General features: G+C 46.8%; 1 pseudogene; it reads left to right on the top strand.

Annotated features, from left to right (window-relative positions):
• The first annotated feature begins 24,746 nt into the window (after window positions 1-24,746).
• LOC103639983 (glucan endo-1,3-beta-glucosidase 7-like) lies at window positions 24,747-56,542 on the top strand (annotated as a pseudogene).
• Window positions 56,543-72,089: the final 15,547 nt, after the last annotated feature.

Below are 72,089 nucleotides of genomic sequence, written 5' to 3'. Positions count from 1 at the left end.
AAGCGTTCGCGAGAGAGAGAGGGTGAGCCTGCTCGTCGGCCCGTTCTCCCGCGCGACCCTCCCGCATGGAGGCCTTGGACCTTCCTTTTATAGATGTAAGGAGAGGGTCCAGGTGTACAATGGGGGTGTAGCTATGCGCTAACATGCCCGGTAGAGAGGTGCCTGAGCCCTTTGTACGCGGTAACGTGGCCGTCGGAGGAGCGCTGGAGTCCTGTAGAAGCACAGCTGTCGGGGCTGCTGGGACCTTCTTGACGTCTCCTTGCTTCCGTAGGGGGCTGAGAACCGCCGTCGTCATGGACGCACGCGAGGGGCCATCATTACTTGTTACTGGGGCGAGCCTGGATGGGACGCAGGTCTTGTTCCCCCGTAGCCTGAGCCAGCTAGGGGTAGGGTAATGATGCATCCTCCGTGGTGCGGTCGGTCCAAGCCCAAGATCGGGCGAGGCGGAGACTCCTCCTAAGGCCGAGGCCAGGGTCGAGCGAGGACGCGATTCTTCCCGAGGTCGAGGTAGAGGCCGAGGCCGAGCCCTGGGTCGGGCGAGGTTGAGACCATCTTCCGAGGCCGAGGTTGAGGCCGAGCCCTCGGGTCGGGTGAGGCGGAGTCCTCCTTCCGAGGCCGAGGTTGAGGCGGAGCCCTAGGGTCGGGCGAGGCGGAGACCACCTTCCAAGGCCGAGGCGGGGGCAGAGCCTTGGGGTCGGGCGAGGTGGAGACCTCCTCCTGAGGTTGAGGCCCAAGGTCGGGCGAGGCAGAGTTTCCTGTTGCACCTGAGGCTGAGCTTAGCTGTTGTCAGCCTCACCCTGGCGGGTGGCACAGCAGTCGGAGAGGGGCGAGCGGCGCTGTTTTCCAGTCAGGTCGGTCAGTGGAAGGACGAAGTGACTGCGGTCACTTCGACCTTGCCGACTGAGGCACGTGTGTCAGGATAAGGTGTCAAGCGATCCTCGCATTGAATGCGCCTGCGATACGGTCGGTTGGTGAGGCGATCTGGCCAAGGTTGCTTCGCTGCGAAGCCTGCCCAAGCTGGGCTTCGGGCGAGTCGAGGGTGCGCCCGTTGCTTGAGGAGGCCCTCGGGCGAGGCGAGAAGTCGTTTGGGACTACTGTTCCCGCCCGAGGCTGGGCTCGGGCGAGGCGAGATCGCGTCCCTTGAGTAGACGAAGCCTGGACCTGAATCGTGCCCATCAGTCTCTGCAGCTTGCGCCGATGGTGGTTACCAGCCGTGTTTAGGAGTGTTGGGGGTACCCCTAATTATGGTACCCGACAACTCAAGTGTTAAAAATCCCAATTTAGGGTTTACCAATCCTACCCCCTTAAAAGAAACCTCGACATCGAGATTAAGATGAACTAGGAAAGAGATTGGAAAATTCTACATGTAATTCTTCTTCTTTTTCCCAGGTAGTTTCGTCTTCACCATGATGATTCCATTGTACCTTGCACATTTTGATCACTTTGTTCCTCATAACTCGAGTCAAGGTATAAATGATCTTGACAGGGTGCTCGATGTACGCTAGAGCACCTTGCACACTAAGTTCTTCCATGGGCAGCTGTTCCTCTGGGACTTGAAGACACTTCTTAAGCTGAGATACGTGAAACACATCATATACATCTGACAGATGGTTTGGTAACTCAATATGGTAGGCCATCTGCCCAACTCGCTTTAGAATTTTGAAGGGTCCAATAAAGCGAGGGGATAGCTTGCCTTTGACTTTAAATCTCCTCATACCCTGGATTGGTGACACTTTTAAGTATACATGATCACCCTCTTCAAACTCAAGCTGTCTTCTTCGGGTATCCACATAGCTTTTCTGCCTTGACTGTGCCGTTCTCAAGTTCTCTCGGATCATTCGTACTTGTTCTTCTACTTCTTGAATAATTTCTGGTCCGAAGAACTGTCTATCACCAGTCTGATCCCATACAAGGGGGTCTACACTTTCTACCATATAAAGCTTCAAACGGAGACATCTTCAGACTGTCTTGATAACGGTTACTGTAAGAGAACTCTGCATAGGGTGAACTCTTGTCCCAACTACCACCATGCTTAAGAGCACACGCTCTCAACATATTCTCTAACACTTGGTTGGTTCTCTCGGTCTGACCATCAGTTTGGGGATGATAGGCTCAGCTGAAATTCAGTTTTATGTCGAGGCCCTCATATAACTTCTCCAAAACCATCAAGTGAACTATGACCCTCTGTCAGACACGATTTTCTTAGGTACACCGTGCAGGCAGACTATTCGGGAGATATACAGCTCAGCTAGCTTGGCCCCCCATATAAGTGGTCCTTATTGGGATAAAGTGAGCCACTTTGATTAGTCTATCCACAATTACCCAAATAGAGTCATACCTTGCAGAGGTGCGGGGTAGATCAACGATGAAGTCCATACCGATTTCATCCCACTTCCACTTGGGTATCTTCAGCGGGTGGAGTAATCCGGCTAGCCTCTGGTGTTCAACCTTTACCCTTTGGCAAACATCACATACTGCTACATGTGAGGCTACATATATTTTCAGACCATACCACCAATACTTTTGTTTCAGATCCTGATACATCTTGGTGCTACCAGAATGAATAGAATAGTCGGAGCTATGGGCTTCCTTCAGTATGGTTTCAAGGAGACTGTCAATCTCAGGAACACATATTCTGTTCTTGAACCATACTGTGCCTTGTTCATCCTCCGTGAAATCTAGACCTCTACCTTCTGCCATCAAGTCTTTGATCTCTTGAAATTTAGCATCACCGACATGACCTTTTCGTATCTCTTGCTCCAAATTAGGTTCTAGTTTTATAGTAATTGCCTCTGCATGAGCAACTATTCCCAAGTTGAGCCTTTCAAAGTCTTCTGCTAACTCATCAGGTAACTGAGTAACTATAGCTGCATGAACATGTTCCTTTTGACTCAAGGCATCCGCAACCAGATTCGCCTTGCTCGGATGATAGTGGATCTCCAAGTCATAATCCTTGATGAGCTCTAACAAACAACATTGCCTAAGGTTTAGATCTTTCTAAGTAAAGATATACTTCAAGCTCTTATGATCAATATAGACTTGACACTTGGTCCCTATTATATAATGTCTCCCCGAGAGCATGCACTACGGTAGCCAGTTCTAAGTCATGAGTGGGGTAGTTCAACTCATGTTTCCGCAACTGGCGAGACACGGAGGCAATGACATGTCCTTCTTGCATAAGAACACATCCCAAGCCCAGGAGAAACGCATCACAATATATGTCAAATTCCTTCTGCAGATCTGGCTTTGCCAGCACTGGAGGTGACATCAACTTAAACTTCAGCTGATTGAAACTCTCTTGGAAAGCATGCATCCACTTAAACTCTTTTCCCTTCTGCAATAGTGAGGTCATAGGTTTGGCTATTTTGGAGAATCCCTTAATAAAACACTGATAATAACCCGCGAGTCCTAGGAAACTCCGGATTTCAGTGACTGAACTCTGTATCTTCCATCCTACTATCTCTCTCACTTTAGTCGGGTCCACTTATATTCCACCATTGGAGATGATATGCCCAAGAAATGGTACTTCATTAAGCCAGAACCACACTTACTAAACTTGGCACAGAGTTGGTTATCCCTCAACTTCTGCAACACTAACCACAGATGCTCCTCATGTTCACCATCATTCTTGGAATAAATCAGAATGCCGTCGATGAATACCACAACAAACTTATCAAGATACTCCATAAACACCTTGTTCATCAGATGCATGATGTAGACTAGTGCATTAGTCAAGCCAAACGACATGACAGTGAACTCATATAGCCCAAATTGGGTAGAGAAAGCCGTCTTGGGAATATTTAAAGGCATGATCTTCATTTGATGATAACCCGATCTGAGATCAATTTTGGACAATACCCTGGCACCTCTCATTTGATCAAACAAATCTTCAATATGGGGTAAGGGGTACTTATTTTTAATGGTTACATCATTAAGTGATATGTAATCGACACACATCTTATGGGAACCATCCTTCTTCTGAATAAACAGAACTGGTGCTCCACAAGGTGAGGAACTAGGACGAATATACCCCAACTACTGCAACTCTGTTAGCTATTTCTTAAGTTCTTTTAATTCTTCAACTAACATTCCGCATGGCCTTTTAGGAATAGGTTTGGTCCCAGGTAAGAGATCAATAACGAACTTTACATCCCTATCTGGTGGCATTCCGGGTAACTCCTCTAGAAAAACATCTGGGAACTCTCTAACAACTTTGATATGATCACCCACAAATTTATCGTTAACCATGTATATAGCAGGTTTGGTAGATGTGGGTGGTACAACTGTGACTTCAAATCTATCTCCCTTAGGACTAGAAAGCTCTACAGTTCCTCTAGCATAATGTATTACTGCCTTCCACCGTTTTAACCAGTTCATGCCAAGGATTAAGTCTATGGTACTCTTTTCTAGCACTATAGGCAGAGCCCAGAATTTTCTTCCATAGCGAGCAAATATGAATGAATGTGAAGCTCCAAAATCAAAAATTATAGAAGCTGGCACGGAATTAATGAAGAACGTACCAATGACGATGTCAGAACCATCAGTAGTAGCCTCAACACTGATTTGATTAACCCTCGCAATACTATATCCACGGTTGTTGGCTGGATTCAGAGTCTGCTTGCCCTAATTATTGCCTCGAATGGAGTGTTGGGGTTCCTCTTAGCACAAACATTGGCATAGTGCCCAATCTCACAACACTTGAAGCAGGTAGTGCTAGTAGCGGTTTTCTAGCCAGTAGGTCTCATCGGGGTGCCAGTGGGGTAGCCTAACAAGGACACAGAGTCTGAGGCGTAGCCTGAGGTGTCTCCTGAACAGGACGCTGGTGAGACTGTTGCCCTCCTCTTGGACGAGCTGTGTATCTTGGGGTGGAGCATAGCGAGGACGGATGCTGCTGCTCCCCTGGCCCCTAGGTGATGCCCTTCCTCTTCATCTTGCCAAGCTGAACACGTTTGTGTTCAAGTGTTATGGCCTTGTCTAGAAGCTTCTAGAAAGATGGAAAGGTGTCAGACATCAGCTGGTACTGGAGTGGCCCAATAAGTCCCTCTAGGAACTGTTCTTATTTCCTCTCATCTTCAACAACCTCCTCTAGAGGATACCTTGAAAGTTGAATGAATTTATCTCTGTATTCACTCACTATCATATTCCCCTGCTTCAGGGAGAGGAATTCCTTCTTCTTGATCTTCATCAGTCCAGCAGAAATGTGATAATTCCTTAAATTAGTGGAGAACTATGCCCATGTGATGGTGTCAGCAGCGGCATGAGCAGCACAATATGAATCCCACAAGTCGGCAGCGGAGTCAGTGAGGCGACCCGATGTGTAGAGGACCTTCTTACTATTGGTGCACTGAGCAATGTTAAGCATTTTATCCACTACCTTCAGCCAATCATCTACCTGTAGTGGATCTAGAGAGCTGGAGAAGGTGGGTGGCTTGTGACTCATGAACTCCCGGTGCTTATCCCTAGGTGGAGCTGGTGGTGGTGGAGGTGGTGGCTGTTGTCGATCTTTGCGGATCTAAGCTTGCATCTCCGCCATAGTGTTAACCATTTGCTGCAGCAGTTGCATCTGAGCGGCAACCACATCATCTGTCCCAGCAGGTGGAGGACTCGGAGGAGGATTCATCTCCAGTTGTGGTTGGATAACTACCCTCCTTCAATGAATACGAGCAGGTAGATTGATACCGCCTTCCTTCCTGGTATTGACCATATAGGTTAGAAACACATGGTAAGACAGATTTGCAGATAAGACAAATAATACGAGGCACCCAACTTTTGGGTCATAATATCTTAGTAGATTAGAATATCACCTACTTAGTACTATTATATTACCCTATGGTGGGACATGCTACGATGCCCTACTATACTATTTCACTCAACCAAAGAAGCAAATCAAGCATTTATCATCGAAACAAACATTCAAACACTAAATTATCGATAATAGAAAATATTTTTTTGTCATAGGTCTCCTATCTCTTTAGGGATTCGCAAATATAGGATTCCAAGGTGTGAAATCCTTCCTGCCTTTCTAGAGTAGAAAAGATAAGAGTAGTCAGAGTAGAACAACCAAAGGTGAGACAGGATCAAGAAAAGTATAGAAAGAATCAGAGTAAAGGTAAGTAGGTAAGGATCTTGTCTAGTTCTATTAAGGTTTCGTCCTATAGTCAACATTCCTCTAATAACACTTCCATCACACCCAGATTTGAGGGGTAAACTCGGGTGCGTCTTGTATGTGCGCCAAAGAAGAACAACACATATAATGACCAAGTGTATAGAGATAAACGTCACAAACATTATTACTTAGTGGAAGTATCTTAAAAATAACTGATAACAAATAAAACGAACTAATATTATTTCCTTGACGCCATTAAATCAACTGGGACATGCCACCTAGACCTCGTCAAACTTCTCATAGTAGTCCTCCTCCTGGGCCACATGCTCTTCACCTATGGGGGGTTTATATATCGCTAGGCTGAGCTCGCAAAAGTTCATCGCTCAACAATTGTGGGGAATAATCTGCATGAGCTCACCAATAGTGGGGGCTCATGTGAAGTGTAAGGTTGATCAACAAATAATGGTTAAAGTTGAGCATTGCTTTTAATAAGTTGGTCAAATTTTATTAGCAATTACTCAGTGCAAGTATATACCATACCAAAGTAATAAGAGATCAAACTTAATAATAAAACCACAATGCGATGCGTATGACAAATTAAGTTTACTTCCATAAGTTAATCACGTGAGTGTCTAAGCCGCTCATGACCGTGAGCAAGACTGATATATCAGTTTTACACTCTGCAGAGGTTGTGCATCTTTACCCATAAGCCATGCTACCCATTTGCCAAGGGATCTAGAAGTCTCATTCATCTCTACCGAGGAGACGAGGTAGGGTACTATGAGGCCTTTCCAAAGTTCCACTAGTTCGAGAAAACCCGCTACGGATTCAGGAAGAAGGAAGCATAGGAATCCCTCATCCGGAAAGCTAAATAGACAGTCCAACCCGAGAAACCCCCTATACTCTACAGCGACGCCTCCCCGCTTGCCCCTTTCAGGTAAGGTAGTCTCTCCCTAGCTTTCCTAATTACTTGACCAAGGGTGTCCCATTCCACCCTTGTGGTAGCACTATTTTTCCGGGGTGGTTTTGCATGTTCTAATTAACACAGTAATCTTATCACGAACAAATAATAATCAACAGTAATAATAAAGAATGATCATGTATCAAATTTATCTTAACACCCAAAACCACATAGAGCAATAGCAGAACTACCCAGAAGTTCAATGGCAATCATGGTATAAGATAGACCAAACTAGGTGAGCTATTAGGTCCCATCAAATTAAACCTAAACATGCTAGTGTGATTATAGAGAACATTATTGGGTAACGAAAAGTGGTCAAGGGCACAACTTGCCTTCAATTAGCTCCTGCTCATTATCTTCTACCTGCTGATTTCCGGGCTCCTCAATTACTTGCTTGTCTACTCGCAACAATACAAACAGACATGGCATAGGAGACATTGATATCACATCAAACAGAAGAACATAATGCATGATAATGATCTACGCATCATAACGAGATCCTAGGTTCAAGAACCACTACATTCAGAGTTACGATTTAAGAGTTATGATTTTTGGAATATCTAGGTGTTAAACATAAAACAAAACGAGTGTATAATTTTAACTACATGTTACATAATAAAATAAAGTCACTAAATGATAAAATTGTTAATATGAGTCTAATGCAATTGAAATGGATCAATTTGGGTTTAAAACAAAGAAGTTATGAATTTATGAAGTTTTAGGGTTTAGTTAATACATAAAAATCAATTTTCTGATTTAATTTATTAAATCCGAGATCCAAATTGGACTGCGGGTACTATTTTGAAGTTTTCCAGGGAGCTCTGTGTAAATTATAGGGCCTAAATGAAATTAATTTGCACAGGGTGTGGACGACGGGTTGATTTACCCAGAGTCTAGGGTCTCCCTTGCAAGATCACGCACGGACGATGGAATAGAGACGCGTGGAGCCCAACGACTTGCTGGAATCGTGCCACACAAGGGTACTCACGGTGCACAGGATCCGAATCGCACCGGACCCCCCCCCCCAACGGCGCACATGCAATTAAACGAAAACCCACCCGGACCGCCAGATCAGTGATCAACGGCCTGGAATTAAATGTCGCGATGGGGTATCTCTAGCTTCTAATCAGAGCCATCCGCATGGAGGTCTACGGCTCAGATTAAAAACGCTTGCCCTCGCCCCAGGCCCACATGATCGCGATCCAACCACCTAGGATTAAATCTTGCCCAACCTATACGCACGCCTCATCCTAGCCGCTGGTTTCTAGATCTACGGACGACAGGTTGTCTTCCCCTACTCAATGCTCGGGCACGGTCGATGGTGCGCCTGACGAGCAAATGCGTCATTCCTCCCACAGCTCGCCGCGAAAGCTCATCGGATGGCACCTAGGTCCCGAGCCCGCACCCTACATCGCCTCCACTAATCGCCAACGATAACCTGCTAAGCCCTACGATACCGCAGAGGGGAGGACAGAACTCACCAGAGTTTAGTGTGTCGAGATGGGTTGCCCGCCACCGACGAATAGCGACCCGGCTATCAGTATGGACACGGGTGACGACACCTAGGTGCTTTGGGATCCTGCGCTCGATTGGCTCGGCCACTAGACCAGGCAAGCCCTCGATGATCCCCGAGTAGTCGTCCCTCTAGAACTTAGTGATGTCGAAGCTAACGGCGGCACTGGGCTCTCACGCGGTGGGTCACGAGGGTAGAACTCTGACCCGCAGTTATATAGTGTCGGGTTGGTCGGTAGTGGAGCATGCGGCGCCCCGTTTAATCGCGCGATCCGTTGAGGTTGAGCCACACGGTAATGAGGTTGCGGATGAGCTGATAGCATGGGCCCAGCAAGCAGAGGATGGAGGGGAGATCCAGAGCGTGCGCGAGATGGGCTCGCCTGCCAGCACTGGCCCGCCTGTCTAGATGGCGCGGATGTGGTTAGGTGGGCCGAGGCTGAGGTAGTTGGGCTGGCCGAGAGTAAAACTAGCCCAAGAGCTGGTTTCTTTATTTCTTTCTTTCTCTTTTTTTATTCCATTTTAGTTTTCAAATGTCCACTCAACCAAGTTCAAATCTCAAAATTCAAATTTAGATGCCACAACACAAAACCAAATTCAGCATGATGCATTACTTTAGATATTTAATTTAGTATTTGTTTTAATCAAAGAGAAAAAATGTGCCATTCATAAAACACATATTCACAAAATACACTATTATTATTTCTTGAATGACTAAGTGTTAAGAAGCCCAATTTAGGGTTTACACTAGCTAAACTGATTTCAACGTTTTTAGAAGAATATTGTAAACTTCAATTTAACATTGCTAGGCATAAGTTTTATGATTACGAGAAACCTAACATAAAACTAAATCATATTTCTATGAGCAAGATAACTAGTTAATTGTCTTTCTATTGTTTTTAACTAAGAAAAGTATAGTCTATCTCCTCTTAATTACTTATTCGAAAAGGTTATTTCTAACTACCACAACGAACATCAACTAAATAATGACAACGAGAAGACCGCTGCAAACATTGTTGTCAAATAATTAGCATACGATTGAAAGGTTAACAAGACAACATTTATTTCTTTTAGACTTGAAATTCACATCTATAATCGAATCGTTGCTGCTAGGGGTATATAAAAGATTATCTATAGATATTAGGGGTAGCATGTGAGAATCTAGAACCACTTTTAAACACTTTTAAACTACAGAAATTGTGAGCATAAATTACAAAAGACCAGGGGCCCAAAACAAAGGTGATCATCTTCTACCTTAGATCCTCTCTGGTTCCTGCACAGAGAACAACAAGTAGAAGATCGACGGTTTCACAGCTCGGTTGACAAACGAAACAGAGCGATGACGTCGAGGCAGTCGCGTCTTCACGACAGGTTGTTCGCCAGCGATGAAGGACAGAAGCGACGATGAGCAGAAGGATGGATGTGAACGGCCGAGGTCGAGGACGTCAGGCGGGGCTCGGCACAGCAGTAGAGGAAGTCGTCAGCGCCGTGTCGGCTCCTGGGCGCTCATCGCCGGCTTCGAACGGTGGTGGGCTCGGCTCTGGTCGATGGCGGATGGTTCCAGACGGGCTAGGCACCGGCTGCAAACAGTGGACGACAAGCAATGGCGGCTCACGAGCAGGGTGCCGGCGGCGGTCTTCACGCGTGTATAGAGTGGGAAAGAGCGTGGGGCGAGCTTGGGATGGCCTGGAAACCGAATCCTTAGGCTCAGTGGGGTTTTATAGAGAGGGAGAGAAGAGGGGCGCTGGGAGAGGGAGAGAAGCGGTCGGTGGCCGGCCATCAAGCGCCATTGATGGCAGCGGCGACAGTTACGCGAGAGGGAGAGAGTGGGGGAGAGGAGAAGGGAAAACGGGCATCTGTTTCAGCGTTTCCGTAGTGCAGGGAGGCAGAGCGGCTTGGGGAGGCGAGGGTTGGGGTCGAGCGCGCGTGTCTGAGCGAGAGAGGGAGGCCCTCAGGCGGGCCCGCCTAGAAGCGTGAAAAGTGAAGGGAAAAGGAGGGGCACGCGACGGTTCGTGGGCCTCGATTGGGCCTCTTCGACCCGGCCGAGCGGCTAGGTTTAGATTTTTTTTTTCTTTTCTTTTTTTGAATAGGTTATCAATTAAAAATATAAATAAATATATTTTTAAATATTTCAAAAATTATAATAAATTCACCAATAATGTGTACCAATAGAATATTAAATATTTATCTTTATATCTACATTTATTATGTAAATTAATTGTATTCCACAATAATGAAACACTACCAATACAATCTTCAACAAATCAATTCAAACAAAACAAAAAAATCATCCCCTAAAAAGATATTAATGAAATCAAGGACTTGATTCAAATCTTAATTTACTCTCTATTAACATTAACAACTAATAATACATTATTTTAATTGATGGATTTGAGGTGTTACAAAACATATCCCCTAAAAAAGAATCTCGTCCTCGAGATTAGAGAACTTCTGAGAATAGTTGGGGAAATTCTGCTCTGAGTTCATCTTCTCTTTCCCAAGTTGCCTCATCTTCTGAGTGATGACTCCACTGAACTTTGCACATATTGATAAGTTTACTCCGAGTAACTCTGCATGATGTGTCTAAAATCTTAACCGGATATTCTGAATATGTTAAGTCCTCATTAACATTAAGTTCTTCCATGGCTAATTGTTCCTCTATTACTTTTAAACACTTCTTGAGTTGAGATACATGGATCACATCATGCACGTTAGATAAACGATCAGGTAGCTCCAACTGATATGCTACTTCTCCTTTCGTTTCCAAGATCTTGAATGGACCAATATAACGGGGAGACAAATTGCCTTTAACCTTAAATCTTCTCATTCCTCTTATTGGTGAAACTTTAAGATATACGTAATCTCCAACTTCAAAGATTAGTTCTCTTCTTCTATTGTTAGCATAGCTTTTCTGCCTTGACTGTGTTGTTTTCAAATTCTCTCTAACAATCTGCACTTGCTTTTCTGCTTCTTGAAGAATTTCTGGACCAAACACTTGACTTTCTCCAGTTTGATTCCAATAAAGCAGTGTTCTACATTTCCTTCCATAAAGAACTTAAAATGGTGCCATCTTTAGACTTGCCTGGTAACTATTGCTATAAGAAAACTCTACATAGGGCAAACTCTTATCCCAACTTTTACCATACTTTAAAGCACAAGTTCTTAACATATCTTCTAACACTTGATTTGTTCTTTTTGTTTGGCAATTTGTTTGTGAATGATAGGCTGAGCTGAAATTTAGTTTAGTATCCATAGATTCATGTAACCTTTTCCAAAATCGTGAGGTAAACTGAGTTCCTCTTTCTGATACAATTTTCTTTGGTACACCATGTAGACAAACAATCCTTGACATATATAGTTCTGCTAACTGAGCTGCTGAGTATGTGGTTTTCACAGGTATAAAGTGTGCAACTTTTGTTAACCTATCTACAATAGCCCATATAGAATCATATCCATCACGTGTACGAGCTAACCCGACTATAAAGTCCATTCCAATTTCTTCCTATTTCCATTCAGGCACTTTAAGGGGTTGTAGCAAACCCGCTGGTCTTTGATGTTCTGCCTTAACTCATTGACATACATCACAAAGTGCAACGTGTGTAGCAACATCTCTTTCAAACCATACCACCCATACTTTTCTTTCAAATCATGGTACATTTTAGTGCTTCCAGGGTGTAAGGAATAAGCTGAATCATGAGCTTCTCTCAAAATAAGCTGGCGAAGGTGTTCAATTTTTGGTACACAGATTCTCTTTTTAAACCAAATTGTGCCTTGTTCATCCTCTATGAAATCTGGGGCTTTACCCAAACTAATTTGAGTTTTAATTTCTTTAATCTTTTCATCTGATTATTGCCCTTTATGAATTTCATGCTCCAATGTAGATTCCACTTCCATAATCGTTGCTTCTGTATTATTCACCATACCAAGATTAAGTTGCTCCATTTCCCAACATAACTCTTGCGACATCAAATAGGCAGTAATACTGTTTACTTGACTTTTACGGCTCAAATCGTCTGCCACGACATTCGCTTTTTCCTGGATGACATTGAATATCCAAATTATAATCTTTTATTAACTCAAGCCATCTTTGTTGCCTTAAATTGACTTCCTTTTGAGTGAATATGTATTTTAAACTTTTGTGATCAGTGAATATTTTGCACTTATTTCCAATCATATAGTGCCTCCAAATCTTCAAAGCGTGCACTACGGCAGCTAATTCCAAATCATGTGTTGGGTAGTTCTTTTCATGCTTTCGTACCTACCTTGAGGCATAAGCTATTACTTTTCCTTCCTGCATAAACACACATCTGAAGAGCCCTAATCCTCTAGGACTCAAATGTGATACAATTACTAGTCCCAGGAGGCTAGTAAACACATTTATACATTAGATAGTTCCAGATCTGCTTAAACGAGACAAACCTATAAAGGTGGCGATCAACTTTAAGAGTTGGTCCACAACTTGGGACATACATCAGAGTGGGGCTGAAGCATCCCGATATACGTAGCGAAGCAAATCAGCGGTCCAATGGCCATAGGCAAGGTTGGGAACAGGCGTAACTCTTACCCGATCAGCGATCTCCTTCTCTGAAAAACAACAAATAAGCAAGGGTGAGTACTTACGTACTCAGCAGCCCACCTTCACCCATGGAATGGGGAAATTAGATATAATGCATCGAATATGTGGAGCTCAGGATATTTTGCAGACAGAGCAATATTTGATGCAGGGTTATTTTGTAAAACATTTTGTATTTTTTTCAAAGTGCATCCTCTCCCAAAGGAGCAGGAAGTTTTTCAATATAGAACCAAATCCCCTGGACTAAACCATCCAGGTATCTCAGCAGTTTCCCACTGGTTTTCATTTTCAAAAACAGCTACTGGACTTCCCGTCCACCATAACTCATGGCTCAACCGCCGGACCTTTTAAAACCACTTTTCAAAAGCATTTTTGGAAAACAAAACACTAATTGTCAAATCCATGCCATGACTCATCCATATCCGTGGACGCAGACTATTCAAATAGGGTTTTAAACTCTGCGCAGAGGTGTACACTTTACCCACAAGTCATGTTTCTACAATCTCACCGTCATGAGATCCGAATGCCGAATCTCTCTTTCCTTACACGTCCTTACCTTAACGATTATACCGGAAGGAGTCAGACCACCACCATGCCAAAACCGGACAAAACATTCCCCTTCCTTATCCTACCGGTGCTCCCCAGCCATCATAACCCTGGGGTTCGGATCATATAAGTTTAGATTGAGTGGCTGCCCATACAGTCTCGAGTGTTTGTACTTGATAAGAGTATAGGTAAGGAGTAATGACAAACCGGTCCTTATGCGAGAGGGACAATCCTTCATGCTCACACCTAAACCAACTGAGCCATCACCTTAGGCCCTCCCCTAAACCAGGGAGTCCCTGATCATCTCACTCAAGGGTGATAAGGGTGACAACCCTTCATCATACCCATTTTGAAACATTTTCTTTTGAAAACTCACACCTTTTCTCAAATCATTTGTAACAAAGATTCAAGGAGTATAAAGATTAATTGCGGCAAAGTTCTGAGGCTGGGTGGCCATAATAACTTGTCTCAAAATCATATCATGCATAAAATAACATGCTGAGGGTTGTGGATGAAAAACATAAGTAATTTATGCATCAAAGGGATCCAGTGAGCTTGTCGTTGCTTTAACCGGCGAAGGGGTGAGAGCTCGCGGAACTGGCTTCTGGCTCCACCGCCTGGTGTACACTTGCAGATATGGCCTTCACGAGACATCACGAACGCTTCGATAACTATGCAACATGAACAAGCAAACATACAAACCAGCAAGTATATCAACAAATATTTAGTATAGTGGTCAAAATGGCGATATATGGATGGGTAGAGTCTTGAGCAGAATCTGTGTCATGTGGTGTTGTGATATTACTGGTGGTGGAGTGGAGGTGCTTACCAAGAGGGTGGACAGGAGGTGAAGCGACACTATGCGCATAGCCGGCAGAACGGGGTAACTGAGTGGGTGGGGTGTTTGCCTTGGCTGAGGGTGTTGAGTGTGTTGAGAGGGAGAGGGTAGCTGGGTCTATTTATAGCTGGGTGTATGTGGTGTAGTATAGTAGAGTTCACTATTGATGAGAATAGTGGCAAATGAATCATCTGACTTAGTCTGAACAAGGAAATTATATGCAGAATATGGGACAAGAGTATTTTGGGAGTTTTCTGGAATCTCCTAAATTTCTATAGTATTTATTAAAAATAGTTCCAAGATTTTTAGCCTAAAACAGGAATTATGTAGTATTTAAGAAGACCTAAACCTAGTCTTTTTGAATCTTATAAATTATTTGATAGCTCCAAAAATCATAAAACTTTGTGGGTGAACTTATTTTAGTACCTAGAACCCATGGGTGAAGTTAGACATGTTTTGGACAATGTTTGATCCCCAAACCCAAAACCTTAGTCTTCTAAGTAGTGTGTGCCCTATGAAATGAAGTACTGACTCCAAAAAAACCCTAGTTCCCTGGAGTACCGTAATGGAAAGTTGTATTCAAGATACAACTTGATGTATTTCTTCTATAATTGCACTTTCATAGGCATTTCATGAGCATTCATGGTTATATATGATTATGTATAGAGAACGAGGAAGAAATAACTGTTGATGAGGAACAGACTACTCCATCAACAGAAAATCCACCTGCCGGGAACTGTTTCTATTTTGATATTTGTGGAACAGAGCCCGACTCTCCTACAACACAAGGCAAGCCCCGGTGCATTTGCCACCTCCTTGCTTTTTAACTCTTTATCACTTGAATGATGCATTAGGTGATAGAAGTTGGGTGTTAAACCAATTGCTGCATCTCCTTCCTTGGAACTATCTACCATTCCTTGATCACCTGTTTTATTAAAAAGGTTTTCTTGATCACCCGTATGACAGATGGAGAGAGTGAATCAAATACTCGAAGACATGTTACGGGCATGTGTTTTAGAATTTATGCAGAAATGGGATGACTGTTTACCACTGGCAGAATTTTCGTATAACAATAGTTATCAAGAAAGTATTAAGATGGCACCCTTTGAGGCTTTGTATGGACGACGGTGACGTACTCCCTTGAATTGGTCAGAACCAGGAGAAAGGTGGTTTTTCTGGCCTGATATGGTAAAAGAGATGGAAGAAAAGGTTCAACGGATCATACATAACTTAAAAGAAGCACAAGATCGACAAAAAGAGTTATGCAGACAAACGCCGCCAACCCTTGTACTTTCAAGTCGAAGATTATGTGTACCTGAAAGTATCACCAATGAAGGGTGTGACTCGTTTCGGTGTAAAAGGAAAGCTTGCACCCCGATACATTGGTCTGTTTGCTATTCTTGAAAGATGTGGACCAGTGGCATACCGACTCCAATTACCAGAAATATTGTCTGCAGTGCACAATGTGTTCCATGTATCCCAATTGAAGAAGTGCCTTCGGGTTCCTGATCGAACCATTGATGTAATGGATGTTACCTTGGAACCAGACTTAACATACTTAGAACATCCTATTCGAATCCTAGATCAAAAGGACAGAGTCACTCGAAGAAGAACTCTTAAATTCTGTAAGATATAATGGAACCAACATACGGAAGATGAAGCTACATGGGAAACCCAAGACTACTTAGAAAAGAATTTCCCTGGCTTTTTAGCTTCGTGTAATTTGTAAGATATGTACAATTGTTTGTAAAGATGCAATAGACCCATACCACCCCTTGCCTTGTACAAAAAATAAGGAAATAAAAATATGATGTGTTTCCTTTTCCACTACTTGCCATTGGACTCTAAATCTCAGGACGAGATTCTTTTATGGGGGGAAGGATGTAACACCCCTGGTGTTACTGTCACTAAAACTTGAGCATAACATCATGAACATTGGCATATCATATGTTTGTTACACCTAGAATGCATTCACTAGGTAAAAATTTCAAATAAGTTATACTGATATGACTTGATGTGTGGTTAACCCTAGGGTAAAGTGCTTAACCTCATATCAGGGCTTATGGATATAAGTGAAGCCCAAATATGTGAAAACCTCAAAAGACATGCGACATGATCATAAGATATCACATTTGAAGGACTTTAGTGATACCAAAACCCTAAAGTGCTAAAAACCCTAAAAAGACCCCTGGAAAACCCTAAATTAGAACCCTATGGGGCTAAGTGTAAAATTGGTGCACTTTTGGACCAAAGTGCAAATACCAAAGTATTATAACACCACAAATTATGTGTTTCTCACATTTGAGGATTTGCAAGTCAAATTGTGAAATTTGGACATATTTGCAAAAGGGGCACCCATAAACCATATGTGACTAAGTCTGAATTCATTTTAAATGGGTCAACTTTGGAGCCTTATATCTCTTAATCCATAAGGAATTTGCCTAGGATCAACACATCAAGATTATAGAGCTACTAAAGTAGTATAACTTTGTTTAAGTCATAAGACACAAGTGTTGTACAAAAGTTGGAGTTAAATGGACTCAAAGTATTGCTGCCAGTCACCCCTATAGACTGAATTTTTACTGACAGTGAGATCTGCTCAACTTTGGACTCGATTCAAGCTCAAAGGAGTGGGTAAATGAGTCAGGTCTCTATAGTCGATTTGTAGCTAGTTTGTAGAGCTACAACTTTGATACAGAGAGATGGTCAAGTCACTACATGAAATTTGAAGCAAATCACCCTGCAAATTGCTCTGTCAGAACAACTGAAGCAGTCCCTGATGGTACAGTAGCGAAAAGATCTTCTGGTTCAGTAAACCTCGCCGTCGGCGACCCTGCGCTTGGATTCGCGCCAGGCACCGCGATTCATGCTCAATGGAGTACAGATAGCTTCTTGGGGTAGGAAATATCGCATTGAGGATGAACTTAGGCCACTATTCAGCCCCGGCCGTCGTGTCCACCTGACTCACGGCCGGTTCAGATAAGCTCGCCGGAGTTGGCCGCCTATTGACCATGCGCCACGTGCCTAGATGCTCTACCACGTCGCAGTAACTCGTCTTAAGCGTGTCCGTTGGTCGCCAGTGACCTCTCCACGGTGATAGCCACCAATCCTTTGCGCCAGTGCTCTCCCCTCTCTCCGGCCGCCAGCGTGCCATTCCAAATTCATGAGCCACCGCCCTCGAGCTGTATAAATTGAGCGTGCCATCAGCTCCGCTAGGTAGTCAAGCATCCAATGCACCCACTCATGTCTCGGATTGTCCACCAGAGAGCTCCAATTTGAGATTTCCCCCAAATTGGTCAAGAACACTGTACTGTGTGAGCTCGCCGTGGCCAGCTCTCCACAGGTCTGATCATGCCCTTCTCGCTTTTGTTGTTGCATTCATGTATGCTCTTGATGCTTCTCGACCCAACCAATTGAGATAGAACCTGTAGGATCACCGGGAACGCCTCGGTTTGTCCGTTGATCGCGCTGTCACCATGGGCAGAATGATTAGGGGTTAGAACCTTGAAATTGGTTGAGTGATAATGATCGTTAGAGGTCAAATTAGGTGTCAACCGCACCGGAGCACTGGTAGTTGAGTTATCCGGCCGGTACGAGCTCGCCGGAGCTCGGCTTGTCGCCGTTTGTAAAGAAACAGAAAGGGGAGGGGCTTTAATGCAGATGTTAGTGAGACAGAGAAACAGTGGAGAGGATTCTTTACGAGTTTTTCAAATGACCAGGGACCTCTGTGCAAGATGGACACTGCGGGCGCGCGCGGGCACGCTTTCGCCTGTCATGGGCCGGCTTGGGCTAGTTTCAGCCCAGTGCTATTCACCTTTTTCCTTTTTCTTTTTCTGCCAGACTTTGGAAATCCATAGAAAATTATGGAAAATGATAAAAAAATATGAGACCAATTTTGTTGAACTCCTAAATTTCTATAGTATTTAATAAAAATAGTTCCAAGATTTTTAGCCTAAAACAGGAATTATGTAGCATTTAAGAAGACCTAAACCTAGTCTTTTTGAATTTTATAAATTATTTGATAGCTTCAAAAATCATAAAACTTTGTGGGTGAACTTATTTTAGTACCTAGAACCCATAGGTGAAGTTAGACATGTTTTGGACAATGTTTGATCCCCAAACCCAAAACCCTAGTCTTCTAAGTAGTGTCTGCCCTATGAAATGAAGTACTAACTCCCAAAAAAAACCCTAGTTCCTCAGAGTACCGTGAAGGAAAGTTGTATTCAAGATACATCTTGATGTATTTCTTCTATCATTGCACTTTCATAGGCATTTCATGAGCATTCATGGTTATATATGATTATGTATAGAGAACGAGGAAGAAATAACTATTGAAGAGGAAGAGACTACTCCATCAACAGAAAATTCACCTGCTGGGAACTGTTTCTATTTTGATATTTGTGGAACAGAGCCCGACTCTCCTACAACACAAGGCAAGCCCCGGTGCATTTGCCACCTCTTGCTTTTTAACTCTTTATCACTTGAATGATGCATTAGGTGATAAGAGTTGGGTGTACCTGTTTTATTAAAAAGGTTTTCTTATGCTTAGTTCTGCTTTAGAAAAACAATGTTTTGTTTCAAAACAAAAGGTGATGCTTCACAGTGGATGAGATGTTTTCAAAAATAAAACCTGATGGTGGATCCATCATGGCCATGATGGGTTCAACATCGGAAAAGATGTACCTCTGTCAGGTACCAAACTTTGGGTTTAAAATGATAAAGCTGAGACCGGGTGGGTGACTTGCACGAGAAGAGAGTCTTGGTGTAGTGTCTCCGTCTGAGTCGATTAAGGACTGTCTCGATGTAGGCTTGATGATTGAGGACCTTTTAACTGGTCACATGCCTCATCATGGGTAAGCTTTGCCTCGGGCAGACTAATACCAGAAAGGACAACACGCAATGGGAGTGGAGAGATGGCGAGAGTAGCGTGTACCCTCCGTGGCAAGAGGCTGGACGGTGGTGTATCTGTGCTTTCGGTTGGTGTGAACCCAGTCTAGTCTTAAGAAACCCGGTGGTGAGTTGACATATGCAAGGGTTAAGTGCTACATATGTCGTGTGATTGGAGATCCCCAGCTGGGTATTAATCGATTCGGATCGCCGTTACTTCTCGGACATGAAGACTTGGTCACTGCCCTACACGTAGCATTGCAGTGAACGAAAAGGGTTGATAAAATGATGGCTAGTATAGGCCAAGTGCTTGAACTAGGGTAGAAAGAACTCTAGTGAAAGGTAATGACTTAACTTGCTAATAAAACTGGATTTTTAAGGATCCACTATTAGTAAGCATTTTTGCAAACAGAGTCTTGATTCTTGATTAAGCCTTACCTTGACTCCCTTAAGCCAGCATATCCTTGAGAGTCTTTTCTTTTGACGGGTAAGACTTGCGAAAGTACACTTCGTACTCAGGATTTTCGAACCCATGTTGTTGTAGGTGATAAAACAGCAGAATTTTGTTGTTTTTGCACTAAGGTGGTGCCCAAGGACGAACCTCAACAGTGACGTGGTTGCAGGAGGGATGTTGGCCTCCCTTTTGAAAAACAATATACTTTTATGCGGGAGGGGTTTTTGCCTCCCAAGTTTGTAATAATAATACTTATGCACTCTTATACCCTGGGTTGTAATAACTATAATACTCATTTTGTATTTTAATGAATGTAAATTAAGTTATTGTAATTCGCTTCCACTTATTCATTCCTCCGATGTATTGTAATATTTGCGTGACGGGTAAAACGCTCTTGGGCGAGGAAAAGAATACAGATACCGAACTTGTCGAGTGATTATGTGCATCTACAGGATTGTATAAAGTCCGTTTGACAAGGACAACTGTAAGTGGGTCTAATGACTTAGGAGGTTCCGTCACAACAAACGCTCCGATAACTATGCAACATGAATAAGCAAACATACAAACCAGCAAATATATCAACAAATATTTAGTATAGTGGTCAGAATGGCGATATATGGTTGGGTAGAGTCTTGAGCACAATCTGTGTCATGTGGTGTTGTGATATTACTGGTGGTGGAGTGGAGGTGCTTACCAAGAGGGTGGACTGGAGGCGAAGCGACACTATGTGTGTAGCCGGCAGAGCGGGGTAACTGAGTGGTTGGGGTGTTTGCCTTGGCTGAGGGTGTTGAGTGTGTGGAGAGGGAGAGGGTAGATGGGTATATTTATAGCTGGGTGTATGTCTTGTAGTACAGTAGAGTTCACTGTTGGTGAGAATAGTGGCAAATGAATCAACTGACTTAGTCTGAACAGGGAAATTATAGGCAGAATATGGGACAAGAGTATTTTGGGAGTTTTCTGGAATATGAACCATGCTTAAGGGATGACATGGTTGGATAGGGATTAATTTGATAAGAATTTAGAAACAAGAATTATTGAAATCTGAGTTTGGAAGCCTCGCTCGAAAGAATCCCAAAGTTAAGCGTGCTCAACTTGAAGAAATCTAGGATGGGTGACCGGATGGGAAGTTCTTACTGGAAGAAAAATCACAGTCACCGGAGTTCGTATGACTGGAATATTGGTCTGGCAGGTTTTAGGTGAGCTGGACAGCATGATGGATGAGTAGTTGAAATTTGGGGTGATCAGATGATCGATGAATAGGAACGATGAATAGTGACGATGGAATAGTAACAATAGATATCATTGATGAATAGTAACGATGATAAATAGCAACGATGAATAGGGACTATGAACGATGAATATGCACTATGAACGAACGATGAATAGGGACTATGAACGATGAATAGGGATGATGAACGATGAATAGGAACTATGAACGAACGATGAACGATGAATAGGGACTATGAACGATGAATAGGGACTATGAACGAATGATGAACGATGAACGGGGACTATGAACAAACGATGAACGATGAACAGGGACTATGAACGATGAATAGGGACTATGAACAAACGATGAACGATGAATAAGGACTACGAACGAACGGACGAACGATCGAATGATCGGACGAACGAACGATCGGAATTTCGGCAGCATAACGACTGAACAAAGATTTTTTTGGATGAACGAACGGACGAAGGATTGGACGAACGAACCATGAATGATCGGACGAACGAACGAACAAACTAAGAACAGGTGGACAAACGACCGAAGAACGACCGAACGATCCTTGTGCTAGTGTGTGCTTGTGTCGGACTTGGAGTGGGCGTGTGGGGGGGAAGAGAGTTGCCATGAAATGGCTTGGGGTGGCTTGATAGGAGGCCCTTGCCCCTCTATTTATAGGCTAGGTGGGGGGATTAGGGAGAGGAGGCGAGGATTAGTGGGAGGATGCGAGGATTAGTGGGAAATAAACATGTATTTGTCATGTATAAGTGAAATTAGCTTGTAGAGCTCACCATATGACACCGGAGGCATACGTATACGTATGAGCATGAGGAAAAATATGGAGAAAATATTTGTAGGGACTTTAAAAATGATTCTGAAGGTATTTCTCAGGAGGAAAATATTTGGAGAATTATCGGTGGAATATTTGGGCAGTATTTCTGGAAAGAATTAGAGGGGATCACTGGGGAAATATTTGTAGGATATTTTTAGGAGGATTTTGGAGAGAATATAGACCACTATATTTTATTTGTTGAGATCAACTCGCAAACAAAAATTTTGAAACAAAATTTAAAATTCATTTTGAATTTAGAGAAAGTTTGAGAAAATTTCAAGATTTGAATTTTTGGGGTGCTACAACATCCAAGACCTAGATGTGAGGCATCACAATAAACATCAAATCCTTTGTGAATATCTGGCATTACCAAGACTAGTGCAGTGGTTAGCTTTTCTTTTAGTTATTCAAAACATTTCTGACAAGCTTCATCCCATTTAAACTCTTTACCTTTCTCCAACAATGAAGTAAAAGGTTTCACCATCTTGGAGAAGCCTTCAATGAATCTTCTGTAATATCCTGCTAATCCAAGAAAACTCCTGATCTTGGATACGTCCTTTGGCAACTTCCAATTTAGTATTTCACTTATATTGCCTAGATCTACCTTAATTCCACCATCAGTGATAATATGTCCTAGGAAAGAAACTTCCTTTAGCCAAAAATCACACTTCGAGAACTTTGCATACAATTGGTTGTCACGAAGCTTCTGTAGAACTAGTCTTAGATGATCTTCATGTGTTTCTTCGTTCAGGGAGGATACCAGTATATCATCAATGAATACGACCACAAACTGGTCAAGGTACTCCATGAATACTTTATTCATCAAGTTTATAAAGTATGCTGATGCATTAGTTAGTCCAAGGGTACATCTTTAGCTCGAATCTTCGACTGATGATAACCTGATCTTAAATCTATTTTAGAGAATATATTAGCTCCTCTCATATGATCAAACAGATCTTCAATCTGAGGTAAAGGGTATTCGTTCTTAATGGTCACTTCATTTAAGCTTCTATAATCAACACACATTCTTCTTGAACCATCTTTTTTATCCACAAATAGAATCGGGCCTCCCCAAGGGGACGAGCTCGGACAGATAAACCCTTTCTCTAACAATTAATCTATTTGTTTCTTAAGTTCACTTAAATCCTTAACATCCATTCTATAGGGTCTTTTTGATGTAGGTGCAGTTCCAGATAATAATTCAATGGAGAATTCTACATCACGATTAGGTGGCATACCTAGTAATTCCTCTGGAAATATGTCTAGGTATTCACAGACCACCTTGATATTTTCTAGAGACTTTTCTTCCAAATGATTTACCATGGTCTCTACTTCTGCTTGCATGTTAGTGCTGACACTGATTCTTTCTCCTTGTGGGCTTATCAACACAACTGTTTCTTTGGCACATTGTATCACCCCATCACAATTGATTCTTTCTCCTTGTGGGCTCTCCATCTTCAACACCAGTTCCAATGCTTTTCCTAGCTTATCTCTTTTACTGCCCCTAAGCATGACGTCCACCCGAGGCTGTGCTTATGCCCTACTATGAGCCAGATCTATGTCAAAAGGACCCTGTGAAAAACTTGGACTTCCGTAGAACCTATCCATCCATGAAAAATAATAGTCATCACACAAACTAGGTCTAATAAGATTGTTAAATAAAACAAAAAATGACAAAAAAAATAAATTATTTAACTGTCAAATCTTGTTTGTTGATTAGCACAACAACTTGCAGACCTACTACCACTAGAACAACCAATGATCCTCTCCTCATCATATTCCCTCAGTGACTCTTTCAATACCATATGTATTTGACCTTCTTCGTCTAAAGGAATTCTTGCTTTACTCAAAGTCCCTAATCCTTTATTTGATTCTCTAACCTCTTGCTCAACATAGAGTTTAATGTCATTGTTTCGCCTCCTCCTTATTCTTCGAAATGCCACTTCATCAGTCATTATTGACTTCACATTAAGTGGAACATTAATACATGCAGCCACATTTCCGGGCAATCCTCCCAAATGCTCTCTTAGACGGGTCGTACCTCCACCCTTGATACGACTAGTGCAATAATTACAACTAAAACCATTTCCATAAGGCTCACCATGGCTCCATGGGCTCTCAATGCCTCCTTTTAATTTCAGACGCCTCCCTGCAGTGTAAGACCACAATGTTTTAAAAATACACGAGTAAAATACCATAAACAATAATAATTTTTATTGACCATCATATAAAAATCTTTACTACTCTATAAGGGCTTAGTGTGGGCGTCCACACCTCTTCACCATGCCCCCGCCTTAGCCCCGTCAACCACCCGAGGTCTCCGGCGTGAAAGTCGGGTCCGTCGCTGGCCTTCCATCGTCGCGCCACACTCCATGCCTCCCTTCCATCGTCACTCGACCGCGGTTTCGTCGCGCTCCTTCCTTCGGTGGTGCTCTTTCCATCCTCGATTCCTCCTGCCCTTAGACCGCCCGTCCTCGCCCAACGGCTCCTTGCCGGTTGCCGCATATGCCCGCAGCGGCTCCCTTGCATCCCATCGCAGATCTCACTCCCTCACCATCCCAAGCCCACCCCATCCTCGGATCTAACCCCTCCTCCTATCTCTGTGACCGCGGTCATGGCGGGTGCCGCGAGTGGATTTGTCACGCATAGGCCAACTACGACAAGTTCGTCGCGCTGCAGCAATTAGAATAAAGAAGCACCCAGCCCACCTGTGACTGTGAGAAGCGCGGAGGGAGTCTCATCAGATCGTGCATGCCCTTTATCTGTCTGTCTGATTACGCGTGTGAGGGTCAGAGAGGAGGGAGGGGCTGTGGAGATGACGAGGAGAAGGGAGCTTCTGCTGCTTGCGTTCTTGGGAGTCCTTTAGCTAGCTCTTCGTCTACCTTCCGCAGGTGAGGGTCTTCAATTTCATAATCGACTCTTGTCAGTTCATCAGAGCTCTGTTGTTAGCTGAATGAAACACTTGATAGTATTACCTTTCTCTTTTTTTTCCTTTTTGTTTCTTGTGGAGTTTGAACTGAACTACTATTCGCGATGATGGTTGCCACTTGCCAGCTGCAAAATTTAGTCTCAAATAGAAATTTAGCTTCACTCGAGCTGGCGGTTAAGATAGCCAGTGGCACAGTACAACCTTCTCAGTCTGAAACTCTGAATCTCTTCTTGAGTTGTTGCTCTACGCTATTCTTTCCCCTCATCAAACTACAATTGTTTGTCTGGTCTGGACTCCTCCAGACGGCTTCCTCCGTTGGTTGTCTCGTCTGACAGTGAAAGGAACAAGTGTCCGTGTGGAATAGGAGCCGTGTCTGCATTCTCTGGAGCTCTCTTAGCCACACGAATCCACGCCACCGTCCCCTCAAGGTGTCAACATGCCATCAGACCACGTCGACAGGTAGCGGCGTGCGGTGAAACGGACACGGTGACACCATCACCTAATTACATACAGATACAGTTCTACAAATTTTTTTAATTCACGTGTTTAGACTGGGACTTCGCCCTCGAGCTTGGAAGTGGCTTATGTGTTCATTGGAGGTCTTCGGAGCGCGGGAATTTTTTGAAGAAACTTATGATACCCAGTAGATTGAATGGTTGATGAGTAGAAGAAGTACGTTAAGCTGAGACACGTGTGTGCTTGCAGCGTTGCAATCCTTCATCGGCATCAAATATGGCGAACCAGCCGACAACCTCCCACCACTGTCGTCCACCGCGTGCCTCGTCCAGTCCACGACCATCACCAAGGTGCGCCTCTACGGGACCGACCCGGCCATCATCTCCACCTTCTCCGGCACGGGCGTCTGGCGTATCCCTCCTCCTGGGCGCCACCAATGGCGACATCGCCAACCTCGCTTCCTCGCCCGCCACCGCCGCGGCCTGGGTCGCCGCGCACCTCCCGGCCTCATCGCCGGCTGTCTCCATCGTCTCTGTTGGCCACGATCGCTGACGCCTCGCTCGCGTCGCGGCTCATCTTGGCCATGCAGAACTTGCACGACATGCTGCCGCCCAGCGTAAAGTTGTCCACCGTGAATGCCATGGACATGCTGGCGAGCTCCGACCCGCCCTCCTCCGACCCGCTGGTGGCGTTCTTGAGCAAGATCGGTTCGCCATTCCTCATCAACCCATACCCCTACTTCGCGTACCTCGGCGACCCGCGGCCAGAGACGCTGGCCTTCTGTGGCAGAACCACCCGAATTATTCCAGCTTAAGTGCCTAAGTCACGCCTCAGGGGCCGTAACGCACTTAAATCGGAATAACCCGTCAGTCCCTCAGATCTAGTCTGATAGAGCCACTTAACCAGGATCAAATTCCACAATCTCACTCGAAGGTGAGTCACAGAAGAAATACAATAAAACAGGAAACCTCAAATTAAGTGCTGAATTATTACATAGATCGGAGTTTTGGAGTAGCAAAATAAGAGTTCACAAAATAAAATGCAGCGGATAATCGATGTCGTCGGTATCGAGGAAATGGGCAAGGCCTAGCCCACTACTCCTCGTGCTCCTCTCCTGCCGAAGCAACATCCCACTCGACCGTCCAACCCGGTGGCAGGGTGGTAGGCCAAGTCACACCATCAACCATTTCCTGAATGGTACCTGCAAAAATTATGCCACAAGCAAGGCTGAGTATACTAATACTCAGCTAAACTTAACCGGTGTGAGGAGTCTACTCCTCTACCTCTAGACTATGCAGCTGTTTGGCTAAGGGGTTTGGTTTGCCAAAAGCACTAGTTGTTTCTAAAATCCATTTTTAGCTTTTTCAAATTCTATCCTCATTAACTTAGCTAGATTTGCTCCTTCTAAGCATACATGGTGACAAGCATTTAGTTCAATCAACAAGTTATCTCATGTGACCTCATTTCACTTCTTACTCGATGCAGTACAAGGGGTCAAGCAGTCTCATTAGCTGCGAGAAGCAGACGATTCGAATCAAGTTTTTAACCTTGCAAGGTAAACCTAAACACACGGCATGTTAGGGTACTCCGACCCCACACATGACAACCGTCCCCATCGATTCCCCATTCGCGTCCAGGCCTCACCGCCTTGGCATACAATGCTCCACTGACCCCTGCTGCCGCCGTGCAGTGACCGCACTTGTACCCACCATAGCTAGCATGGGAGACCCAGTCTCAGGTCGCGTGAGGGATAAAGTCCGCGCCCGGCTTCACTCAGGTACTAGGTTTACCGGTTACCATTTTTCCTGGCATGTGCTTAGTACGTTCAAAAGCTTGACTCCGGTATCCACACTTTAATCCTTAATTCCTTTTTCTCGTCTCATGGACAAGGCATCCTCCCTGGATCCAAGTCCATAGACTAACATATATCCCGTTATCAAGATGAATACAACCAATTCCTGACCTCGCGTGAGTGCTAGAAAAATCACTCGACTTCTACCGAGATCCTGATTAGCAAAGCAGCTACTCGACCTAGCATACTAGTATTCATCTCAAAAAGGAATCCTAAGTTCATGCAACTAGAGGTTTCAAGCAACTCCTACACTTAAGTGCACATTACAATCCTACAAGCATTAAGTGTAGTAAAGTAGCATATAATAATACGGTTATGCATAAAATCGGGGCTTGCCTTCAATTGTCGGGGCTGCGGGGAGATCCTCAATAGCAGCCTCGGAAGCCTGCTCCTGGTCCTCCTCTTGGACAGATCCTTGCTCGGGGATGAGCACGTACTCTCCGTCGGCAAGATTACAATCTAATGAATGCAATGCGTAAGATACATGCATGATATGATAGGTGCTTTAGATATTACAACTTTGACGGTGTATGATCTACTTGAGTTAAACAAGGTTAACTTTACTTATGTAAGACCTTTGGGTGGTATACTTGGTAAATTGGGTCAAACTTCGTCTAAGGTAAGTGGTAGGTTTATTTTTGGGGTTCCACTGAATTCCTTTTAAACCTTAGTGAGAATTGATAAGTACTCAAGTTAGACTTATTGGGGTGAGGTTTATTTCTTCTTTCCTTTTCTTTTATTCTCTTTAATGTTTTGGAGTGGGTTTGAACTACAAGTTGCTTTTATAAAATTCTAAAAATTCTGCAAAAATTACAGTGGCTTGGTACTGGTGCATGTTTCTCTGTCTCAAAATTTGGAGATCAGAAAGTGAATAGTTTTCTCTGGACAAAATTATCAAATGTTAGGGCAGAAGGGGTGCTTTGAACTACAACTATTATTTAACCGTGGGTAATTCTCTAAAACTTATTTTTGCTGGCTTTTAGGTGCTATAACATGACTTGATACAAATTTCTAGTAATCAATACCTTTTAGTTATTTTACTATGGTTTTCTCAAGTTTCAAGCCAAATAGGTGATTTCTACTACCACTATATTTGAAAAATATCAAACAACAGAGTTCTTATTTTTCTTAGTTATTGTTTTGCGCAAGAGCAATCATTCTGAAGTTTGGCATCTTTTTGCTTAAGGGAAGGGGTGGTATGCATTATTTGAATTAAGTGGCCTTTTTCATAAATCATTAGCAACAGGTAAGAGTTTGCTCCTTTTTCATGGGTTTGCATTTTTCTCTGGTGGTTTATCTCATTATGGACTTAGCAAATTTTTGGTTGCCCATTAGTGCATCATTGGGGGTTATTCATGATTTATTTGGAAAATGCCTCATTATCATTTTATATTTATTTTCCTTACTTAAAATATTGGGCTGAGGTGTTCTTTATTTTTGTAGTGGGGCTCTGGTGATTGTAAGTCTACTGGATTTTTATTATCCATTTTGGGTATAGTTTTGTAACTCTAATAATTGATTTTCAGTTCAAATAAGGCTAAATAAAACATTTTAATTTAAAACTGATCTGGACTAATGATCTCTTTATTTTTCCTAGGTTCTCTGTTACTTAAGCAAACTAGGAAAAATAATTTCACTCACTGTTCATTATTTCTAATGCCTTTCTGATTTTTCCTAAGTTTGGGCAAAATAGCTTTAAATGAATATCTACATCATATTTTTCAATGTTGGGGTTCCTACTATTTTTAAACAGTGTCTAAATGAGGTTTGAATACCTACAAATTTTCTTAGGTTCAGTAAAGAAGAAAAACTAATTTTCCTTAATTAAAAAAGGTTTGGTCAGTTTCTGTTTTTAATTTTAAACTCAAAAATTCAGAACAGAAAGCATAAGGTTTATCATTTTTAAATGATAGTTCATAATATTCAGGATCTAGCAAAATTAGTTTGACAACTTTTTATTAAGAATTCATCAAGTTATGGATTTTCTAAGTTCTCTGGTTATTTAAAAAGATTAACAGAATTGATTAAATGGAAAACTACTTTGCACTGGGGTCCCTGGCGGGTGTTTTAAGTTTTCTTCGTGGATCAGTCCCTGGGCTACTATTCAAATGAGCCACTGACATTACAGAAAACCCCTCGGGTTCTTCTAATCCTAACCCGAGGTCCTTCTCCTACTTAAACAGTAACCGCGGCGGAAGAAAGGGCGGAGGGGCTTACCGGCGGCGAGATTGCTCCGGTGAAGTGGTCGAGGACGTAGGGGAGGTCTTGGGGATCACAACGGTTTGCGGGTTGCCGTCGGGGATGGTCGGAGTTGGCCGGTCAACGTGCGCAGGCGGGGATGCTCGTCGGCGGCGAGGAGTCCGGCCTACTCACGGCGAGATAGTTCAATTGGACGGGTCAGAGAGATTCACGGGATGCCAGAGAAGATATGGGTGCAAGTTATTGGACGGAGACTCACTGGTTAGCTCTGTCCACGCGCGGCGGCGGAAGACAGAAGTCCGGTGAGGTCGATCTCGGGCCTCCGGTGAAGTCCGGCCTGGTCCGAGGGCTTGGAAAGCTTCACGGGCCACTGGCGGAGCTAGCCGAAGCACTGGCTCGACTTGGGGGTGGCTGGAGTGGGCTGGCCACGGTGGCCGAAGCTCTGAAAGCTTGGCGGGCGGTGGCACGGCGTGCTCGGGGCGATTTCCGGTGATCTCTGACTTGGGCAAGTCTTGAGAGCGTGCGGGGATGAATGGCCGAGGCTTGGGGCGGCTTTATAGGCACGGCGTGGTGCACGGGCGGCCGTGGACCGGCGAGCGCGCGCGGGCGTGCACTGGGAGGCGCGGTGCGCGAACGGGCGTGAACCGGAGGTGTCAGCCACGATCGAACACATGTGCCCGTTGCCTCTGCCCATGTTCAAGCGCTGGTTGGGTGCAAATCTTCGCGAATTTGGGCAAGATCGCTATGAAGGATTTGTTCACCTGACCTTGCTTTGTCTTTTGTGTATGGACGTCGCGCGGTTTTAGGCTAGGGATAGGGAGTTGTAGCGTCACCAAGGTGCCAGTGTCAGAATGTCTGGTCCCAAGGTCAAACTGCGCCAAAACTGTGTCAAATGAATTTGGTTTGAGTTCAAACTTTTCCAGGACGTGTTCAAGGGAATTTGGCACAACTTTGATATTTGGATCTTCTAGTTTTGAGTTTCGAAAAACAGAGAACGCAGTTGATCTTTGAAAAGAGGTCTGAATTTCAGAATTTCAGAAATCTGAATTTCTCCAAGGGTTCATGGTTCAAGGGCTGATTTGGGAATTTTAAAAAAGACCAAAAGGCCAAACTCTCTTACTATGATTTGTTAGTTATTTGGTGAACTAAAGCTTTGTAATTTGATCATATCTAAATTTTTGCATTTTCCCTCATGACTTCTCCCAATTACCCTTTATGCTTAACTTGGCTTACTTAGCGTTTATTAGGGTTTGAGGGTCTTTCTCTCTCAAAGTTCATAACAAGATTAAGGAGAGTTTAAGAAGATTCATTATAAACCTTTATTCTGAATTTTCTTTTGATGTTCACCCTTTTACTGAATTTACATGTGATAATAGGTTGGATTAGCTTAGGGAAGAACCCTAGGTGACACTGGGGTGTCACAGCCTTCCCCCCTTAAAGGAATCTCGTCCCGAGATTTGGGCCAGAGTCCTCCCGGGGTGAAGCGAAGGGTGAGACTTAAAGGAAATGGGTGATTATTGTTATTATTAGGGTAAAACTGCTCTTCGAATGTCATTCTCTTTGCAACTTCAGAAGGAAGCCCTTTTTAAGTTTTACTTCCTAGTTACTTCATTCTGAATTAAGATCACATTTTTGAAAATTAGATTTGAAGGGCAGGAGGAGGGGTTGGGTGTGATTACGTACTAGCTTCCTTAGGTAGGCAATCGGGGAAGTTGGATCTCAAGAATTCCTTGGTTTCCCAAGTAGCTTCCTCCTCTGAGTGATTACTCCACTGGACCTTGTACATCTTGATCGATTTAGCCCGAGTTGATCTTTCTTTGCAATACAGAATCTTGGAGGGGTACTCCTGGTACGATAGATCTGGCTCTATCTCCAATTCTGGCTCTGTTATGATCTCGGTCGGCAATCGAACACACTTCTCAACTGAGATACATGGAATACGCTGTGAATGGCAGACATCTTTGAAGGTAACTTCAGCTTATATGCCACGGGTCCACATGCTTCTATGATCTCATAAGGTCCAATGTAACGAGGGGCTAGCTTGCCTTTGATCCCAAACCTCTGCACTCCCTTGGTGGGTGATACCTTGAGGTATACAAAACTTCCCACCTCGAACTGGAGAGGTTTCCTTCTTCTATCATGGTAACTCTTCTGCCTGGCCTGAGCAGCTTCTAGATTCTTCCTGATTAGTTTGACCTTCCTTTAGGCTTCAGCCACTAAGTCAGGTCCAAAAACTTCTCTTTCTCCAGGTTGAGACCAATTGAGTGGTGTCCTACACCTTCTTCCATAGAGAGCTTCAAAAGGTGCCATCCTTAGGCTGGATTGATAACTATTGTTATAAGCAAACTCTGCCAAGGAGAGGTGCTTATCCTAGTTCTTGCCACAATCGATTGCACAAGCTCTCAGCATATCTTCCAGAATTTGGTTTACCATTTCCGTCTGACCATCAGTCTGTGGGTGGTAAGCTGAGCTCCTGATTAGCTTGGTTCCCAAAGACTCCTGCAATTGTTCCCAAAATCTAGCAACAAATTGGGCTCCTCGGTCAGAAACAATGGTCCGAGGTAATCCGTGCAAACACACGATCCGGTCAATATACAATTCTGCATACTTCTGAGCCTTATTAGTGGTGTGCACAGGAAGAAAATGTGCCACTTTCGTCAATCGGTCCACAATAACCCAAATCGAATCATGATGACGAGAGGTGTTGGGCAGACCCACAATGAAATCCATGCTGATGTCATCCCACTTCCACGAAGGTACGGACAGGGGTTGCAAAGCTCCAGTTGATTTCAAGTGGCTTGCCTTTATCCTCTGACAGGTGTCACATTCTGATACATACTGGGCTATCTCCCTCTTCATTCTGGTCCACCAATATAAAGGCTTCAGGTCATGGTACATCTTGGTGCTTCCCGGATGCATAGAGAATTTGGAGAGATGAGCCTCGTCCAAAATTTTCCTCTTGAGGTCCTGGTCTTTAGGAATTACCAATCTGCTTTTGAACCATAACACACCCTTTTCATCTTGGCGGAAACAATTATACTTCTCATCCTTCTGATGGAGATTCTTCTTGATAATTTGCACTCCCTTGTCACTGAGCTGGGCCATGATAATCTGGTCTTGCAAAGATGGCTCAACAGAAATGTGAGACAAAGAACCAGAAGGAATCACTTCAATTTGCATCTTGCTCAACTCATCACACAAGGTATTAATGCGAGAATCCATCAGAATGCAATTGCATTGCAACTTCCGACTCAAGGCATCTGCTACCACATTAGCTTTTCCTGGGTGATAATGTACCTCCAGGTCATAATCCTTGATCAGCTCTAGCCATCTTCTCTTCCTCATGTTGAGATCAGCCTGAGTAAAAATGTACTTAAGGCTCTTATGAACAGTGAAGATGTTGCAGTGGGTTCCCATTAGATAGTGCCTCCACATTTTTAATGCATGAACCACTGCTGCCAACTCGAGGTCATGAGTGGGATAGTTTTGCTCATGAGGCCTGAGTGCTCTTGAGACACAAGCGATGACTCGGTTGTCTTGCATCAAGACACAACCTAGCCCGGTGTCAGAGGCATCGCAATACACATCAAAAGGCTTGCTGTTGTCGGGTTGCGCCAATACTGGTGCTGTGGTCAGATGTTGCCTTAATGCATGGAAGGCATCTTCGCACTTCTGACTCCAAACAAATTTGACTTCTTTCTTCAGCAACTCAGTTATAGGCTTCACAATTTGAGAGAAGTCCGGAATAAATCTTCGATAATAACCAGCTAATCCCAGAAAACTCCGAATTTGACGAACAGTTGTCGGTGGCTTCCAGTTCATCACCTCTTGCACTTTATCAGGATCAACAGCTATTCCAGCCTGAGAGATAGTGTGACCCAAGAATTTGATTTCCTTTAGCCAAAAATCACACTTGGATAACTTGGCATAAAGGTGGTGCTCTCGCAGACGTTGAAGCACTACATGCAAATGGCCGGCATGTTCTTCTTCGTTCCTTGAGTACACCAAAATATCATCAATGAAAACCACTACGAACTTGTCCAATTCAGGCATGAAAACAGAGTTCATCAGATACATGAAATATGCTGGTGCATTTGTCAGCCCGAATGACATCACCAAAAATTCATATAGCCCATATCTGGTTGAGAATGCCGTCTTCGGAATATCACTCGCTCGTATCTTGATCTGATGGTAGCCAGAGCGAAGGTCTATCTTGGAAAACACCTTGGCCCCGACCAACTGGTCAAAAAGAACATCAATACGAGGCAAAGGATACTTGTTCTTGATAGTTACTGCATTAAGAGGGCGATAATCTATACACAGCCTCAAGCTTTCATCCTTCTTCTTCACAAACAGTGCTGGACATCCCCAAGGCGAAGTGCTTGGGCGAATAAATCCCTTATCCAGCAGCTCTTGCAATTGCTTCTTCAATTCTGCTAACTCAGCGGGTGGCATTCGGTAGGGCCTCTTGGAAATTGGTGCTGTTCCCGGTTGCAACTCGATGGCGAATTCAATATCCCGGTCTGGTGGCATTCCTGGCAATTCATCAGGAAAGACATCTGCATACTCACAGACCACTGGGATTTTCTTCAGAGGTAACTCCGTCATAGAGAAAGCACATGACTGAGTAGAACCCTGACTAGGCAGAATTAAGGTGAAGTTCCCGCAGAATGGAGAATTAACTTCCACGGTACGGCTGGCTACATCAAGCACAACTTGGTGCAAGGTCATCCAATTTGCTCCTAGAATAATGCCCACATTTTCCAAACCCAACACAAGAAGAGTGGTTTTGACAATGTGGCTTCCCAGTTGAATAGGCACACTTTGGTTTAATTGATTAGTTGCAATTTTACCCCCAGGTGTGACTATCATAAATGACCCCTTTGAGTGAGAGAATGGCAGTTCACATTTAGCACTGAACTTTTGGCTAATGAAACTATGAGATGCACCAGAATCAAACAGAATTAAAGCAGGTTGATTATAAACTAAAAAGATACCGGTCATGATAGGAGCTCCTTCAGGTACTTCCTCCAAAGTAGTGAAGTTGAGCTTCCCTTGCCTGACTTGCACCTTCTGCTTTCTTCCCTTGTCTTGATTTGGTGCTGGCATCTGCCTCTGCTGGTTCCTGGGACAATTCTTGGCATAGTGGCCCACATTGCCACAAGTGAAACACTTGTTCCCATTGCCCTGGCGAAACTGCTGCTGCTGCGGAGGCTGATTGTTCCTTGGGGCGGGAGCTGGAAAGCGGTTGGGTGCCGACTGCTGCTGCTGAGGTGGCCTGATCACTCATCTGCCTGCCTGCTGCTGAAAACCCCTGCTCTGATTGTGAGAAACAATCCGGAACCTTTGAGCCTGAGCGGATGGAGCTGCCATCGGTGCCTTTCTCTTCTTCTCTGCCCGGTGAGCAACAATGCAATCTTCCTGGGAGATGGCCATGTTGACCAACTCATTGAAGCTATCAGCCCGGACAGTGTTGAGTCATTCCCGCAGCTTGGTATTGAGACCCCTGCGGAAGCGGTCTCTCTTCTTTTCATCAGAATCAGCATGGTACCCTGCATACTGGCATAAGTCGTTGAAGGCTTGCGCATACTGCAATACCGTGCGGGTTCCTTGATTAAGGGCCAGAAATTCATTCAACTTCCGATCAAGAATGCCAGCTGGGATGTGGTGTCCTCTGAAGGCAGTCTTGAATTCCTCCCAAGATACTTCACGATCAGCGGGGAGCATAGCACAGAAGTGGTCCCACCAAGTTCAAGCAGGGCCGCGAAGCTCCTGTGCGGCGAAGCGAGCCTTGGCCTCATCAGGGCAGTCTCCCGGGAGGAGGGGAAACTTGGACTCAACGACGCGAAGCCATACGTCGGCGTCCAACGGATCCTCTGGCTCGGTGAACAAGGGTGGCTGCGTGCTCAGAAACTCCTGGTAAGTTGCCATTGCCGGAGGTCGCTGATGCTGGCCTCCACCATGCTGCTGAGGGTGGGGCTGGCGCTGCAAGAGCTGTCGCAGAATCTCATTCTGCTGAGCCATCAGCTCCTGCACTGTGGGAGATGGAGGAGGTGGCGGGGGAACTTGCTCGTTATGCCCGCGACGCTGCCTAGCTGCCATCTGAAACAGAGATTGCCACCATTGTTATCCCAACTCACAGTTTCGAATGACAAGATATCATCTCATATGGAAGGAAAAATGCCATAATCATAATATTAGGTTCGAAATGAAGATAACATGGTGACAAATATCCCACAGATTTCAAGGTTCACAGGGTTACATCAATCAGGGGAAAGTACCCATAAGCCTAGTCCAAAATCTGACATTAACTAAGCTCGCATAGGTTTCTATCCGCCTAAAAGCGTCGAAGGGACTGCTTAACCCTGAGCGGTGGAAGCGACACTGGATACGGGTGAAGGAGGCATCGCGGAGGTAGTCCCATTGGCACTAGGGGCTGGTCCTAGCTCCTCGGGAGCCTCTTCTTCCTCGCTTCCTGCTTCATTGGCCTCCATCTCCAGGTGGTGCATGTCCAAGTGGTCATTTGCTTCCTCGAGTTCCCTCTGCACATCGTGAAGCTGGTTCTCCAAGACATCAATAGTGTTGTCTCGGATCTCCACCTGCTGCTCCAAGGTGGTGATGCGCTGGCTCAGCCTTTCCACCTGTAGATCCTTCTCTACCAACTCGGTGGATAGATCGACCACAAAATCTTCTCGACTGTCGAGAGTGAGCTTGGCAGTTTGAGCGGAGTTAGCAAGGAGTGCCATAGCATCGCTCTGAAGGGCCTGAAGGCGGTATAGCGCACTCATGCACTGAACAGTGACCCTCCCAACCAAGTCAGGATACATCGCCCACACATTCTTTACATGGCTCACGCGGTTACACCACATGGGATCATCCTTCTTCTCAGCAGGGAAGAGTCACAAAGGGTGCATCACCATCTCCAGGGGATGGTAGCCATAGAAAGTCGTCAGAGTCTTCATGGCTCCTGCTTCAACGGTGTCGTCCGTCCTGAGTCCAATCGTCTCGGAATCAAGAGAACGCCAACCTGGCTGAAGGGGATGAGCCTCCAAAGTCAGCCAGACCCGACAACGAGGTACCCGATGCTCCTCATACAACTGCACCGTGTACAAAGGGGGCGTAGGGTAACCGGCGGAGTTAAGCACTTCCCACAAGATGGAAGGAAAGCCATCGCGAGAAAGGAAGTCAGAACTGAAATGAGAGTCTCCTCCACTGGCGGGGGTGGGTGAATTCATCTGCGGAAGGGAATCAAAGGTAAAGATTATGGTGGAAGGAAAAAGAAAAAGAGAGCCCGGATGGTTCTAAAGAAAGTGGGTTAGCTCAAGTTTTTAATTCCTCTTTGTGTTTTATAATGCATGCATGCTGGAAGTAACGTTGCCTCGCAAAAGAAAATAGGGTGCTTTTTAGGGCATCCTCAAAAATATAAGTACTGGCCCACGGGGCCTAATTAGTTAGCCACCTATTTCTCACTCTATGCCTAAGGCCTTTCGTCCTAGGTCTAGCGGTCTAGTCCTGACGATCCGTAGCAGTTTCTAGGCAAGTTTTAGATTTTGAAAATTGGTATTCATGGTTTATTGTCCTTCTCTGTGGTGGAATTTGCTCCGATACCAGCTGTGGCAGAACCACCTGAATTATTCCAGCTTAAGTGCCTAAGTCACGCCTCAGGGGTCGTAACGCACTTAAATCGGAATAACCCGTCAGTCCCTCAGATCTAGTCTGATAGAGCCACTTAACTAGGATCAAATTCCACAATCTCACTCTAAGGTGAGTCACAGAAGAAATACAATAAAACAGGAAACCTCAAATTAAGTGTTGAATTATTACATAGATCGGAGTTTTGGAGTAGCAAAATAAGAGTTCACAAAATAAAATGCAGCGGATAATCGATGTCGTCGGTATCGAGGAAATGGGCAAGGCCTAGCCCACTACTCCTCGTGCTCCTCTCCTGCCGGAGCAACATCCCACTCGACCGTCCAACCCGGTGGCAGGGTGGTAGGCCAAGTCACACCATCAACCATTTCCTGAATGGTACCTGCAAAACTTATGCCACAAGCAAGGCTGAGTATACTAATACTCAGCTAGACTTAACCGGTGTGAGGAGTCTACTCCTCTACCTCTAGACTATGCAGTTGTTTGGCTGAGGGGTTTGGTTTGCCAAAAGCACTAGTTGTTTCTAAAATCCATTTTTAGCTTTTTCAAATTCTATCCTCATTAACTTAGCTAGATTTGCTCCTTCTAAGCATACATGGTGACAAGCATTTAGTTCAATCAACAAGTTATCTCATGTGACCTCATTTCACTTCTTACTCGATGCAGTACAAGGGGTCAAGCAGTCTCATTAGCTGCGAGAAGCAGACGATTCGAATCGAGTTTTTAACCTTGCAAGGTAAACCTAAACACACGGCATGTTAGGGTACTCCGACCCCACACATGACAACCGTCCCCATCGATTCCCCGTTTGCGTCCAGGCCTCACCGCCTTGGCATACAATGCTCCACTGACCCCGGCTGCCGACGTGCAGTGACCGCACTTGTACCCACCATAGCTAGCATGGGAGACCCAGTCTCAGGTCGCATGAGGGATAAAGTCCGCGCCCGGCTTCACTCAGGTACTAGGTTTATCGGTTACCATTTTTCCCGGCATGTGCTTAGTACGTTCAAAAGCTTGACTCAGGTATCCACACATTAATCCTTAATTCCTTTTTCCCGTCTCATGGACATGGCATCCTCCCTGGATCCAAGTCCATAGACTAACATATATCCCGTTATCAAGATGAATACAACCAATTCCTGACCTCCCGCGAGTGCTAGAAAAATCACTCGACTTCTACCGAGATCCTGATTAGCAAAGCAGCTACTAGACCTAGCATACTAGTATTCATCTAAAAAAGGAATCCTAAGTTCATGCAACTAGAGGTTTCAAGCAACTCCTACACTTAAGTGCACATTACAATCCTACAAGCATTAAGTGTAGTAAAGTAGCATATAATAATACGGTTATGCATAAAACCGGGGCTTGCCTTCAATTGCCAGGGCTGCGGGGAGATCCTCAATAGCAGCCTCGGAAGCCTACTTCTGGTCCTCCTCTTGGACAGATCCTTGCTCGGGGATGAGCACGTACTCTCCGTCGGCAAGATTACAATCTAATGAATGCAATGCGTAAGATACATGCATGATATGATAGGTGCTTTAGATATTACAACTTTGACGGTGTATGATCTACTTGAGTTAAACAAGGTTAACTTTACTTATGTAAGACCTTTGGGTGGTATACTTGGTAAATTGGGTCAAACTTCGTCTAAGGTAAGTGGTAGGTTTATTTTTGGGGTTCCACTGAATTCCTTTTAAACCTTAGTGAGAATTGATAAGTACTCAAGTTAGACTTATTGGGGTGAGGTTTATTTCTTCTTTCCTTTTCTTTTATTCTCTTTAATGTTTTGGAGTGGGTTTGAACTACAAGTTGCTTTTATAAAATTCTAAAAATTCTGCAAAAATTATAGTGGCTTGGTACTGGTGTATGTTTCTCTATCTCAAAATCTGGGGATCAGAAAGTGAATAGTTTTCTCTGGACAAAATTATCAAATTTTAGGGCAGAAGGGGTGCTTTGAACTACAACTATTATTTAACCGTGGGTAATTCTCTAAAACTTATTTTTGCTGGCTTTTAGGTGCTATAACATGACTTGATACAAATTTCTAGTCATCAATACCTTTTAGTTATTTTACTATGGTTTTCTCAAGTTTCAAGCCAAATAGGTGCTTTCTACTACCACTATATTTGAAAAATATCAAACAACAGAGTTCTTATTTTTCTTAGTTATTGTTTTGCGCAAGAGCAATCATTCTGAAGTTTGGCATCTTTTTCCTTAAGGGAAGGGGTGGTATGCATTATTTGAATTAAGTGGCCTTTTTCATAAATCATTAGCAACAGGTAAGAGTTTGCTCCTTTTTCATGGGTTTGCATTTTTCTCTGGTGGTTTATCTAATTATGGACTTAGCAAATTTTTGGTTGCCCATTAGTGCATCATTGGGGGTTGTTCATGATTTATTTGGAAAATGCCTCATTATCATTTTGTATTTATTTTCCTTACTTAAAATGTTGGGCTGAGGTGTTCTTTATTTTTGTAGTGGGGCTCTGGTGGTTGTAGGTCTACTGGATTTTTATTATCCATTTTGGGTATAGTTTTGTAACTCTAATAATTGATTTTCAGTTCAAATAAGGCTAAATAAAACAATTAGTTTAAAACTGAACTAGACTAATGATCTCTTTATTTTTCCTAGGTTCTCTGTTACTTAAGCAAACTAGGAAAAATAATTTCACTCACTGTTCATTACTTTCTAATGCCTTTCTGATTTTTCCTAAGTTTTGGGCAAAATAGCTTTAAATGAATATCTACATCATATTTTTTAATGTTGGGGTTCCTACTATTTTTAAACAGTGTCTAAATGAGGTTTGAATACCTACAAATTTTCTTAGGTTCAGTACAAAAGAAAAACGAATTTTCCTTAATTAAACAAGGTTTGGTCAGTTTCTTTTTTTAATTTTAAACTCAAAAATTCAGAACAGAAAGCATAAGGTTTATCATTTTTAAATGATAGTTCATAATATTCAGGATCTAGCAAAATTAGTTTGACAACTTTTTATTAAGAATTCATCAAGTTATGGATTTTCTAAGTTCTCTGGTTATTTAAAAAGATTAACAGAATTGATTAAATGGAAAACTACTTTGCACTGGGGTCCCTGGCGGGTGTTTTAAGTTTTCTTCACGGATCAGTCCCTGGGCTACTATTCAAATGAGCCACTGACGTTACAGAAAACCCCTCGAGTTCTTCTAATCCTAACCCGAGGTCCTTCTCCTAACTTAAACAGTAACCGCGGCGTAAGAAAGGGCGAAGGGGCTTACCGGCGGCGAGATTGCTCCGGTGAAGTGGTCGAGGACGTAGGGGAGGTCTTGGGGATCACAACGGTGTGCGGGTCGCCGTCGGGGATGGTCGGAGTTGGCCGGTCCACGTGCACAGGCGGGGATGCTCGTCGGCGGCGAGGAGTCCGGCCTACTCACGGCGAGATAGTTCAATTGGACGGGTCAGAGAGATTCACGGGATGCCAGAGAAGATATGGGTGCAAGGAATTGGACGGAGACTCACTGGTTAGTTCTGTCCACGCGCGGCGGCGGAAGACAGAAGTCCGGTAAGGTCGATCTCGGGCCTCCGGTGAAGTCTGGCCTGGTCCGAGGGCTTGGAAAGCTTCATGGGCCACTGGCGGAGCTAGCCGAAGCACTGGCTCGACTTGGGGGTGGCTGGAGTGGGCTGGCCACGGTGGCCGAAGCTCTGAAAGCTTGGCGGGCGGTGGCACGGCGTGCTCGGGGCGATTTCCGGTGATCTCTGACTTGGGCAAGTCTTGAGAGCGCGCGGGGATGAATGGCCGAGGTGTCACACCCGGGTTTCGGGGCATCAAGACCCGGGCGCGAACATAAACACCAGGTGTGCTGGGACCAAGTCTCACACATATGATGTATAGTGGCACAGGATCGAATGTCACATCTTTACTATATAATAGGAGTTCTGTACAAAATAAATAATTACATTATAAGGAGACAACGGTCCAGCAACCCAAAGTTGACTGGGAGACGACGGCCTAGACCTCTCACGAACACATCACAGCATCCTCCATGCGCCTCATCCTGCGGTACCTGATCTTGACCTGTGGGGGTGTGTGAGACAGCAAGAGTGAGCTCACATACGTTCATCGCTCAACAAGTTGTGGGGAATAATGTGCATGAACTCGCCAAAGGTGGGAGCTCACGTGAAGTGTAAGGCTTACCAAAGAGGATGGTTAGAGCTGAGCATTGCTTTTAAAGTTGGTCAAAATTTTATTAGCAATTACTAAGTATAAGTAAATACCAACCCAATTAAGTAGTAGGACAAAAGTAACAACCTCACCTGCGATGCAATGCATATGACAAATTGAGTTTAAGTTCTATAATTTAATCATGTGAGTGTCCGAGCCGCTCATGACCGTGAGCACGGCTAGTATACCAGTTTTACACTCTGCAGAGGTTGCGCATCTTTACCCACAAGTCATGTTACCCATCTGCCAAGGGATCGCGACTTCCCATACACCTCTACCGAGGAGGCGAGGCAGGGTAACACTACGAGGCCTTTACAAAGTTCCACTAGCTTCAGAAAACCCGCTACAGTTTATAGGAAGCTCCAATGCAGGAATCCCTTGCAGGACCGCCATCGCAGCAAAATCCTCCCGAGGGCCTCCCTACACTGACCACTCCCCTACTGCCCTTGCCCCTTTCGGGTAAGGTAGTCCTCCACTAGCTTTCCTAATTAGTCAGCCAAGGGCGTCCATAAACCCTTGTGGTAGCACTGTTTTCCCGGGTGGTTCTCCATGTTCCAATTAACATAATGATCTTATCATGAACAGTAAATAATAACTGATAATAAAATATAATCATGAATAATGTAATCTTCATACCCAAAACCACATAAAGTAATAGCAAGTACTACCCAAAAAGTCCAGTGGTAATCAAGGTATAAAGATAGTCAAACTAGGGTAACCTATTGGGTCCCATCAAAATTAACCTATGCAGATCATTATGATTAATTAGAACATGAGTGGGTAAAAGAAGTGATCAAGGGCACAACTTGCCTGGGACTTGAGATTCCAGGTACCAACTTGCTTTTCAGATGACACGTGTCCTCGCGCTAGTCGTAGCAATACAAACAAACATGGTATAGATAAAATTAACATCACACCAAACATAAATACAAACTGAATAATAATAATCTATGCGTTGCTACGAGACTAACGGAACTTGAACGAATCAAATCGGAGTTAAAACAGAGGAGTTATGATTTTATGAAGATTCTATGTGTTTTGTACAAGATTAAATGGGATATAAATTTTGATGTGACTTTCATGTCAAAACAGTAGTACTAGATGATAGACAATAATATTACAAAATTATAGGAATTGGAACGGATTAATTTGGGCTTAATTTGAATTTTCTATGAATTACCCAAGTTTTACAATTATTTTTATACTCAAAATCAATTTCTAAATCTATTTTTCTGGTTTTATTTAATTCCTGGACTGCGCCTCAATTTATATAGAAAGCAGGGGCCTCGGGGTAAAATGCTTAAGACACAGAGAACAGTTGAATAGGACGGCGGGTTCATTCTCTAATACTATAAGGGTCCTTCTGCAAATAGCACAGCCGAAGGGGTATCGTCAGCTTCGGGCCGCCCGATCAGATTTGAAGGGCGCGGATTAGATCTATATTACAACGAACCGGTACGGAACAGGAACCGTTCGATCCAAGATCGACGATCCGGACTTAATGAATCGCAGATCTGTTCTGCACCACTGGATCTCGCATCCACGGTCGTAGTTCGATCAGACGAAGGGGTATGCTTGATCTAATCGGGACCGTCCGTCAACAATCCGACGGCGAACGATCAGCGCCCCAACTAGGCAGGCACGCGCGGCGGCGCCGCCCCGCGCCCACGGTGGCTGATCGCCGGAGTAACGCAATCCCTCGCCCAACTACTCCATTTCGACCCCCGATCGGTGCAAGGCGAAGAGGAGACAAAAGCGGACAGAGAGAAAAGGTTCTTTACCGGGGTCGCTTGGTGACGAAACCAGTCTGCGGCTTAAAGCGGCTCCGCGGCGATAACGTGCTCCGATGAGCAATTAACACCCATCCGTGGACGCAACCGGTTAACCGACTTCACGCTGGGCTCCAGCACGAACCGGCGAGTGCCCCGAGCCCAAACACGGGGCCACGCCAACAGCGATTACATGGAACGTCGGTGGCGGCGAGGATTCAGTCTACCCTCACACACATGCATGGCAATATGGCGATGGCGGCGCTAGGTTTTCCCTGGAGGGACCATGGAGGGCTCCGGTTTTATACCCATGGGGAGAGCGAAGTCCGTGCAGGTGAGGATCACGCAGCCGAGGAACCAGGGCACGGCCTGCAAGCTCGCCGCGGATCTCGCTGCAGTCTGATGCGGCAGGGAAGATTCTGAGCCACAGGTCCCACACGCAGTGACACGTGCGATTCACCCCGGGGAAAATGGCTCTGACCGGCTGGGCCCGCTTCGCAGTTAGCCGAGTGCGCGTGGTGGGAAGTGTCTGGTTCCCAGGTCCACACGCCAGTGACGACCCACACGCACAAGATACTGACGACCGGGCCCATGGTGTCGGCGCCACCTCCAGAAGCTGGGCTTGCGCTGGGTTAATGAGTTAGTGGGCCAAATTCCGTTTCCTAGGCCCAACCGAGTTAAAACTCTATTCCTTTTATATCTCTTCTTCCCTTTTGAATTTCAAATTCAACTTTGAATTTCAGTTATAGGTTTGCACATGTATAAAATGTGTCAAATTAAATTTTGGGGATGAAGGAAATATTTTTATGTATATATTTATTTCCTATGTTTTATGTGGTATTTCTTTTCTTCCTCCACTTCTAAATCCTAGATTTTATTTTATATTCTAAACTCCACTTTGGGACTTTAATGCATTTCTTGTCTCATTGTTTCCATGAGTGAATGCACAATCATATAAACACCAGCATGATGCATGATCCTAGTGGCTTTAATGTTATTAATTATTTGTTTTTACATAGGGTGTACACATGTGATGATGCACAAAGGTTAAACTGACATAAGGAGAAATTGTTTCTCTATTGGTATTATTTCTAGCAAATTACAAAGTGGGTGTTACAAATCCTACCCCCCTTAAAAATAATCTCGCCCTCGAGATTTGTAAGAAAAGGGATATAGAAATAATGGTTTGTAATTTATGTTTCAGTTTCTAAGTGGTTTTAATACCAAAAGATTTTATTTTGTTCAAGTTTGTAACACAAATTAGCAGGTGATTATGAAAGCATGGGTATATATGTATATCTACTTTATTATGTAGGATAGAAGATATCTTTAAAGCATAGATAGGTTTGGGGTAAGAAAGAGTAGAGTAGGGGAAAGACTCCATCCAAGATTGTGGATTTGATTCATCTGGCGATCTAACTTGATCTTTGAAGACTTGAGTTGATGCTTGATGTGGTTGGTCTTCTTTGGCCTTTATTCTTGGAGTTGCCATCCAAGTTGATGATATATGGCTAAGATAGCTTGTAGAAGAACCTATCGCTATTAGGTAGATGGCATAGGACGACTGTGCTATGGCCAAGTTGGTCTATCGTTCTTAATTTAGTGTAGAGTGAACTAAGTTAAAATATATTTTATAGGAGAAAAGTCTAATCCGTTTTATCAGTATTATCTAACATGTTTGTCCATTAGGTTAGACCTGATCAGATTAGATGGGATCAGAACTAGAGTGGTGTAATCAGATTAGACTAGATAAGATCTACTAAATTTATTTTGAAATAGATCATGTTTGTTACACTATTATGAGGTAAGCAAAGTGGTGGGGATAAGTGTGCTCATTAGGACAAATGAGTTTCTAAGATTATGTTACAATCTTTTGAGATTGGTTAGATCTATTAGGATAAGATGAGAATCCTTTCGAGAAGAGATGAGTCTATTAAGGTAAGAGAGTATCTTTTAAGATAAGATGGATCATTTCAAGATAATAGAGATCTCTATGAAATAGATACATTTTAATGGAGGATAATCTAAGTGGTTTAGTTATCTTATGAATTCTATTTATGTCTATGTGTAGATGCAGATGTAATTGTGGACATTACTCCACAACTCATCACACTCAGTCAAAGATCCAAATCAGACAAGTACCATAAGGACAAGCACTCAAGCATATAAATAAAAAAATAGTTTTGTTTTTGTTCCTAAGAGTAGGTCTCCTATTCCTAAAGTCACTTTAGGCACAAGATTTCAAAGTGTGAAATCCACATTTGTCTTTAGAAATAAAAGGTAAGAATAATCAGAGTAAAGCGGAAATAGATGAGTAAAGATTAAGAAAAGTTTAGATAAGAATCAGAGTAGCAAAGGTAAGTAGACAATGGTTGTCCAGTTCTATCTAGGTTTCATCCTACAGTCAACATTCCTCTGATACCACTTCTGTCACACCCGGGTTTCGGGGCATCAAGACCCGGGCGCGAACATAAACACCAGGTGTGCTGGGACCAAGTCTCACACATATGATGTATAGTGGCACAGGATCGAATGTCACATCTTTACTATATAATAGGAGTTCTGTACAAAATAAATAATTACATTATAAGGAGACAACGGTCCAGCAACCCAAAGTTGACTGGGAGACGACGGCCTAGACCTCTCACGAACACATCACAGCATCCTCCATGCGCCTCATCCTGCGGTACCTGATCTTGACCTGTGGGGGTGTGTGAGACAGCAAGAGTGAGCTCACATACGTTCATCGCTCAACAAGTTGTGGGGAATAATGTGCATGAACTCGCCAAAGGTGGGAGCTCATGTGAAGTGTAAGGCTTACCAAAGAGGATGGTTAGAGCTGAGCATTGCTTTTAAAGTTGGTCAAAATTTTATTAGCAATTACTAAGTATAAGTAAATACCAACCCAATTAAGTAGTAGAACAAAAGTAACAACCTCACCTGCGATGCAATGCATATGACAAATTGAGTTTAAGTTCCATAATTTAATCATGTGAGTGTCCGAGCCGCTCATGACCGTGAGCACGGCTAGTATACCAGTTTTACACTCTGCAGAGGTTGCGCATCTTTACCCACAAGTCATGTTACCCATCTGCCAAGGGATCGCGACTTCCCATACACCTCTACCGAGGAGGCGAGGCAGGGTAACACTACAAGGCCTTTACAAAGTTCCACTAGCTTCAGAAAACCCGCTACAGTTTATAGGAAGCTCCAATGCAGGAATCCCTTGCAGGACCGCCATCGCAGCAAAATCCTCCCGAGGGCCTCCCTACACTGACCACTCCCCTACTGCCCTTGCCCCTTTCGGGTAAGGTAGTCCTCCACTAGCTTTCCTAATTAGTCAGCCAAGGGCGTCCATAAACCCTTGTGGTAGCACTATTTTCCCGGGTGGTTCTCCATGTTCCAATTAACATAATGATCTTATCATGAACAGTAAATAATAACTGATAATAAAATATAATCATGAATAATGTAATCTTCATACCCAAAACCACATAAAGTAATAGCAAGTACTACCCAAAAAGTCCAGTGGTAATCAAGGTATAAAGATAGTCAAACTAGGGTAACCTATTGGGTCCCATCAAAATTAACCTATGCAGATCATTATGATTAATTAGAACATGAGTGGGTAAAAGAAGTGATCAAGGGCACAACTTGCCTGGGACTTGAGATTCCAGGTACCAACTTGCTTTTCAGATGACACGTGTCCTCGCGCTAGTCGTAGCAATACAAACAAACATGGTATAGATAAAATTAACATCACACCAAACATAAATACAAACTGAATAATAATAATCTATGCGTTGCTACGAGACTAACGGAACTTGAACGAATCAAATCGGAGTTAAAACGGAGGAGTTATGATTTTATGAAGATTCTATGTGTTTTGTACAAGATTAAATGGGATATAAATTTTGATGTGACTTTCATGTCAAAACAGTAGTACTAGATGATAGACAATAATATTACAAAATTATAGGAATTGGAACGGATTAATTTGGGCTTAATTTGAATTTTCTATGAATTACCCAAGTTTTACAATTATTTTTATACTCAAAATCAATTTCTAAATCTATTTTTCTGGTTTTATTTAATTCCTGGACTGCGCCTCAATTTATATAGAAAGCAGGGGCCTCGGGGTAAAATGCTTAAGACACAGAGAACAGTTGAATAGGACGGCGGGTTCATTCTCTAATACTATAAGGGTCCTTCTGCAAATAGCACAGCCGAAGGGGTATCGTCAGCTTCGGGCCGCCCGATCAGATTTGAAGGGCGCGGATTAGATCTATATTACAACGAACTGGTACGGAACAGGAACCGTTCGATCCAAGATCGACGATCCGGACTTAATGAATCGCAGATCTGTTCTGCACCACTGGATCTCGCATCCACGGTCGTAGTTCGATCAGACGAAGGGGTATGCTTGATCTAATCGGGACCGTCCGTCAACAATCCGACGGCGAACGATCAGCGCCCCAACTAGGCAGGCACGCGCGGCGGCGCCGCCCCGCGCCCACGGTGGCTGATCGCCGGAGTAACGCAATCCCTCGCCCAACTACTCCATTTCGACCCCCGATCGGTGCAAGGCGAAGAGGAGACAAAAGCGGACAGAGAGAAAAGGTTCTTTACCGGGGTCGCTTGGTGACGAAACCAGTCTGCGGCTTAAAGCGGCTCCGCGGCGATAACGTGCTCCGATGAGCAATTAACACCCATCCGTGGACGCAACCGGTTAACCGACTTCACGCTGGGCTCCAGCACGAACCGGCGAGTGCCCCGAGCCCAAACACGGGGCCACGCCAACAGCGATTATGTGGAACGTCGGTGGCGGCGAGGATTCAGTCTACCCTCACACACATGCATGGCAATATGGCGATGGCGGCGCTAGGTTTTCCCTAGAGGGGCCATGGAGGGCTCCGGTTTTATACCCATGGGGAGAGCGAAGTCCGTGCAGGCGAGGATCACGCAGCCGAGGAACCAGGGCACGGCCTGCAAGCTCGCCGCGGATCTCGCTGCAGTCCGATGCGGCAGGGAAGATTCTGAGCCACAGGTCCCACACGCAGTGACACGTGCGATTCACCCCGGGGAAAATGGCTCTGACCGGCTGGGCCCGCTTCGCAGTTAGCCGAGTGCGCGTGGTGGGAAGTGTCTGGTTCCCAGGTCCACACGCCAGTGATGACCCACACGCACAAGATACTGACGACCGGGCCCATGGTGTCGGCGCCACCTCCAGAAGCTGGGCTTGCGCTGGGTTAATGAGTTAGTGGGCCAAATTCCGTTTCCTAGGCCCAACCGAGTTAAAACTCTATTCCTTTTATATCTCTTCTTCCCTTTTGAATTTCAAATTCAACTTTGAATTTCAGTTATAGGTTTGCACATGTATAAAATGTGTCAAATTAAATTTTGGGGATGAAGGAAATATTTTTATGTATATATTTATTTCCTATGTTTTATGTGGTATTTCTTTTCTTCCTCCACTTCTAAATCCTAGATTTTATTTTATATTCTAAACTCCACTTTGGGACTTTAATGCATTTCTTGTCTCATTGTTTCCATGAGTGAATGCACAATCATATAAACACCAGCATGATGCATGATCCTAGTGGCTTTAATGTTATTAATTATTTGTTTTTACATAGGGTGTACACATGTGATGATGCACAAAGGTTAAACTGACATAAGGAGAAATTGTTTCTCTATTGGTATTATTTCTAGCAAATTACAAAGTGGGTGTTACACGAGGCTTGGGGCGGCTTTATAGGCACGGCGTGGTGCACGGGCGACCGTGGACCGGCGAGCGCGCGCGGGCGTGCACTGGGAGGCGCGGTGCGCGAACGGGCGTGAACCGGAGGTGTCAGCCACGGTCGAACACGTGTGCCCGTTGCCTCTTCCCATGTTCAAGCGCTGGTTGGGTGCAAATCTTCGCGAACTTGGGCAAGATCGCTGTGAAGGATTTGTTCACCTGACCTTGCTTTGTCTTTTGTGTATGGACGTCGCGCGGTTTTAGGCTAGGGACAGAGAGTTGTAGCGTCACCAAGGTGCAAGTGTCAGAATGTCTGGTCCCGAGGTCAAACTGCGCTAAAAACGTGTCAAATGAATTTGGTTTGAGTTCAAACTTTTCCAGGACGTGTTCAAGGGAATTTGGCACAACTTTGATATTTGGATCTTCTAGTTTTGAGTTTCGAAAAACAGAGAACACAGTTGATCTTTGAAAAGAGGTCTGAATTTCAGAATTTCAGAAATCTGAATTTCTCCAAGGGTTCATGGTTCAAGGGCTGATTTGGGAATTTTAAAAAAGACCAAAAGGCCAAACTCTCTTACTATGATTTGTTAGTTATTTGGTGAACTAAAGCTTTGTAATTTGATCATATCTAAATTTTTGCATTTTCCCTCATGACTTCTCCCAATTACCCTTTATGCTTAACTTGGCTTACTTAGGGTTTATTAGGGTTTGAGGGTCTTTCTCTCTCAAAGTTCATAACAAGATTAAGGAGAGTTTAAGAAGATTCATTATAAACCTTTATTCTGAATTTTCTTTTGATGTTCACCCTTTTACTGAATTTACATGTGATAATAGGTTGGATTAGCTTAGGGAAGAACCCTAGGTGACACTGGGGTGTCACACCTTCTGCCTGTTCCAGCCCAACGACGGCCGCCCGGACGCCGGGTTCGGCCTCATGTACACCAACATGTTCGACACGCAAGTCGATGTCGTGCGCGCCGAGCTGGACGGCAAGGGGTACAAGGACGTGGACATCGTAGTGGTCAAGACTGGCTGGCCGCACAAGGGTGACCCCGACGAGGCCGACGCCACGGTGGAGAACGCACGCGCCTTCGTGTCGGGCCTCGTGTCCCACCTCCGTTCCCTGTCTGGCATGCTGCGCGCACCCGGCAAGTCGGTGGAGACGTACATCTTCACCATGTACGACGAGGACCTCAAGCTCGACAAGGCGTCGGAGCGATACTTTGGGCTGTTCCAGACCAGCCTCGCAGAGACGTACCCGACGGGGTTGCTGAGGAACGGCACGGCCAGACTGACACCAGCCACGGCGCCGGCGCCAACGACATCCGCTGCGGCGCTGAAGCCAACGCTAGGGCAGCAGCCACAAGTGGGGTTACAGTACGATACAGGGTGTTGTAGCTGCTTCTCACTACCGGAATTTGGCTCTTTGCCGAGTGCCATATTCTTTGCCGAGTGTTTTTTCGGGCACTCGGCAAAGAAGCTCTTTGCCGAGTGCCACACAAAAAACTCTCGGTAAAATAAAACACTCGGCAAAGAAGCTTTTTGCCGAGTGTTTTATTTTTGACACTCGGCAAAGAGTTTTCTTTGCTGAGTGTCTTTTTTTGACACTCGGCAAAGGGCTCTTTGCCGAGTGTCACAAATACAACACTCGGCAAAGAGCTCTTTGCCGAGTGTTTTTTCTCCAACTAGGCAAAGACAATTTAAAAATCACATTTAAAAGTAGTAAATTAATTCAAATGAAAAAGTTTCCAACTACAAATTTGTATAACTCATCATGATGTACAATTTATATATTGAACATTTCTTCATATGACAAAATAAAAATAAATTTGTTTATAAAACCTATATCTCTCGTAGTTTATGAAACTACGAGAGAGATGTATAGAATTTGTGCATATTGTTAGAACCATCATGTGAGATAAACAAATGACCAAACAACCAAAATAAACTTTGTAGATCTTGGGAAGTTATAGAAGTTTATAGTTGACAACTTTTTTATTTGAATTCGTATTGTCAACAAAAACTACGTCTGAATTTAAAAAAATTAAAATTTGAATTTTGAAAATGATTTCGAAAGAAAAAACACCAACATGAAAGTTGTAGGTATTGAAGAGTTATGAAACTTTGTAGCTGACAATGTTTTGGTTTGAAATCATCATGTTATGCAAAACTATGTTTAAATTTTGAAATTTGAAAATTTTCAAACTGTCTCGGATGGAAAAACCACCAAAATAAAAGTTGTAGGTCTTGAAATGTAATGAAACTTTGTAGTTGACAATTTTTTGATTTGAAATCATCTTATCATTGAAAAATTCGTGTGAAGTTTTCAAATTTAAAATCCAAATTTTGTAAACGATCTCGGATGTAGAAACTATTAAAATAAAACTTGTAGATCTCAAAAAGTTATGCAACTTTATAGTTGGTCATATTTTCAAATGAACTCATTTAATAATCAAATTACTCTCGATTTGTTATAGTACATGGGAAATGAAAACGTAATATAGACATAATTTGGTGTAGTAGTGTAGTGGTATAGGAGGGTATGCGCGAGAGAGAGGTTGCGAGTTTGAATCTCACCATTTACAAAACATATAAATTTGATTCAAAATAATAGTGAAAAATGATATAGCAACAGTTAAGGTAATAGGTAGGGTTGGAGAATTGTTTCTAGAATTTAAAAAAATGTTTTGCTGTTTTTTTTTATTTTTTTCGATTCTTAATTTGCCGAGTATTTTTCTTTGCCGAGTGTTTTTTTGACACTCGGCAAAGTCTTTGCCGAGTGTCCGAAAAAGTACTCGGCAAAGAACCCTTTGCCGATGAAATATTTGCCAAGTGTTCTTTGCCGAGTGTCTTAGACACTCGGCAAAGAACGCGATTTCGGTAGTGTCTTCTTGTTTCACCTTTTGCTCACTGGCTTCTTGCGAAATTTTCTGATAAGAGTGCCTCCGTCGGTGCAGGTGACTCCAGCGCAGCAGGGCTCGACGGCGGCAGCTAGACCTTCCGGCCTCTGCAAGCTGGGGCCAGGGATGGCTACGTTGAGAGGGACCACCACATCTTGCGCCACCCTTATACTCTAGAAATTTGGGACTAACCATTAGATACATAACTTAGTGTTTAGAAATAAACAATAAAAATATTTGTAGCCTAGGCGCCGTTTCCCACGCTCACCCGTCTCGTGGCAACGCACGAGCATATGCCTAGTACACTAATATGTACCTACCATTTTGTGTGACCACCTCAACGGTATTTTCAGGCATTGTGCTCATACCAGCAACACCGCTTGATGCTCCTCCAATGGCACACTTTCCTTTACGATGGCAATCGCCTTGTTCATCTGTCACACTTGCATTTGAACGCCATTTAGGATGTGCATCATCTTCCTCAACCTCAAATGTCATGTGTTTCTATAATCATTTTAAGTAATTGTATATTAACCAGAGATCATGGAGTGGGTACCAGTGGCGGCGGGGAGCAGGTTCACCGGGGCCGAGCAGAACGACGGCACGACGGTGATAACAACGGCGGCGGCGGCGGGTACGGTTTAGAGAAGAGATTGAGAGTAGAGATGACAATGGATTGGATTCGGATCGGATATTGCAAATATCGGTCCGCAACCATATTCGCGGTTGCTATCAATATCCGTCCGCGACTGTACCCGCGGATAGAAATTTATATCCATGCCCGTGCCCATCTGTCACACCCGGTTTTGGAAGGCAAACCGAATGCGAACTATGTACGTGCCAGGATCAGAACTCACGTACACAGCGATTACATAAATGAACATCATCACACAATGCTCGAGTAATATCATAAAAGAGTACTTATTACATCATTGAGTCATGGACATCCACATAGTCATTGTCTTAACAAGTAAATCAAAGTACTAGCGAAACGCAGTAAAGATAAGGCCTTCACAGGCAGCTGACTGGGGGTTGCCGCCGACCCACACCTAGAATTCGTCGTAGTCTTGGAACTCCTGGAAGTCTCCTTCCACGACTTCGCCTTCTCCTGAGCAGTGGTTACAGTGCGGACAACCTGGTGTTTTGTGGTAAAGCAAGGATGAGTACACATCAACGTACTCAGCAAATGTCCCGTTTGGCTGAAGTGGACTAGCTTTATGTGGGGTTAGGCTCAAGCAGTTGCTTTTAGTTGGTCAGGTATTTATCATTAGTAGGAGCCAGATTTTAGCATTAACCAACCCGTAAACCATTTCCTCATCGAGGAACATCATCATCATAGTCGAACCAAAACCATAACATAATCCATGTATCTCGAACCATCTGTATCTCTAATCAAAGAGGATCCCAAGGCTGCTCTTAACCGTGAGCACGGCTGATATACCAGTTTCACTACCCTCTGCAGAGGTCGCACACTTTACCCATGAGTCATGATTCCCTTTCTACCCGGGGAGAGCTAATCCCCATTGACCACTACCTAGGTGGTCCGGCAGGGCATCACTACGTAGCTTTTACAAAGATTCCCTAGAGATCATAGCTGCCCGTTAGGTTTCTCTAGTTTGATAAACACAGTACCCCTCCCCGCAGGAGAGTGGCTAACAAAGAGCAAAACGAAAGAACCTCGGCACTCAGCCTCGGCAGAGCAAGCACTGTGCCTGGACCCCATTGACGGCACGACGGCTAAGCAACTACACCTCTAGTTCACCCAATTAATCAGCTAAGGGCATCCCATTTCACCCTCATGGTTGCACTGTTATCCCGGGTGGTCTCTCAACGAACCAGTCCTTACGGAGAGGTACTCAGGAAACAGCCTGAGCCCCCTAGAGTATCACAAGATCATCAACATCATCAGGATAACAGTATCATAAATAGTCACATCATGTTCATTGATTAAGTTAAGGCAATAGCAGAGTGCTAACCATAACAACCCATAAGGTCATCAAGGATAAAGTAAAGTGAAAAGCTAGTCAATCCTTAGGTTTCGAGTAAGTAATGCGGGGTAGTAAGTTATAAATGAATAGGACATAATGGGACAGAGGACACTTGCCTTCACCAAACTGCTGATCAGGGACTTCCTCTGCAACCTCCTCGGGAAACACAGACTGCTCGTTGTCTACGTAAAGTAATCATTCCCACTATGCACTTGGGAAGATAACAAACAAAAAGCAACATACCAAACATATGCAGCAGAGAGATCACAAGTTCATAGTTGAAAAGGGATAGGCACTCTGGTGTTCCCTAGGTCTGGGGTAGAGGACTATACAAAGTGATTCATTATCCACTAATCAGGTTTAAGTCAGTAGAGGGATTAAATCATTACATGGTTTTAAGTTCCTAAACTTAGGTGTTTAAGTCCATAAACTTAAGTATTCTAACTTTTATTAAAGTCTACCAACTTCTAATTATCTCAAATAGGGTTCCAATAGCCTTAATCCTATCCTAGTGATTAACTATTAATTGGTACATGGAAACAGCAGGGAAACATTGTTTAAATAGATAGACAAAAACATCATGAGCATTTTGCAATTTGAAGCACTTAATTTGGAGTTCATATGACAAAGTTATGAATTTTACAAGTTTAGGGGTTAAAAATATACCCTAAATACCTATTTTGAATTAAATAAAAGGTCCAGGGACCTAACTGAGAGAAACCAGGGACGGCGGGTTCAAATTCCAGAAAACCGGGGGTCTCTTTAAGAAAACGCGCGGGCGAAGGGGTATCGGGCTACTACAGTCGTTAGATCTAAAGCGAACTGCCAGGATTAGATCCTGCGGGCGGGCGCGCGAGCGCGCTGCGGCCTGGGCGGCTGACAGGCGGGACCGGGCGGGCAGCGCGGGGCGCGGGCAGGCTGACAGGCGGGGCCCAACCGGCAGGGAGGCAGGGTGTGGGGGAAGCGGGCCTGGGCCGCTGGATCTCCGGCGGACGGCCAGGATTGGGCTTGGCCTAATTAAGACGGGGCCGCCCGATCTGGGACGGACGGTGGGGATCAGGTGGCCGGCCTGGGCTTCTCTTACGGCTAGCTGGGGCGGCGGCGCTCGTCCCCGCGGCGGAGGACTCGCCGGAGACGAGGGGCGCGGGCGTTTGGCGGGGCTCCGAGGCGACCTGATCGGCCGTGAAGGTTGGGGAGGGCACGGTGAATCCTCTGGTGGGGTCTGGGTCGGGGCAGGGGCACCGGAGGGGGGCGGTTCACGGCGGAGCGGCTCGGCGGCGGCATTAATCTACTCCGGCGAGGAATTAAGCGCAACAGAAGGCAATACACGGGTCGATAGGGGCGGGAGAGGTTCTTTACCTCAAGGCGGGCTCCGGGGACTCCTCGGCGGCGGCAATGGCGCGACGGTGGCCCGGGGCGACGGTGGCGGACCTCCGCGGCTGCACGGGGAACGGCGGGTGAGCGTGGGCAGAGAGAAATAGGGAGGGGGAGAGGGAATTGGGGCGCGTCCCGGGTTGCGGACGCCGGGGCGAAGCTCACCGTGGCAATGGACACGGCGGAGCTCCAACGGCGGCCGGGAAACGAGCTCGGGACGGCGGGGATTTGTGGCGGCGGTGCTCTGGCGTGCGCGCAGTGAGGGAGAGGTGGAAGAGGGGTCTGCTGGAGCGCAAATGGGGGAGGGGGAGAGGGCGAGTGGGGCTCGGGGCTCAAGTGGCCAGGGGCGGGTCAGTTGCGAGCTCCACGCGCGACGTGGGCGCGGAGAAGGCGGGCGCGCGCAGCTCGGGCGGCGGTTACGCGAGGACGACGGGGCTGACAAGCCGGGCCCGCGAGCAGAGAGAGAGGGGAGAGCGGGGGCGGGCGCGCGGAAGATGGCTGCGCTGACGGGCGGGCCCGCCAGGGCAGAGAGAGCGGGGGGGAAAGAGCGCGCGCGCGGGATGGGCTTAGCTGGGCCGAAAGGCTGAGGGGGGCGGGGGAGTGGGCTTCTTTCTCTTTTCTTTTTATTCTGGAATTGTTTTCCCTTTTCTTTTTATTTTCTCCATTTGATTCAAATCCAAATAAGCCACAAATTCAAATTAGACTTTCCAAGAATTATGCACCAAGCAAAAGTGAAATCTAGGGTTCAACATGATGCAACAATTCATACTCCCTTAGGGTTTAACCTATCAAACTTATAATTACAAATAAAATAAGCACTTTTCTCCTATAGAAATGAAAAAGAAAAGAATGAGAAAGGATGAGAAAAGGGAAGTAACACCTGAATTTGTGAATATGAGCAAAGAAATTTTATACCCCCAAATTCAGGGTGTTACAAACCTATCCCCCTTAAAAGAATCTCGCCCCGAGATTCAAGGTTGGTCAGCAAAGAGTTCAGGGTATTTGGCCTTCAGATCATCTTCTCGTTCCCAGGTTGCTTCTTCCTCCGAGTGGTGACCCCATCTGACTTTGCACATTCTGATGGTGTTCCTCCGGGTGACTCTGTCTGCAAACTCCAGAATCTGCGTTGGCTTTTCTATGTATGTCAGATCCTCCTGGACCTCCAAACCCTCCACTGGCAACTGTTCTTCTGGTACTCGCAGACACTTCTTCAATTGCGACACATGGAACACATTGTGCACTGCTGACAAGCTCTCTGGTAGGTTGAGCTGGTAGGCCACTTCTCCACGCTTCGCTTGAATCTGATATGGTCCAACGTACCGGGGTGCTAACTTGCCTTTTACTCCGAACCTTCTGACTCCCCTGATAGGTGACACCTTCAGATAGACGTAGTCTCCCACTTCAAAACTCAGTTCTCTTCTCCTTCGGTCCGCATAGCTTCGCTGTCTTGACTGGGCTGTCTTCAGGTTCTCCCGAACCATTTTGATATTCTCTTCGGCTTCAAGCAAGATGTCGGGGCCAAACACCTGTCTCTCTCCAGGCTGGTCCCAATGCAGCGGAGTCCTACAACTCCGTCCATAGAGTGCCTGAAACGGCGACATCTTCAAGCTGGCCTGGTAACTATTGTTGTAGGAGAATTCTGCATAAGGTAACCTTTTGTCCCATCCTGACTTGTCTTGCAACGCACAGGCCCTCAACATATCTTCTAGGATCTGATTAGTTCTTTCAGTCTGACCGTCTGTCTGTGGGTGATAAGCTGAGCTGAAGTTCAAATGTGTGCCCAAAGCTTCTTGTAGCTGCTGCCAAAAATGAGAGGTGAACTGCGTTCCTCGATCTGACACTATCTTCTTCGGCACACCATGAAGGCAGACTATCCGTGACATGTATAACTCGGCTAACGTTGCTCCGGTGTATGTTGTCTTCACAGGTATGAAATGGGCCACCTTCGTTAAGCGGTCCACAACCACCCAGATGGAATCATAGCCGGCCCGGGTACGAGGTAGGCCAACTATGAAATCCATCCCGATCTCATCCCACTTCCACTGAGGAATCCGCAATGGCTCCAACAATCCGGCAGGCCTCTGATGCTCTGCTTTGGTTCTCTGACAGCTATCGCAGATGGCGACATATTCTGCGATCTCTCTTTTCATGCCATACCACCAAAACCTCCTTTTTAAATCCTGGTACATCTTTTCACTTCCCGGGTGTATGGAGTAGGCTGTCTCATGAGCTTCCTTTAGGATCAATTCCCGAATAGGTTTGAGGTCGGGGACACACAATCGGTCCTTGAACCATATTACTCCCTCTTCGTCCTCTCGAAAGTCTTTGCCTCTTCCTTCTAAGATCAGCTGCCGGATCTTGTTGATGTTTTCATCATCCTTCTGCCCTTCTTTGATCTCCCGCTCTAGGGTGGGTTCTAATTCCACTGTTACTCCTTGCGTACTGTTCAGGAAACCGAGGCTCAGTCTGTCGAATTCCTTGGCTAACTCATACGGCATTGGGTACGTGGCCAACATATTGACTTGACTCTTCCTGCTCAGAGCATCTGCAACAACATTGGCTTTGCCTGGATGGTAATGTATCTCCAACTCATAGTCTTTGATCAATTCCAACCATCTTCGCTGCCTCATGTTTAACTCTGACTGGGTGAATATGTATTTCAGACTTTTATGATCTGTGTAGATGTCACACTTCTGCCCATACAGGTAATGTCTCCAGGTCTTTAAAGCATGAACCACTGCTGCCAACTCCAGGTCATGTGTGGGATGATTTTTCTCATGAATCTTCAGCTGTCGAGATGAGTATGCTACAACTCTTCCTTCTTGCATTAGCACACATCCCAATCCGGTGTAAGAAGCATCGCAATACACTGAGAATGGCTTGTGAACATCAGGCAGGACTAACACAGGAGCTGTAATCAATCTGTTCTTCAGTTCTTCAAATGCTTCTTGACACTTTTGGGTCCACTTAAACTCAACTTTCTTCGCTAGCAACGCTGTCATTGGTCTAGCAATCTTTGAGAAGCCTTCAATGAAACGCCTATAGTATCCAGCCATTCCAATGAAGCTCTTGATCCCACGAACATCCTTCGGTGCTTTCCAGTTCAGGACATCTGCCACTTTCTTTGGATCCACTGCTAACCCATCTTGGTTTATGATGTGACCCAGAAACAGGACTTCATGAATCCAGAACTTGCATTTGCCCAGCTTGGCATACAACTGATGCTCTCGAAGTCTTTGCAATACCATCTTCAAATGCTCCACATGATCTTCCTCACTTTGAGAGTATATGAGAATATCATCAATGAACACTACCACAAACTTGTCCAGGTAATCCATGAACACACTGTTCATCAGGTACATAAAGAAGGCTGGTGCATTTGTCAAACCAAAGGACATAACTATGAATTCATATAACCCATACTTGGTGATGAATGCTGTCTTCGGTATGTCCGAGGGTCGGATTCTGAGTTGATGGTAGCCTGACCTCAGATCTATCTTCGAGAATACGCTGGCACCTCTGAGCTGGTCGAACAAATCTTCTATCCTTGGCAGGGGGTACTTGTTCTTGACAGTGACTTCATTCAAGGCTCTGTAGTCTATGCACATCCTTTTGGTACCATCTTTCTTTTCTACAAACAACACTGGAGCGGCCCAAGGCGAGGTGCTTGGCCTGATGTAACTCTTCTCTAACATCTCATCTATCTGCTTCTTGAGCTCCACCAATTCTGGTCCAGACACTCGATAGGCTCTTTTGGAAATGGGGGCGGTACCAGGGATAAGCGCTATGGCAAATTCGACTTTTCTCTCGGGTGGCATGCCTGTTAGCTCCTCGGGAAACACATCCGGAAAGTCTGACACGACCTTGATAGTCTCGAGCGGGTTGGGCTCCTTACTATCAACTAAAATCTGGTGACAGACTCCCTCTTCTGACTTAGGCATCCATAGCTCGGCCACTACCTCTTCTCCTGACGGGGACTTCAATGTTACGGTCCGCTTGTCACAACTAACATTTGCTTCATACTTCATTAACCAATTCATCCCTAGAATAACATCTATCCCAGGGGTGTCTATTACTATTAAGTCACTGGGGAATCCTATCCCCCTTATTTCCACCATTATATTTGAGCATATTTTATCTGTTTGCACCTTGCCACCAACCGAATTAATCCTCATGGGCGGCATCATTGCCTCTACTGAGATGTTATGCAATTCTACCCAGGTTGCAGTGACAAATGAATGAGTTGCACCAGTATCAAATAGCACTTTTGCGGGATGAGATTCGACTGAGAACATACCTACTGCCACATCTGGTGCATCCTGGATCGCTTCGGCCTCCAAGTGGTTCACCTTCCCACGGTTGTACGCTTGGTTACGATTGCCTGCTGCTGGCTGCAGTACACCTTGTCTTGTTGGAGCATTGGGGTTGGCCTGCTGCTGAGCCATCTTCTTTGGGCACTGCATCGCCCAATGGCCTTGATCTCCACAGTGGAAACATCCTCTGCCTCCTCCTTGTGCTGGGGCTGCTTGGTTGCTCTGATTTGCTGCTGGGGCAGGAAGGCGAGGTGCCTGGTTGTTCTACTTCTGATACTGATTACCTCCCTGCTGGCTGTGCTGGCGATACTGCTGCTGCTGCTGCGGGTACTGCCTCTGAAACTGCTGCTGATGCGGACGCTGATTCTGATTCTGATATCCCTGTGGGTGACCAGATCTGCCTTGCTGAGATGAACTGCCTGAGAAACATGGACGGCTGATGCCTCCGGACTGGGGTCCACTCATCTTGCGCTTCTGATCCTCCATATCCTTACGCTTCTTCTCAGTCATAACTACCCTATCGATCAGGTGCTGGAAGGTTGGGAAGGTATGATTCATCAGTTGGTAATGCAGGGGATCCACCAAACCTCTCATGAACCTGTACTGCCTTTTAGCATCAGTGTTGACATCCTCAGGTGCGTAACGAGACAGCTGCAGAAACTTGTCTCTGTACTCACTAACAGACAGGGGTCCCTGCTTCAGAGCCAGAAACTCCTCCTTCTTCACGATCATCAGTCCCTCTGGCACATGATACCGACGGAAACTCTCGCTGAATTCTTCCCAGGTGATGGCTTCGGGGTCAGCATGGGTGGCGAGGTAGGACTCCCACCAGGACTGGGCTGCTCCCCTCAGCTGACGGGGACCATACAGAACCTTCTCCCTGTCGTCACATTGGGCGGTGCGCAGTTCCCTTTCCACTGCGCGCAGCCAGTCTTCTGCATCCATGGGGTCAGCAGAATGGGCGAAGGTAGGAGGGTGCCCTCTCATGAACTCACCACGCTTATCTCGTGGCATCTGGGGCATCTACACTTGCAATTGGGGTTGGGGTTGCTGTTGAGCCTGCTGCATGGCTGCCAGAGTCTGCCCAATGGCCTGCACTGCCTGGGTCTGCATCAAGAACATCTGCTCCACTGACATCGGGGGTGGTGGGGGAGGCTGCCTCTGTTGTTCCTCCTGCTGGTCATGCTGCTCTTGCTGAGCACGCCTGTTGCATCGGCGCCTGTTGTCAGACATCTGTGGAAGACATTCATACATCAGCATTGATCTTACAACCCTTCAGCATAAGAAAAGAGAATACAGAATTCTTCATGACACTGAGTGAACAAAGAGTTTCACTGATCCTCATTATGATTCAACACAGCTTCTCAGATAAGAAGGAAAGTAGAAGTAAATGGTTTCCCAACTAAACAACTGACTTCATTAACATTACTAGCTAAGCCAAACTGCAGGGGAAAACCCACATGTTGGCTACAGTCATTACAAAGATCCAAATCCAGCACAAGTTCATCATAACAAGCATGAAAGCAACTGATAAGCAAACTAAACTGAATGGAAGCAACTGATAAGCAAACTAAACTGACTACCTAAGACTAAGGCAACTGACTTAAGAATTATTACAAACTTCGACGCTAACGATCTAAGGATCCAGATCTATCCTGGTCTTACAGACAGGGGAACCATAAGTGTGGTGACCACGCGGCGGCGAGCGGTAAGGGTGCTGAGTCCCGACAGGAGCGGGGGAACCACCCTCCTGGTGATGGCGCTCTGCCAGCTCAGCACGCAACTCCGCAATCTCCGTTCGAGCCCTGCTTAGCTCGTCTAGAGAGTGATCCAGCTCAGTGTTAAGCACTGCGACTAGGTTGACTGTGCTGCTCAACCTAGGGTTAGCCTCGCCAACAGGTGAGACAACCACACTCTCTGTGCTGCCAGTAGGGCGGCGGGGGTAGTACCGAAGGTTGAGACCGTCGGCCACGCCACCGAACAAAGAACAGTACTAGGAGAGTGCACGCCGTGCTGCATCCTGCATAGCCGCCTCTGCAGTGTCCCTCTCGGAGATGGAATAGTGCTCCGAAACGGCCTCCGCACCCTGGAGGTCATCCTCCGGACGGCGAACTAGGCAGGTAGCCTCCCAGCGGTCCGGGTACCTCCCGCGACTGTGCTAGTAGACTACACAACGATACTCGATCGACCAGGTGTGCCGGTCGAAAGCCTGGCGCAGCAAGGTGTCAAGTGCGTCGTGGAAGTGACAACCGCGAGCGGCGTCACGGGTGATGGGTCGGGCAACCCATCCTTCCGCCTCCTGCGGCTCAGAGGACTCCGTGCTGTGGTCTGAGTCGTCGTCGTCGGGGTCTCCTCCAGGACCTCCTCCAGTAGCTCTTCCAACAGCCGGGGCGTCCCGCGGTGGTGCAGGGGGCGCCTCCAGCTGGGCAACAGAGGAACGGGGCCTCACGGACTCCACCTCTCGCTGGGGTGGGGAGGAAGAGCCCTGCTGCTCTCTGTGCTGGCGCCGGCGTTCCTGCTCCTCACGCAGGCGGTGGTGCAGCCTCTCCAGGTGACTCGACTGCCCGGACACGGTGCGGTGCAGAGGACGCTCCGCAAGTCGAGACGGCAGGAAAGGAATCACCGACTTACGTGTTGTGTGTCTAAGACGAGCCATCTACAAAAGACACCGTAAGCATAAGAGTAAGAGCAGAACTAATATGACAAGTGAAGAAACCATAAACAGAATAAGATAAAATTTTTAACAAGGTATAGTATATATAGATAGTAAAACATAGGGTTGGTCGAGGTGACCGACTTTTGAAGTAACATCAGATGTCAAGGTGAGGGGGAGGGTCAATAGTCCTTAGTACGACCAGTGCTACTCTAGGTCAGCGGTCCTACAGTCAGCACGGCTTTGATACCACTTATGTCACACCCGGTTTTGGAAGGCAAACCGAATGCGAACTATGTACGTGCCAGGATCAGAACTCACGTACACAGCGATTACATAAATGAACATCATCACACAATGCTCGAGTAATATCATAAAAGAGTACTTATTACATCATTGAGTCATGGACATCCACATAGTCATTGTCTTAACAAGTAAATCAAAGTACTAGCGAAACACAGTAAAGATAAGGCCTTCACAGGCAGCTGACTGGGGGTTGCCGCCGACCCACACCTAGAATTCGTCGTAGTCTTGGAACTCCTGGAAGTCTCCTTCCACGACTTCGCCTTCTCCTGAGCAGTGGTTACAGTGCGGACAACCTGGTGTTTTGTGGTAAAGCAAGGATGAGTACACATCAACGTACTCAGCAAATGTCCCGTTTGGCTGAAGTGGACTAGCTTTATGTGGGGTTAGGCTCAAGCAGTTGCTTTTAGTTGGTCAGGTATTTATCATTAGTAGGAGCCAGATTTTAGCATTAACCAACCCGTAAACCATTTCCTCATCGAGGAACATCATCATCATAGTCGAACCAAAACCATAACATAATCCATGTATCTCGAACCATCTGTATCTCTAATCAAAGAGGATCCCAAGGCTGCTCTTAACTGTGAGCACGGCTGATATACCAGTTTCACTACCCTCTGCAGAGGTCGCACACTTTACCCATGAGTCATGATTCCCTTTCTACCCGGGGAGAGCTAATCCCCATTGACCACTACCTAGGTGGTCCGGCAGGGCATCACTACGTAGCTTTTACAAAGATTCCCTAGAGATCATAGCTGCCCGTTAGGTTTCTCCAGTTTGATAAACACAGTACCCCTCCCCGCAGGAGAGTGGCTAACAAAGAGCAAAACGAAAGAACCTCGGCACTCAGCCTCGGCAGAGCAAGCACTGTGCCTGGACCCCATTGACGGCACGACGGCTAAGCAACTACACCTCTAGTTCACCCAATTAATCAGCTAAGGGCATCCCATTTCACCCTCATGGTTGCACTGTTATCCCGGGTGGTCTCTCAACGAACCAGTCCTTACGGAGAGGTACTCAGGAAACAGCCTGAGCCCCCTAGAGTATCACAAGATCATCAACATCATCAGGATAACAGTATCATAAATAGTCACATCATGTTCATTGATTAAGTTAAGGCAATAGCAGAGTGCTAACCATAACAACCCATAAGGTCATCAAGGATAAAGTAAAGTGAAAAGCTAGTCAATCCTTAGGTTTCGAGTAAGTAATGCGGGGTAGTAAGTTATAAATGAATAGGACATAATGGGACAGAGGACACTTGCCTTCACCAAACTGCTGATCAGGGACTTCCTCTGCAACCTCCTCGGGAAACACAGACTGCTCGTTGTCTACGTAAAGTAATCATTCACACTATGCACTTGAGAAGATAACAAACAAAAAGCAACATACCAAACATATGCAGCAGAGAGATCACAAGTTCATAGTTGAAAAGGGATAGGCACTCTGGTGTTCCCTAGGTCTGGGGTAGAGGACTATACAAAGTGATTCATTATCCACTAATCAGGTTTAAGTCAGTAGAGGGATTAAATCATTACATGGTTTTAAGTTCCTAAACTTAGGTGTTTAAGTCCATAAACTTAAGTATTCTAACTTTTATTAAAGTCTACCAACTTCTAATTATCTCAAATAGGGTTCCAATAGCCTTAATCCTATCCTAGTGATTAACTATTAATTGGTACATGGAAACAGCAGGGAAACATTGTTTAAATAGATAGACAAAAACATCATGAGCATTTTGCAATTTGAAGCACTTAATTTGGAGTTCATATGACAAAGTTATGAATTTTACAAGTTTAGGGGTTAAAAATATACCCTAAATACCTATTTTGAATTAAATAAAAGGTCCAGGGACCTAACTGAGAGAAACCAGGGACGGCGGGTTCAAATTCCAGAAAACCGGGGGTCTCTTTAAGAAAACGCGTGGGCGAAGGGGTATCGGGCTACTACGGCCATCAGATCTAAAGCGAACGGCCAGGATTAGATCCTGCGGGCGGCCGCGCGAGCGCGCGGCGGCCTGGGCGGCTGACAGGCGGGACCGGGCGGGCAGCGCGGGGCGCGGGCAGGCTGACAGGCGGGGCCCAACCGGCAGGGAGGCAGGGTGTGGGGGAAGCGGGCCTGGGCCACTGGATCTCCGGTGGACGGCCAGGATTGGGCTTGGCCTAATTAAGACGGGGCCGCCCGATCTGGGACGGACGGTGGGGATCAGGTGGCCGGCCTGGGCTTCTCCTACGGCTAGCTGGGGCGGCGGCGCTCGTCCCCGCGACGGAGGACTCGCCGAAGACGAGGGGCGCGGGCGTTTGGCGGGGCTCCGAGGCGACCTGATCGGCCGTGAAGGTTGGGGAGGGCACGGGGAATCCTCTGGTGGGGTCTGGGTCGGGGCAGGGGCACCGGAGGGGGGCGGTTCACGGCGGAGCGGCTCGGCGGCGGCATTAATCTACTCCGGCGAGGAATTAAGCGCAACAGAAGGCAATACACGGGTCGATAGGGGCGGGAGAGGTTCTTTACCTCAAGGCGGGCTCCGGGGACTCCTCGGCGGCGGCAATGGCGCGACGGTGGCCCGGGGCGACGGTGGCGGACCTCCGCGGCTGCACGGGGAACGGCGGGTGAGCGCGGGCAGAGAGAAATAGGGAGGGGGAGAGGGAATTGGGGCGCGTCCCGGGTTGCGGACGCCGGGGCGAAGCTCACCGTGGCAACGGACACGGCGGAGCTCCAACGGCGGCCGGGAAACGAGCTCGGGACGGCGGGGATTTGTGGCGGCGGTGCTCTGGCGTGCGCGCAGCGAGGGAGAGGTGGAAGAGGGGTCTGCTGGAGCGCAAATGGGGGAGGGGGAGAGGGCGAGTGGGGCTCGGGGCTCAAGTGGCCAGGGGCGGGTCAGTTGCGAGCTCCACGCGCGACGTGGGCGCGGAGAAGGCGGGCGCGCGCAGCTCGGGCGGCGGTTACGCGAGGACGACGGGGCTGACAAGCCGGGCCCGCGAGCAGAGAGAGAGGGGAGAGCGGGGGCGGGCGCGCGGAAGATGGCTGCGCTGACAGGCGGGCCCGCCAGGGCAGAGAGAGCGGGGGGGAAAGAGCGCGCGCGGGGGATGGGCTTAGCTGGGCCGAAAGGTTGAGGGGGGCGGGGGAGTGGGCTTCTTTCTCTTTTCTTTTTATTCTGGAATTGTTTTCCCTTTTCTTTTTATTTTCTCCATTTGATTCAAATCCAAATAAGCCACAAATTCAAATTAGACTTTCCAAGAATTATGCACCAAGCAAAAGTGAAATCTAGGGTTCAACATGATGCAACAATTCATACTCCCTTAGGGTTTAACCTATCAAACTTATAATTACAAATAAAATAAGCACTTTTCTCCTATAGAAATGAAAAAGAAAAGAATGAGAAAGGATGAGAAAAGGGAAGTAACACCTGAATTTGTGAATATGAGCAAAGAAATTTTATACCCCCAAATTCAGGGTGTTACACCATCGGATTTCGGACGGATTTCGGATATCCGTCGGATATGACAGATACAATCATTTATTCAACAATTCAATAGCATAATTACTCAAATTTCTTCATAATTTACCATCATACACAATTAAAACTTAATAAAAGAATTATTATGGGTCTGCGAGCCTCGGTTAGGGGCACTAGAGCTCGGAAGGGCCAGCCATCAGTGGTGCTACAGTCTATGAGACTTGGAAGGGGCCACGAGGCACAGCGCAAGAAGCCAGCATTGCTATAAGGGGCAACCAATAGTGAGAAATTGGGAGCGTTAGGCGTGGGGTTTATGGTGTTAGGATCTGTTCTTTGCTATGTAATATGAGCTAGGACAAAAAATACACTATGAGTCGATTTTGGATATCCAACGGATAACCCGCGGGTAGAAGGTAATATTCTAATCCGTGCCCGCCCGACTTCGGATCGGATTCGAATCTGACCCACGGGTCAAAACATGTATCCATACCTGGCTCCGTCGGGTCGGATATCCGACGGATATCCAAAACTATCGGCGTTTTGACCCCGGGGGGGTCCCTGGACCGACGAGTAAATTGTCGCCGCGTGCCCCAGCCCAGATGGGTCGGCGCGAGACGGAGCACGAAGGGGGGAAACCAGAGGGAGACAGGCGTAAAGGAGAAACCCGCGGCCTTCGTGTTTGTCCCGCGCCCAGGTCTGGTGCGCTTGTAGTAGGGGGTTACAAGCGTCCGCGTGGGAGGGAGCGAGAAGCTTGCACGCGCCGTCGCGTCCTCTCCCACGCGGCCAACCCTCTCGTACGAGTGCCCTGGACCTTCCTTTTATAGGCGTAAGGAGAGGGCCCAGGTGTACAATAGGAGATGTAGCAGGGTGCTAACGTGTCTAGCAGAGAGGAGCTAGTGCCCTAAGTACATGCCGTCGTGGCAGCCGGAGAGGTTTTTGCACCCTGTCCATGTGATGTCGTGGCCGTCGGAGGAGCGCTGGAGCCTTGTGGAAGGACAGCTGTCGGGGCTGTCGAGTCCTTGCTGACGTCTCCTTGCTTCCGTAAGGGGCTGAGAGACGCCGTCGTCACGGAGCATGCGGGGCGCCATCATTATTTGTTTACCGGGGCGAGCCAGATGGGACGCCGGTCTTGTTCCCCGTAGCCTGAGCTAGCTAGGGGTAGGGTAATGATGGCTCTCCCTATGACGTGGTCGGTCCGAGCCCTGGGTCGGGCGAGACGGTGGCTCCTCCGAGGTCGAGGTCGAGTCTGTCCTCTGAGGTCGAGGTCGAGTCCGAGCCCTGGGGTCGGGCGAGGCGGAGTTCGTCGTCTTCCGGGGCCGAGGCCGAGTCCGAGCCCTGGGGTCGGGCGAGGCGGAGTTCGTCGTCTGCCGGGGCCAAGGCCGAGTCCGAGCCCTGGGTCGGGCGAGGCGGAGTTCGTTCCGGGGCCGAGCCCGAGTCTGAGCCCTGGGGTCGGGCGAGGCGGAGTTCGTCGTCTTCCGGGGCCAAGGCCGAGTCCGAGCACTGGGGTCGGGCGAGGCAGAGTTCGTCGTCTTCCAGGGCCGAGCCTGAGTCCGAGCCCTAGGGTCGGGCGAGGCGGAGCTTCCTATGGCGCCCGAGGCCAGACTTGGCCGCTGCCAGCCTCACTCTGTCGAGTGGCACATCAGTCGGAGCGACGCAGGCAGCGCTGTCTTCTTGTCAGGCTGGTCAGTGGAGCGGCGAAGTGACTGCGGTCACTTCGGCTCAGTCGACTGAAGGGCGTGCGTCAGGATAAGGTGTCAGGCCACCTTTGCATTAAATGCTCCTGCGATACGGTCGGTTGGCGTGGCGATCTGGTCAAGGTTGCTTCTCGGCGAAGACTGGGCCTCGGGCGAGCCGAAGGTGTGTCCGTTGCTTGAGGGGGTCCTCGGGCGAGACGTGAATCCTCTGGGGTCGGCCGCCCTTGCCCGAGGCTGGGCTCGGGCGAGGCGAGATCGTGTCCCTTGATTGGCCCGAGCCTTGACTTAATCGCACCCATCAGGCCTTTGCAGCTTTTGTGCTGATGGGGGTTACCAGCTGAGATTAGGAGTCTTGGGGGTACCCCTAATTAGGGTCCCCGACAGTAGCCCCCGAGCCTCAAAGGGAGTGTTAATACTCGCTTGGAGGCTTTTGTCGCACTTTTTTGCAAGGGGACCGGCCTTTCTCGGTTGCGTTTCGTTCCGGTGGGTGCGCGCGAGCGCACCCGCCGGGTGTAGCCCCCGAGGCCTCGGAGGAGTGGTTTGACTCCTTCGAGGTCTTAATGCGTTTCGTGATGCTTCGGCCGGTCTGGTTGTTCCCTCATGCGAACTGGCCGTAGCCCGGGCGCACAGTCGAGTCCCAAGTTGTCGGGCTGGTATGTTGACGTTGTCAACGGTTTGGCCGGAGCCGGGTTTGCGAGAGCAGCCTCCGAGCCTCCGCACAGAGCGAGAGACCGGTCAAGGACAGACTCGACTTTTTTACATACGCCCCTGCGTCGCCTTTCCGCAAGGAGGAGGGGGGAAAGCGCCATGTTGCCCTCGGAGGGCGCCGAACACGGTGTCTCCAGTGAGCTACTAACGGGTAATCCGAGTGGACGCCCGTGCCCCATTCGTTAGGGGTCGGCTAGTGGCCCGGAGGCACGCTCCAAAAGTACCTGCGGGTGATTTGCCGGACCCGGTCCCCTTTTGACGGGGGCCGAGGGCTCGATGCCTCCCTCTGATGGGATTCCGTTACAAAATCATTCCCGTTGGTCTCGGAAATGTCCTAGGGTACCTCGGGAGCGTAGCCCGAGCCTTGGTTATGTATCGAACGTACCCAGGGTCATCCCTCGCTCTGCGTCTTTGGCGGCTGTCGAACCCTTCGAGGGCCAGCCTACAAACCCCTGATCAGTAGTGGGCGCGGAGCCCGAGTGGCCTGAGGCGGCCGTTGAACCCTTTCGAGGGGCCGGCCTTCGAACCTCTGACCAGTAGTGGGCGCGGAGCCCGAGTGGCCTGAGGCGGCTGTTGAACCCTTTCGAGGGGCCGGCCTTCGAACCTTTGACCAGTAGTGGGCGCGGAGCCCGAGTGCTCTGAGGCGGCTGTTGAACCCTTCCGAGGGGCCAGCCTTCGGACCTCTGATCAGTAGGGGGGCTCGGGGCCCGCTTCCTTCGTGGAGAAGGATCCCTTTCAGGGTATCCCCTTTCCTGGTCCCTGTTGTAAGAGAGAGAAAGAGGAAAAGGAAAATGATACGAAATCGAATGACGTGGCGCACCTTTTTTGACGCGGTCATTATGGCGGAAGCGAAGCGTCGCCTGCTTCGCCTGCCAAAGGTGCCGCCTATCCTGCCGCAGAGTTAATGCGACGGGACGAGTGGTTCGCGGGACAGCCGTTGCGCGTGCGCGAGCCGTTCGAGGAACGGAACACGGGCGCGTCGTCTTCACACCGTGGGAGAGGGTTCCCTCGCTGTCCTAGGAGGGGACGTGAACTTGCTGACGACTTGACCGCTGCTTCCGCCCGCCTGCCACCGCCATTACTGCCGGCCCATTTCTGGCTGTATCGACCGTCGCGCCTTCTCCCGCGGCTGACTGACCTGTGACCGATGTGCCGGTTGGCACTGTTGGGTCACGCGCAGGGTCGCCTCGAGTCGCGGTACCGGTTCCGCAGTCGAGAAGGCGCGGTACTGGCGCAAGTGGTGGTGCAGTTTCTCGCACGTAGTAACCAGTGCGGGCCTGGGCCTCCATGCTGGACGCGTCGAAGTCAAAAGGGTGCGCCCCCTTGGTGCGGTTGCATGCCGCCTGCATGGCGGTCCGCCCTTTCACCCGCTGTCCTGGGCGAAAGCGGAGGAATGCTCGTAACCGCTGGGCAGTTGCGCGCACCGCGCGCGGCGGTTTTGGCTCCTTCTGTCCCGGGCCAATTTGCATGACGCGTGGGGCCCAGCCCCCATGTCGTAGGGGGAGGACCTTGGAGCGCGTTGGAGAAGACTCAGCCTGCAATGGCTGAGGACGCAAGTGGGGAGAGTTGCCAAGGAGGGTGACCCCCTTGAAAGGCAACCATGTCTTCGCGCTCCCCTCATGCATCGCGTCTTTCCACCTTCCGAGCCCCCGGATGGGGGGCGCCCGCGGTTCTTCCGCCTTGTCGTCGTTGGAGGAACGCAACTTCGCGGAAGTTGGCAACTTTCAGCCATCGTTCGACTTCAAAGGATTTTCATCAGGTAGCCCGGCTGCATCCCCTCGCTGGTGGTCACCCAAGACGGTGACCACCAGTTCGATGGTGGGGAGAAGCGAGCCGGGCTGCGATCTTGGTCCCGCCCTCAGCTTCAAGGATCTTCATCATCCTGGCTGGGGCGGAGGCCGGACTGAGCCGGAGCTCTACCTCCCGCGTGGGTTCGTGGGTCACCTTCTCCCTCAGCATTCAAGGGAGAGGGCGCTCACCGTCCTAGCGGGAGGGTCGGACTTCGACAATGCGGGGTTGGTCGGCGGTGAGCCATCCGTCGGCCTTCTGTTGATCCGCAGGCCCTCCAATCGTGGGGGGTTGTTCGTACCTGCGGAGGTGGAACCGGAGTTCCATTTGTAATGGCACCTTGAGTGCTGGTGTCTTGTTCATTGTGGTTGTAGGGGCCTGAACATGTATGTATTTTCGGCACGGAGCCGGAGGCAGCGGTGTCAGTGTGAACAGAGGCAGAGTTGGCTTGAAAAGAAGACTTCATCGGTCGGAGCCTGGCCGGGCCGTCCACTGGCGGGACCAGCGCCGGAGTCGAGTTGCCGAGGCCATGAGCCGGGCTGATGTCCTCAGGGGACAGCTGGCTGAGGCTTCGGGGTGGCCGGCCAAGTCGTCTGCCCGGGCCGGGTTCCTGGAGGAGACCCTGACGGCGATGGCCCGGGCGCGGTGCTGGTGTCGTCCTTCGGAGCAGAGATCCTCCGACCGCGTTGTCGTCCGAGGCTCGGTTGGACTTCGCCGAAGGTGTAGTTGACGCCGAGGGTGCTGCTGCTCCCCCTCCGTCAAGGTCCGAGCCTGCAGGATTGGTTTATCTTGTAGTGTGCGTATGTTTTTTGCGGCCGCCGAGGCCCAAACATACTGTCGTCGTGTTGTAAAGCTGTGTTTCTTTTCCTCTTGTTTTGAGTATCCGGACTTATTTGTCGGTAACAGAATTGTTTGTCCGAGCGAGAGTTACTTTTCATGGAAGGTGATGAGTGAGGTATCCGTATCCCGGAGGCGTAGGAGTCCCTTGGCTCGGTCAGCCTTGCCGCTTACGTGCACTCTTACTCGTCCGTAGGATTCTGCTAACGATGTAGTCGAGAAGGCCCGAAAAATCATTTCGGCAGAAAGGTTTCCGAGCATTAAGACTTGTTCGGTCAGCGGAATCGCCTATCCGAGTGTGAGTTACTTATCGCAGAAGGTGACGAGTGAGGTATCCGTATCCCGGAGGCGTAGGAGTCCCTCGGCTCGGTCGGCCTTGGCTGCTTACGTGTACTCCGTCGTTTTCAGGATCCCACTTTTGAAGTAGTCCAAAAGCACGAAAGACGTTCTGGCATAAAAGACTTTTTCCGAGGAAAATTTTGACGCAGAGGGGGTTCCCCCCCTTCTAGCCCCCGAGGGAGCGTCGGGCTTTGCCGAGGCAAGGCTGACCCTTCCTTGATGGTTAGACTTTGTGTGTGAACGAGGTGTACGAACAACTTGAAAAGCATCTTAGGGGTAGAAGCGACGTAGCTGTCGGATGTTCCAAGCGTTGCTGTAGACCTCGCCTTGACTGTTGGCCAGCTTGTATGTCCCGGGCTTCAGAACCTTGGCGATGACGAACGGCCCTTCCTAGGGAGGCGTGAGCTTGTGCCGCCCTTGGGCGTCTTGTCGCAGCCGAAGCACCAAGTCTCCCACCTGGAGGTCTCGGGACCGAACCCCTCGGGCATGGTAGCGTCGCAGGGAGTGCTGATACCGCGCCGAGTGTAGTAAGGCCATGTCCCGAGACTCTTCCAGCTGGTCCAGTGAGCCTTCTCGGTTAGCTCGATTGCTTTGGTCGTCGTAGGCCCTCGCCCTCGGGGAACCATATTCTAAGTCTGTGGGCAAGATGGCCTCGGCCCCATAGACTAGAAAGAACGGTGTGAAGCCCGTGGCTCGGCTCGGCGTTGTCCTCAGACTCCAGACCACCGAGGGGAGCTCCTTCATCCATCGCTTGCCGAACTTGTTGAGGTCGTTGTAGATCCGCGGCTTGAGTCCTTGCAGAATCATGCCGTTGGCACGTTCTACTTGCCCATTTGTCATGGGGTGAGCCACGGCGGCCCAGTCCACCCGAATGTGGTGATCCTCGCAGAAGTCCAGGAACTTTCTGCCGGTGAACTGGGTGCCGTTGTCGGTGATGATGGAGTTCGGGACCCCAAAGCGATGGATGATGTTGGTGAAGAACGCCACCGCTTGTTCGGACCTGATGCTGTTTAGGG

The sequence above is a fragment of the Zea mays genome, chromosome 9, assembly GCF_902167145.1.
Source record: "Zea mays cultivar B73 chromosome 9, Zm-B73-REFERENCE-NAM-5.0, whole genome shotgun sequence".
In the NCBI taxonomy this organism is placed as follows: domain Eukaryota; kingdom Viridiplantae; phylum Streptophyta; class Magnoliopsida; order Poales; family Poaceae; genus Zea; species Zea mays.
The sequence above is the reverse complement of the archived record's forward strand: the minus strand, read 5'-3'. Positions and strand labels throughout refer to the sequence as shown.